Source organism: Ceratosolen solmsi, unplaced genomic scaffold (genome assembly GCF_000503995.2).
Source record: "Ceratosolen solmsi marchali unplaced genomic scaffold, CerSol_1.0 scaffold10, whole genome shotgun sequence".
Taxonomy (NCBI): domain Eukaryota; kingdom Metazoa; phylum Arthropoda; class Insecta; order Hymenoptera; family Agaonidae; genus Ceratosolen; species Ceratosolen solmsi.
The window spans coordinates 14,769,831-14,841,919 of record NW_011948412.1 but is presented as its reverse complement, the minus strand read 5'-3'; the positions used below and the strand labels follow the sequence as shown (position 1 = coordinate 14,841,919).

Sequence of the window (72,089 nt, the reverse complement as noted above, 5' to 3'; positions counted from 1 at the left end):
ATATAAAATTAATTTAAAAAATTTTTTAAATAAATTTTAAATTTTATTATTTGATCGTGCAATAGTTGTTTAAAATAATTTTAATCTCAAATTATTTTTATTTTCACTTTTCAATAACTCATTACGAATTATAATAATGTATATCAAACGGAGAAATTATATCACACTATTTACATTGTAAAAATTTAATTTGCTCGTAAATTCCAACGATATTTCTATTATCTGGTTTCATCTAAATTTATAATAAATAGTACATAAGTTTTATTTGTTTTACTCATAATTACTGAATTTTTAAACATTTTTAACATAAAGAACGCCATTAAAGGTTTCTTTTTCAATATAAAATACTAAAATTGCTTAAATTTCCTATTTTTTAGATCTTTCAACAGATGTAACGCTTTTATTTTGTTTAAAATTTGAATTCCAATAACATTTTTACATAATTAATTAACATTGAGAAAATGATGTTCATTTCAGTGAACCATTGATTAGTTTGTTTTTTATCGCGTTCATTTTTTCACATTTTACATATTACTTTTTATTCATCTGACACTCAGTTTGTGTACTTCAGATATTCTTTAAATGAATAATATTATTTTTTAAATTATCCAACTTTATTATAATAGTTTCTATAACTTATAATGATATATTAATATAAAATTAATGTTATTTACGTATTAGTATATCGCGATAGCAATTTCAATTAATGGTAATTTTTCCCATCAACGATAATTTTCAAATAATTTGATACATTGATTTTTTTCAACGAGTGTATTATGATTTCAATGCATTAATGATTTTTTTAATTATTTAAAAACATCACACAGTTATGTTTCCGCTTATATTAATTATTTAATTCGACATTGGAATATTTATTTATAATCTTTTTCTACAATTTTTATTTACGTTCTTTTAATTCAAAATATCAAATAAGCTATCGAAAATGAATAACTAAATGTAAACATCGCTAAAGTTATAAACCTCTCTCTCACTTTTGATTTTAATGTATTGCGCATATATCAATTTTATTATCTCATAAACTTTTATTATTAACTACAAATTGAGCTTTGAATAGACCATGTAGAATTTATTCTATTGATATATAGAATTCAATTATTAATTACATTTTTTAAATCAGTGATATTTAAGATAGTAAATTTATAAAGAATTTAATATTCTGTTTTTTTACTAATTCTATTAAAATATTGGACAAACCTCGTAAATAATCCAGCTATAAACCAAGATAACATACAAATTAGTACTGCTCTAGATCTTGTACAAATGTAACTGCAATAAAAATAATTTTTTAATTATTAATTTAACTTTTTGAAATAAATTACAAATACGTGTGCTTTTTAACATTTGAAAGCTTCGTTTTATGTGTGTACTTCCGCGTATTTGTGCATTATTTTGAATTTAAAAAAGTCTTTAATATTATTATTTTGCATTTCTTGGAATGATATTAGATTTTTATAGTATTCGGCAATATATAATCTTAGAATATTAGTTTCATTGTAAAAAATATTAAAAATGAAAGGCGAATATAACATTGTATTCATTTTTTAAAAATATTTTCAATTTCTAACAATTAATAAATGTTGTATGTAAACTTTTATAAATTGTAAATATAGCTATATGATGCAGTTATTATTGTTATTATGTTTTTATTAATTATATAATAAAATTTTATTAATAAAATAGTGATACAAATTGAATAAAGAGTCGATTTTAATAGAATGTAATACTTCAACGGAACTAATTGATTATTATCTTATTTATTCGTAATATACAAAAATGTAAATTGCTAAACTATTTCTTTATTTATTTTAATTAATGTCAGCTTCTGAAAACATTTTTACAAATAATTATTCCTTCAGCTTAATTGGTTACTTAGATAGAAATTAAATATTTATGAAAGATACCATGTCGGTAAATGATTTGACATGTCATGAATGCATATCCTTAATGAAATATATATTACACCTTTATACAACAAAAAAATCTTTAAAAAGATTAGTTATAATACAAGTTGTATTTTTTAAATTATTTATGGTAGAATTGTAATCTTTTCATATAGAATTAATAATATTCATGTAGGTGATATAATCATATCTAAGTCACAGCTTTGTACTTATTAATGATATTACTAATATGATATTAATCTTTTTAAATATATTGTAACTAATGTTTTTTTTCATATACTTGTGATGGTAAATCAAAAGTCAAGATCAGAGCATATTGATGTGGTATCATCGTGAGGACTTTTAATTACATAAGTTGTTATGTAATATGTTATTTACTAACATAAATATATTGTTAACATCATTTTGCTGTAATTAAATACATCAATAAGTTTAGACAATTCTTTTAATTCTTGCAATACTATGATTTCTCTATATAACAATTGATTACTTAGATAAATAAAAACCAATAAATATTTAGGCCAATAATTAATTTACCATAAATTTCTATAAATTTTTTCCCGATCACTCATGTGTACGACAATTTTTAATCTGTGTTTTATTATAAGCATTGAAAAGATAATTTCAACGGACGTATTTTATGACTTTATAAAGGGAAACTATATTATATTATAAATTTGTTATCAGCACAAACCTATAATTTTATTCAATTTTTTAATTTTAACTTTATTTTATTCATCTATTCTAAACATTTGAGCTGTACTTAAAGATTATAATTAATCGTAATTATCGGTAAAAGTATATAAAAATGTGATATATTTAACTTTTTAAATTTTGAACTATTTAATATTAATTTGAAAAATTCCTTGATAAACTATTATTCATACACGTGTACACAATATATAACGTATTTAGAAATTAAAAATTGGCTGTTCATGGATATATTCAATTATGAAATAATCATATATAATATATATAATATTTTATGTAATATATGTTAATGTAAATAACTAATTGAATAAAAAGTTTATGATTATTATAAATCTTACTTTGCTCGAAATGGTTGACATATTGCATAATATCGTTCAAAACTTATAGCTAAGATTGTTAATACCGATGTATTAGCAACTGTTGATTCAATAAATGGCACTACTTTACCTGAAAATTAAAAAAAAATTACCTTAGTTTATATACGTAAAATATAAGAATAAATATCAATATTATTTTTAGAAAATATTATAATTCATATAAACAAAATGAGTTTTTGCTAAATCTAAGTTTAAAAATTAGTTTACACAATGATTTGAAAAAAGCAAAAACTGACAATTAAAAATTATTTGAGTTAAACATGAACCTGATACATATTTTCACGCCCCTTATAAGTTCCAGTAACTTTTGTTCTAAAATCTAAAAAGGTACATAATTAACATAAAATATTAAATAAATCTTTCAAAAACATTATTTTCAACTAAAATAGTAAAGATTTATGCCGTATATATTTTGTATAGAAATATTTTTATACATTTTATTCCATCAATATTATTAATTAAAACAGTATTATAAGTTTATACAATTTTTTTTCCTATATTATTACTAAAAATTGATCGACTACAAATAAAATATGGTAACATATAAAATATGGTTTCAAGCAAACAATATAATAAAAATATCGTTTCCAATAAATATGATATTAAGAATAAATTTTTATGTGTTGAATTCTGAAAAGTGGTACTGTCTATATTTATGCACAAAAGTGCATTGATGTATAAATAGTTCCATATTTATCTTAGAAAAAATGGCTTCTGTAATAATAAAAGCGAAAATTTGGATATGATGCTACTTTTTCCTTTCAATTCATTACATAATTTGTTAGATTATCCAACACATTTCTTTGGTTCTGTTGATGCATTCAACGAAATTTGAGAATCATATATCAACATTACTCAAATTTCTATGTTTCATTGAGGATAATGGAATTTAAATATAGTATTGATATAATAAATTAGCATAATATAAGCACCTTTAGTGTATCTAGAAACCTACGTCGATGAGTTGCACCAGTGCATTGCTAGTGCTTTTCGTATTCAGAATAATTTTCATTTACCTCGAGAAAATATGAAGGTTACATATAGGACAATTGTATTTGTTAAATGGATTATAGGAATACATAGGAAATTAAGAAATTTGATGGTTATGGAAAATTTTTTACAAATAATTCAAACAAAAAATTTGATAATTTGTTTAAAGCATATATTTCAGGTACCTAAGTATTACAAGCTATCTACATCAGTCCTTAAAAATATTGCAAATCAAAAATAATATATAGATATTTTTATAAAAATTTAAATATTAATGTTTAAATTGATAGATTAATAGAATATAGAAAAAATAAAATAAAAGTATTTAATAAAACAACATAAAATTGTGTGAATTTTATAGATTAAATATAAGTATCTTATATTTGCTTAGTTACATTCATCATAGGCATTAACAAAATAATATAAAATTATATTTAATTTAATGAAAATGTTAATATGAATATTTGCAAAGTAATAAAATTAAAAATATATATTAATTACTATAATTTCAAACATACTTACAAATACTTTCACCCAAAATCCAAACTTGTGGTCCTGATATCACTTCTATTAATATAGTTGGAGTACATAATAATAAAACAGAGAGATCAGCAATACTTAAATTAAGAAGAAATATATTTGTACTGTTATTCATATCTTTTCCTCGCATAATGATTATAAGTACCTAATAAAAAAACATATAGTAAATGTGTAAAAAATATAATTTGTAATATATATTATAATTTATATATTATTTATAACTAGTATCCTCATTTTATTTTAGTTATTTAATGGCTTTGGAATGTTTATTTTTTATTTAGATATTATTAGTATTTAGTTTTATATGTCTATATTAAATATTTTTAAATTTCTTAACTTTAAAAATAATAGAATTTTGTATAATATAATAATATTATAATATATTATATACTTTTTATCAGTTAGATATATAGTGTTTTGGAATAAAAGAATAGATTTCGCATTTTTGATCGCAGTACACGATTTGTATAAAGTATAATATATGCTTGCATAACACTTGAGTTAAATTTTCAGGTACAATCAAAATAATTTAAAAGTATGAAAAACCAATGATGTGTACATTATTTTTGTCTTTTGGTTTGAAATACTAGTACTATCCGTACGTATCGGACGTTTTCTAACTTTACAACACTAATCCAGATCATGTGATTTCTTGTTTATTTTTTTCTTCATTCATAGTGAATACTTCAATCTACTGCTAATTTGTTTCATCAATTTTTTTTCATCTCAATTGAGATATAGATTTAAGGGAAGTTTGACGAAATCTAGAAACTTGTTATAAACTTATACAAACTTATTAATTTCTGAGATTAATGATATAAATTAAGATCTTTATCACCCTTCTCTTGTATTTTATCCATTATTATGATTGTTGCATGTAATCTTTGCATCTCATATGTCATGATGAAAATGAAATCGTATCCTCATTTATCGGTAACTTTAGAATACTTAACTATGGAATCGTGTACTAAACATAGGTTTGTTATTATTCCGTATTTACATCTATTCCTTTAAAATAGTTCATTTCATCACTTTTAATGTATTAAATGAATTACATATCTTCATTATGTTTTATTACATTTCAAAATTACTTTTATAAAGTAAGCTAGTTAAAAATTTAATTATATGTTATTTGATATGATCTATAAAGTTGATTTAAATTTTTAATCTTTGAACTGAAATAACTACAAAGGATTTATTTCATTTTTTTAAATTTATAGCTAATTTTATTATTCCAACCTACATAAACATTTAAACAGTGTTCCAAGTATGAGTTTAATTTATTAAGGTTATCCATTGTGTTTTAAATCATTTTAAAATAATTTTCTACCTATTCTTCATTATGATATAAAATAATATTTTATATATCACATTTTATAGTGATAAAATATATTATTCTATCTATGGAATAAATTATTATTAATATAATTTATTACTTTTTTTGTATGATACATAAAAATAAATATTGATAATATTTGAAATATAGTTTGTACATTATATGATTATTATGCATTATTATGCTTATAAACAATTAATTATTGACTAAAATTGAATATATTTTTCATTTTTTGCAATCTTCAGAAAAAAATGTATGCATTATATAGATTGATACTAAAAAAAGGCTATATTAACTCTATAATGTTTTAGCAAATATAAAATTAACTTGATTTTATGAAACTAAATCCTATTTATAATGCTAAGATAGTGATATAAATAAATTAGAATGAAAGCCAACATACCATAGTATTTCCAGTGATTCCAATTATTATTATAATTGCGCAAATACATATTGATGGTATTTGTATATAATTTGGTAACATGTATAAATTATCAATATCATTTTCCTTGGTTAACACATCTGAAACAAAAAACCAATAAACATTAACAAATTTCAAAATCTGCATAGAATTTAAACATGTCATACATTAAGTATATTTTTATTATAATTTAATTATAACTTTATCAAACTAGGATTAAATATAATAAACATGTAAATGTTGCTTTTTATGAAATTGGCCTATCATGGTCTGTTTCTAAAATCTTTTTTTAAACGATATCTGACTAATCACAGATTATGTAATACTACTTATTTTAAGACAGTTCATATATTCTCCTTTGTAAAAGTATTAAGTTGATACTAATAAATACAAAAACGTATTTACCTTCCAAGTAAAAGTTCAGATTACAGGAAAGCTCTAAAATCTGGCACATGATTTGATGACTCTATTATCACTTGTTCAATAACATGCTTGTACATTACTTTTTTTTACTATTATTTTGAAATAATTAAGTTAATTATTCTAAAGTGAGAACCACATTTAATTTCCAAGAATAATTAGCATGAGTACCTACAATTTTGGAAGCTACACAGTTACATAATTTATGAATATTATGGTTTACTAGAAATTAACGAAATAACGTCTTTTTTTGAAAAATAAAATATTTCACAGATACTTTTAGAGTTAGTCCAGAAATATGTTTGAGCAATACGTTGACAAAAGAATTTTCGTTTCGTACGAGTTCATACACTTCCAAAAAAGTTATATATGGGCGATCTTTGAAGTAATTAATACTTTGTTGATATATTCAACAAAGTAAAATTGCATAATTATAAGAAAATATAACATACAATATGGATATAAAGTATAATATTTTTTAAATTTGAAAGTATCATCGATTAAAATATAGGTAATAATTTATAATGAATAAATTACAATTAATAAGTAAGGATGTGTTGAAAGTATAACTTTTGAATCTACTGGAGCAGTATCTACAGTAAGTACATAGTTCAATTGCTAACTATTTTAAATTACGGATACTATCGAATACGATAATGACTACAAAGAAATACATTTCTGGAATGTAATTATTATAGGTTAGCATTACGGCAATATGAATCATGGGATAGACATCATCATTGATACTTTCAGTCGGAAAAAAACACCATCGTAAGAGTTGAATAATGTGCATAATGGAACAATAAGAACAATCAATAGGTATGGAGGAAAATATATCTGAATGGAATTTAAACACATTGTAATAATAACGATAAAATTACTTTCATGACTTTACTCAACTTACTAAGCTATAATTAATACAAAGTAATAATTTAATTCCTTTCTCATGTTCTCCTATATTACAGTACGTATTGCTAACTATATTATTGTCTCGGTATCCGTTTCTAGATATTTTCATGCGTACACTTATATAGCAAATATTAAGCAATGCATATAAAGAAAACATAAATAATTAAAAAATGTAAAGCTGTAATTCAACTTTTTATATGAAAAGTTTAATATATAGCTTATTCCAATTTTTTTCTATTAGTATTTGTTGTCCATTACTGCCTAATATTTCACATTAACATCATTAAATAATCTGTGTTACTATATAGAAAGAATAATTTTATGTGATATCACAAATTTAATTAAAAGCATAGTATCAATAAAAACAAACAATTAATTATTATTATAGTAAAATTGTCTTCTATATTTTTGAATATATTTTTAATTAGATATAGCTCTTTTTGTTTTAAATAATTAAATATTAATATTTATTTTATTTTTCAGGTACTTTAATAATTGTTTAATTATAAGGGTTTAAAATTAACCAAATTGAATTATAGATTAGTAATAGAATAGAATATTGGAATGTTTTGAACAAATAATTGTTTTTTAGTCTGTAATATGTTAGATAATTATAAAAATTATGAGTTATAATGTTCTTTACTACGTACCTTCATAACTATCAGTATAATTAAAAATTTGCATAATTAAACAGATTTTTAGTAAATTTAATAATGAAAATTTATTTATTTTTTATAGATGTACCGGTTAAAAATAAAGTAACTTTTATAATATTAGTTAAGCTAGATATTTAACCATATCTACTTAGCATTATAATTTAAAGTTTTTATACTTAATAAATATTTATTAAATTGTTTTATTAATACTTGACCGAATAGTATATGTATAGACGCGCGCTCGCGCGCACATATAAAATGCACATGCATTCATACAATGGCAGTGGTAATTTATACAATTACAACATATGTGTCCTGTTATACAAAATTAATATATCTATAACTTCTTAAGTTTCGATGGAGCATGCGCAAATTATATTTGATCTTTAACACATATACGTTTTAATTTTTTTATCACTATACTTGTTCTGTAAAAGCATAATCAACAGCTAGATAAGAAATTTTATTTAATAACCGAGTTACCTAATTTATAATTTTTATTTAATTACTTTTATAGAAATTTTACAGAAATACAGTATGTTATTTGAAAACAATATTCTCAAGTTATTTTATCAGTTCAATTAATCATATTTTTATTCTAATGTTTGTTTTTCTTATATTCATTATTTAATTAATAGGCTACGTATTACTAAAAATTTTATTTTATAACAGTTCTGTAGGATTAAATATAAATTTCTTTGAAAGTAATAGTTGCTGCTTAACATTTTCGGTTTAAGCATCATAATTAGTTAAGGTATAATTAAAGATGACCGAATGGAGTATAATATGGATTGAAAACAGTGTTATCCTCATTTTATATTGTGCAAATATTTATAAAATACAAGAAAAATTCAAATGAGCTTTTTTGCTACAAAAAATTAAATACAATGACATAATACTTCTTAATATGTATTCAAACTATAGGATTGAACATAACTAAGAAAATTACAAAAACATCGTTTTTGTACATGACATAAATTAAAATGTGCTGTTTTCATTCCATTATAGTTGATTATAAATTTACGGTTTAAATTAGTAATTATATCATTGATAAAGTGTACTGTTACATTTATACATTTAGAACTTCATTTATGAAGGAATTATAAATAACCTCCAAAGATTCAGATCATATCGGTGACTAACTATTGTAATAATTAAGTATACAATAAACATGTTACATTATAAGTGAATTCAATTATATAAATTAAAATTAAAACTACAAATGTATAATATTTATATTTACTTATTGCTTCATATGCAGACGTGATATTTCTAAGTTTTTTTTATATATTTAATGTAGTTTAAAAAATTTATATAATGCGAATTCCAAATAACAACTAATTGTATACACTAAATATATAAAGATTTTGAGTTTTTTATTTTACTTTAGTGTAAATATATTAAAGATATAAAAACAAGCCTAAAAATATATAATACATAGATCTATAACAAAGATTATAAATTATACAACTTATAAAAAAATGGTAAAAATAGAAATTAAATTTAAAATCAATTAATAAATTAGTTCAATTCCGATGGATTACTGAATAATGAAATAATATTAATGAATATCCAACTCATTTGTAAATTTCTTGTGACTAAACAAGTGTTGAGTAACTCATAAATTTATAAGTACATTTGCCATTAAAATTGGATTTCTTTCAAAACATTCAAGTTTCTTTATTCTAAAACAGTAACTGGTTTGTTAGACTTATTCCTTCCTTACAATTTTAAGAAATAAAGAAAAAAAATATCTTTACGATCTATAAGATCAATTCAGGATCCTTTTAATGTTTTGACTTCGTGATATAATGTTGACAAATAAAACATATTGTTATAATTTAACTCCTTAATCAATATAATAGAATTTTAATAATTCTTCGAAATATATAAATAATGTCATCAAATTTGATATAGCGTAAAAATAATGGAAAAATACAGTAACCTAATAAATGATTTTATATGATAATAATAACATTTTAATTTAGAAAGATATATGTTAGATTTTGAAATGTATCAATGCAACGAGGTTATTAATATAAAAACTACTATTATGTAAAAAAATATCGTTTTTTGAACATGTTAAATGGTGATTCAATTATTAAAAATTAGATGGCATATACAAAAGTGAGTAAAGACATTTTTCAAAGTATGCAATTCACTCTTCAGAAGTACCTTTGATCTTTTAAAATTCAAGAGTAATCTGATGATATTCTGGGATTGACAGTTTTAGCAAAAAAAGTCATTATATGTAATTCAATAAATAATGAGATATTTCAAACAAACAAAAATATTGAATATTTTTACTTTGTAGTATCTAATTAATATACATCGCAATATAACTTTTCACAGTAATAATGTGATGCAGTAAACATATTTATAATTATGTTCAAAGCAAATGGTAGTAGACAAATTGAAATCGATTGAATAGTAATTTGTAATAAAGAAAGAGAAAAAATTAAATTTATGTATTAGTATTGTTCGTAGGTTTGAATAATATAAAATTGTTAATAGAGAATAGATGAGAAAACTTTCAATAATATAAATAGAATAAATATGTTTAGAAATTAGTTGAATATATAAAAATTGTTGAATATAGTAATTCATAAAAATATTTCCTATCAATGTATGAATCTTAAACTCGTATTTAACACTTGGCACTATCTAAAATAATATAAAATTTTTTTATTAAAATCGAAAATTCAATCAGAATTTTATTTAAATATATTTTTATTATATTTTATATAAGTTAGTGTATAAACAATACAAATAAGCCATTGAAACTTGATAAAAGTTATTAATTCTATTGAATGAAATATTGCAAACATGTATTATTTGAAATTGTATTTACAGTTCTTATTTACATTTTTACTTTATTCGTTCCTATTCTCAGTCTGAAAAAGTATTTTTATTTGAATTTTACAATTCGAGTACATTATTGAAATTTTTTTGCATTGCTGTCAATTAAAATAACTATCATTTATGAAATTTTGATAATGTAAACTAAATGATTACATTAACTGCTTTAAATAATTTATTTTATAAAAGTAACATAAAATGTTATCTGTCATATTCGTTTAAAATAAAAAGAAGTTAAAAAAATATAATTTTACAGTGTTTAGAAACATATCAATCCTAGAAAATGAAAATTCATTATAATATGGAATGGCTGTTTCATAAATATAAGTTCGTGTGTTATATAAATATATATTTATATTAATTCATATGAATTATATTACAACAGAATTTTGTATTATAGAATTCTGAAAATAATGTATAAATAATAGAATTCTTAAAAATTCGTTTTATTACAACATATATTAATTATAAATGCTGAATTTATAATAACTAAATAATTAAATATTACTATAAATAACTAACTAAATAATATATATAAAACAATATTTATCTATATTTTCAGTTTTTATTTGCAATGTGATATTAAGATTCAGAAATTATATAATTACATTTATTTTAATTAACTAAAAATCACTATTAGATTTAAAAAAATTTAAATATTTTAATAATCATAATCATAACCATAATTTAATAATCATTTTTAATAACTGTAATTTCTATGTTCCAATAGAAAATTTCAAACCATTTGAAATTAGTATATAAAATACGTACTAATTTATACTTCTAGAATCCGACCACTAGGCGATAGTAATGATTAATTAAATGGTTCGTGGATATTCCGGCTACGTTCATCAACATCCTCCCATATAATCATTTGTGGTGGAAAAGTGACAAACAGGTTTGCATTCTTATTTTGTGATTAAATTAATTTTATTTCTTTTTAATGTCCAGTAAATATAAGACTATATGAATTTTAAATACCACTATCTTCTAAAGGTAAATTCAATATTTATTTAATGTGTATTCTAAAATATAGATTAATAAATAATTTTTAAATATCTTTTTAAATAATTTTAAAATTATTATTTAAAAACTGAGTATTATGTACTTATGCATGGGAAAAGTATTTAATTTTTATATGACAATATTCAAGTAAAGAAATTAATATTGTTATATAAATAACTATTAACTTATAAACTATTATGAAATTATACTTTGACAAAATATATTGTTATATTGAAACTGGATAAGTAGAAATTCACTTCATTATCTTTTATAAGATAATATATAATATTGTGATATTTATAAATATTTACAAATTAAAAATAAAAAGTTCGAAGATTTAACTTTGTAGTTTTAATTTCAATTAAAATTTTTTTATTAAACTTAATTTATGTAATAAAAACAAACCAATGTATATTTATTAATATAAATAATGGCTATTATTTTATGTAAGCTATGTACATACTATATCAATTATTTAAATAGGTATGAAAGTTATTAAATAAATCAATTTGTATCATTTGGTATTCTTTAATAATTTATAAATGAAAAATTTATGTATTATGAATTATATAATTTGTTTTATAAAAAAAAATTATGTAAAAATGTGTAAATTCATATTTATTATATAAATAATTAGAATATATTTTTGCTAACTATATAAATTTTTATAAAAATTGATAATCCAGTTATGTAAGTATAAATAAATAACTAGTATGTAATTATATTTATTCAATGTATTAAAAATTATATACATGAATAAATTTTTTTTATAATATATTGAAAATGTAATAATAATATAATAAAACATAATTGCTGTAATTATTTTTTATTTCCATGTAAATAAATAAAATAATTATAATATTACTATAATAAATATAATAGTATTTAATACATGTTTATAAAAATTCTACTTTCTATTAAAATCTCAAGAATCACTTACGATAAATTTAATATAAATACGATTTGTATTATAAAATATTATAAAATTAAAATTAAGTAGAAATTGTAAATTTAATAGTAATTAATACTTATTTGATTTTTCTGATTGTTCTGTCTGTTTAATAAGTATAGAAAAATAATCGAGGATTGTACCATATTTAGTTATTATAGATATGAAATACGACTATATTAAAAAAAAAAAACAAGCTTAATGTATTCATATTTATTCATATCACATAATAGTATAATTAAAAATTGTAAAATAAGTATAAATTTTTACTAATTAAATTTTTTTTAAATTAGTAGTTAACTTGTCACTAATTTAGTTCATTTAAAATTAAAATTTGTATGATGATAAAAATTAAAGCTTTAATCTATGGTTATGATATGATGATAATATTAATAAACTAAATTTCCAGTAATTCGTGAATATCGTTATGTATTTGGAATTTTTTTATTGTGTAGCAAACACGAATGCTGACGCAAAGCATTTAAAAACGCCTTCATTATTTGCATAATAGGTTATGAAAGGTTTGCGTATAATATAAATATTAATCTCAGATTGTGGTAATAAGTTGTGTATTTCCATTCAATTTACTGATAAAATGTGATATAAATAAGCCTATAGATTATGTATTACTGTATAAACCAACCTGCTAGAATGATCATTAATACAAAAATAATTATTCATACCGAATTTCTATGTATTGAAATATATTGTAATAATCATTTTAACAAATACTTTTAATAATATATAATTTTAAAAACATTAAAATTCCAACTAATCATTTCCATTTTTATAATTAAGTAATTGGGAATGGCGATTTGCTAAATTATATAAGTATTTGTTAATAAGTTTAGTTTAATAAGAATTTCCATTTATATTGAAATACATATTTTATAAATTTCATGTTTTTTATATTTCAATAATTTATGTAGATAATTATCAATTAATAACATTTACGATTTAAAGATGTCTAGGAAAATAATTATCTATTTGATTTAAAAAATTTTGCCGTAAAGTTAACTAATACTTTATCTTAATCTATGATACCAAAAATAACTGATAATGTTTTACATTATTTCTCTTATCTTAATGTTGTTTCATAAGTATTCTTCCATTTCAGCCTTAGCTAAACATTCAAGATTGTATATACTTATTCAATACATATTATGTGTTTAGTCTTGTCTTTTGCAAAAGTTTGGTGTAATTTCAACAAAAATTTTAAGTTTTCTATATACTTTACTCTATAAATATTATTAATAATTATCGTTTTGAAATGAATAGTAAACATGAAATAACGAAGATAAACCTTTCTACTTCGCAGAATATCGGTAATTATTAAAATTATAGAAAATTTTATTTCTTAATATTATTATGTAAGTAATACTTCCTAATATAAACGTAGTTTTCTTAAATAACCATTTATAAATGTTGCAAAATTATGCTAATGATTGTGTGAATTGAAAGCTTCGTACTGCTATATTGAAAAATAATAAAATTATTGATCGAATTCTATTAAGAAATAACGCTATTGAGAGCAAATAATTAAATTAAATGACAATTTAAAATAATTGATATTTCCCAAAGTTATAATTTACAAAAAATGTATAAAAAATAAATAAAATTAAATTAATTTTATACATTGTACAAAATGTGTACCGTAAATGTATATTTAAAAAGTTAAATGTATTTAAAATTCTACTAAAATTTTTGTATCTGTATTTCATAAATAGTAATATATCTATTTTTATCGATATTGATTAATAATTACCAATTATTTATAGCAATATTTTATTATCTTAATTTTATTGTCTAATAGAAAAAATTTAAACTATATATACTTGATTATTCGTTTTTATTATAGGCTTAACATCGTACGATTTGTACGAAATACATAATTTGTAATTAATTTTTATACGCCAAACTATACATAATATATTTCAAATATTGAATTTATTAACCTATATATCTATTCTATTACCTATTTATAAAACATTTATATAGATAAATTTTTTAATCACACTCGAGTAAGAAAAAAAGTTATTAATAATAGATTGGAAGATGATTAGAAGAGAACGGTGATCTATGCGTCTAACATCAAAATCGCATTACAATTATAAGTACAAATCATAAATTGTTTATTTCAACAAATCTAAATTAATTATAAAGAAACGAAGAAATATTCTGTAATATCTATTTTCTTCAGCAATCTCATTTGACTAGATTAGATAGTTATAAAAAGTCAAGAAAATTGTACTTAAAGTCTTTTGTGTACTTGATTGCATATTTCTTTTTACTTTTCTTGAGTAGTAGGTATTAATTATTCATATAGGTTATAAATTATTGATAGCAAAATAATATTCACATTCAATCACTCACTCATTTATATTTATCGTTTTCATAAATAATTCATGTACATAGATGTTCTTATATTTAATCTCAGGTAATTGATCTAACAAGCCAAAAACAGCATCCTTTATCACGATTCCAACGTTTTTTCGAATTTTATGTATGTCTATATCTTTGATCAACAAATGATTAACGTACTGATCCATCAGTATAAAATATTTTTCTAAATTCATTTATATATAGCACTTAATTTTTATTCATTTAAATTACTGAATTCATTAATTTCATTAAATTTTGTACTTTTTGTTTATATGTACAAGAGTCTCATATTTCCATATGCTTTATCAATAAGTTTGTATTCGTGCAACAGCAAGGAACAAATCGTTCTGAAATAATGTTTATAATTTTTTGTTTAAAAATGTCATGCTAATTAAGTATTTTTAGAAAATGACAGTCACAAAATATAAATATACAAACGTGTATTTTTATTTATTATTAAAAGTAAAATTCGATATTATATGTAACAAAAAATTGTGTTTAGAATGTAAATACACACTATTTTGTACAAACTAAAAAAAATTTTTAACTAATATCATCTAGTATATCATTATATTATAATATATTATTATAATATAATATATTCACACTCTTGCTTTTCATAAAATAAATTTTATAACATGTGCATTCAATTTTCTAAATGAGATCTGCCTGTTTTATTCGACGATTACTTTTTAATTGCGAATAATTAAATACTGAAATATAATAATATAGATCAAATATTCATAAAAATGATCGACTATTGTTAGTTCATCTTTTCAACGAATATTTAAAGATATTTATTTTAACATTGTGTATGCAAGTAAGTTATTTAATGTACATTTTCTTGTAAAAATAATACAAATTACTTATTTACAGTGAATACTCGTGTACATTTTCATGAAGAGGTGGAATCATTAAATAAAAAAATTATTAATAACATGTTAAATGAAAAGTATAGTGGTTTGAGAAGAAATGACCGCAGTGAACAAGATTTAGACAGCTTCAATGAAGGAAATCAAGGATTACGCTCTGATAAACGAGAACTTAGTCACAGGTATTATTCAATAAAAACATTAAAATGATAATTAGTTTCATAATTTATTATTCATATGAATTAATAATTTATGATTGCTTAAATAATTTGTTTGATAAATTATTAAATGCTGAGATTATATATTTCAAAAGAGAGGAAGAATCTATAAATTAATGAAAATAATTTAGAGAATTGTCCTTTTTAGTTATATGACCATATTTCCAATGTATTGTTTACAGGTTTAAAAAAATAATGTAATTTTTTATAAAAATATGTAATAGATTTTAAATGCAATTTGTTTAAATCGATTGATCATTTAAATATTTTATAACTAATATATAATAAAAAATTAGACTACAACTACACATAATTTATTATTTAAGAAACATGAAATACATACAGCAATAGTGTAGATTTCGGTAAACAAAATTAGTTCGTAATTGTAAACAGGATTTTTACTATGATAATATATATTCAAATTAATATTACACAATTATTTTGAAGTTATAATTGTTTCCCATTTCCGCTCAACGATTTTATTCCAAATGACTGTTACAACTAATTACTATTACATATAATAAAAAAATTAGAAATTTCGGCACTGACTGATAATCATTAATCAAACTGTAAAAGATTTTACATGTGAAATTTTTAAAACAATAGAATACTATTTACCATTAATATGTTATATAATGCATATTAATCTTTATTAGAAATATAAGTCTTTATCTTAGAAATAGTTCATTTTTAAAGTTTTATCTTTGAAAAATGTATACCTGATGTAATTTTTCTAGTTGGATTTATATTATGCAAATAATTACTACCCTTACAGATTTTTGGTTTATTAAGTAATTAAAATTTTTACCACTTTTTTAAATCTTTTTTGTAGAAAATCCTTACAATTTCATATATTCTTTTATACGATTTATTATTTTTCTGACGGATATATGAATTTAGAATATAGTTTCTATTATGAGTTAAAAATATTTACTTTTATTTGGTACTTTGTGATGCTCATAAGTACTACTTGGAAAATCACTATTTTCCTTCAATTTTGAAGTTATTTCAATAAAAAATAAAATTTTGACTTAATATGATTAAATATTCTTTATTTAATTTCTTATTTAAAAAAGTATGTTAATATAAATTACTTAACTATTAATATTTACTTATTTATATTATATTGATGATTAATTTTATCCTAATAATTAATATCATAATTATATATAAATACTTTTTACAGCCCTTTTTTAAAATTTCATACTTATTATACTATAATTTTACAGAATATTTGTTAATCGAAGTTTGCACCTTGAAAATATAAAATTTTATGGTTTTGACATGGATTATACTTTAGCTGAGTATAAATCTCCCGAATATGAACAACTTGGTTTTAATTTACTGAAAGATCGCTTAGTATCTCTTGGATATCCAAAAGAAATTAATGGTTTTGAATACGATCCCAGTTTTCCAGTCAGAGGATTGTGGTTTGATACTTTATATGGCAATCTGTTAAAAGTAGATGCCTATGGTAACATATTAGTATGTGTACATGGATTCGAATTTCTGAAACAGTGAGTAATTATCTTTATAATGCTATTGATATCTGAATAGATTCCTAAAAAGAAAATTAAAGACATAATAAAAAATATTATTAAATATAAATGATGTATTTTGAATAATGAAAAAGCGACAGAGCATATTTTTTATATTTCATTATTTTTCATTATGAAATGAAAAGTTCTAAAAATTTTGGTAGTAAAAAATTTCTAATAACAAATACTGCTATTTAATATTAATTTTATTTATCGAAAGGATCTATCTCTACTCCTTTTAATTTTTATGTATGAACCTTAATGTAATTAATTAGATGTATTAAAAAAGTAGTATTATGTAGTAATTTAAATAAAGTATTAGATAATTTTAGTATTATTCAAATATAAATAATTAAATACAATAGACGATTTATTAGCAAATAAAATACAAAGTTTTATATAATGATCTTTTGTTCATACTTATATAAATTAACTAGGATGTTCAAAACTATAAATATGTTTGGTCAATTGCAATTTATATCAATTTACAACTAATGTTAAATATTTTATTTCATTTATATTTGATTTTTCCTAAAAAGTTAAAAAATGCTTTTATTATATAAGAAAGTCTTACATTACTTATCCTATATTTCATTTATCATTATTTGTCGAAGTGAAACTAATTGTTGATCTGTGCTTCATCATTATCATTATGCCTATTTGTAATTATAAACAATTATAAATATTTTTGTAATTGTAATTTGTTATAAATCTTCATATTTTTTTATTTAAAATATATTTTTATTTAATATTAAATCAACAACAAATTGTCCATCTTTTTATAAATTCCATAGATAAGAAAACACTTTTAATCATTTCTTCATATCTACTTTTCCAAGTTGTGTCTAAAACTTCCTGATTCTACTTTATGGCTGACTATTGAAATTCAGTATTTATTAATAATAACTTTTTTTTTTTTTTTTGTATCTTATTGTAAATCTTTGTGTGATTTGCATATCTTATACAATTAAGTAGCTAATTTTTTAATTAGTGTAATAATTTGTATTAAATAAGTCATTTCTTTTTTCTGATACAATCTTTTGAAGATACAGTAAGTAGAGATTATAAGTTACTATTTTCTATGCTAACTTATTAATAATTTGACTGTTATAATGTATGCTTTATAATTGAAAAATTAATACATTTTGGGTTTGAAAATAATTTATTATTTATATTCTTCTAAGTTAATACTCACCTGACTTCGTGTACTTATTATACTTATTTGTATTTTACTTTTTTTCAAAGTTTTTCCACTTTTTATAACTTCTTACATTAAAAATATATTACTTTATCCGTGTATTTTCGTTCTCCCTTATTCTTTCTATCCTACTTTGTTTCTCTCTATTCATATAAATTTAGGTTTTAAAAAAACAGAGAAATAAAGTATATTTTATAAAAGTAGCATTTATTTTTAAATTGGAACAACAGAAGTAAAAGTTAAAAGAAAATATTGTGTATATTACATTAATGGATTTCAATTTAATCTAAAAATTTAAAATTGAAATGTGATATACAAATGCCTTTGGGATATTATATATTATATATAAGTATATATGTGCATATTTTTTCAGTTCTCAAGTGTACGAGTTATATCCAAATAAATTTTTGCAATTAGATGAGTCTCGAGTTTACGTTCTCAATACTTTATTTAATTTACCAGAAACTTATTTGTTAGCATGTTTAATAGACTTTTTTACCAACTCAAGACAATATACACGCGAAAAAAATGGCGTTAAAGAAGGCGAATTAACTATGAGCTTTAAAAGTATTTTTCAAGATGTAAGAAATGCAGTTGATTGGATTCATATGCATGGTGATTTAAAGACGAAAACAATAGAAAATCTTGATCATTTTATAAAAAGAGATGAGAGGCTACCAATGTTTTTGAGCAGGATACAAGCAAGTGGAGCAAAAGTATTTTTATTAACAAATAGTGACTATGTTTTCACAGACAAAATTATGACTTACCTTTTTGATTTTCCACAAACTTCTAAGGTAAATTTTTGACATTTTTATAATCTATACTATATTCCGCACTAAATTTATACATTATATTAGAAATTAACAATCTTTGTTTTTGACCTATTTGAATAAAAATTATATATTGATCTTACCTCTTTAGAAATCTTATTTTAATTAAAAGATTTTTATAGGTATAAAATACTTAAATTTATAAAATGAAAAGTTAAACAAAAGAAAATATATATTAACATTAATGTAAATAAATCCCAAGTAAACTGTTAAATTTTTTTCGTGGTTTATTTAATAAAAAATTATGAATATGGCAAATTTATCTCAGTATAATACATTTTTTAAAATAAAATATAATTCACAGAATTTATTAACAACTTGCATAAAAGAAATTGTATGTCAGTATATAGCATTTTTATATAACTATGCATATATATTATATATAAACTAAATATATTATGTTTAATTTATATAAACTAACTATATATAAAATGCATATTCTAATGATTAAATATTTTATTATAGAATACATAACTAATGCTTACAAAATAAACGGCAGACACTATCGTTAACAAAAAATTTATTTTAGTAAGATAATATAAATCTTTCTTTCCATACTATATTTAAATAATGTTAATCTTAAGCACAAGTAATAAAATAACGTCAACCAATATCGATAGAAAATTTTTAAATGTTTTCAACAAAAAATAATAACAATTTATTAAATATTAAAATCTGACTATAAATGAATACAAATATGTGGACTAAAAATAATATTTATTAAATAACTGTTAGTAATATAATATAAAATATAATATACAATTATAATGTAAAATAATAGTATAATATACTATAATAATAAAATAATAATTAATATTTCTTGTTAATTATTTAACGCAACAAATAATATATATTGCATAAACAGTATACAAAATAATTATTGTTGGTTTATTTTTGGTAATAATAATAATAATAATAAAGCAATAAAATATAACAATGTAAATTCATATCAAGAAAATCATATCAACTTGCATATAAACTCATATTAACAAAAAATATTGGTAACTGGTATTAGAAAGATTTATAAAAAAAAAATAGTTTTGATACTTTATGAATAAATTGAAAAATATATTACGAAGTAATATATTGAAGAAAATGTGAAAGAGTAAATTGGAAAAAATATAGACACTCAGAAATTATAGATTTTAAATTTGATAAATTCAAAATTTTAATCATACTAAACTAATAATGTCAATAATACTCACATTTTAAGGTACGATAAATTAAATTTAGAAATGTAACTGATGGATATAATTAAACATACATCTTCGTTGTTAAGAATACTACAATAATACTATAAAAATATATAACAAAAATAATAACAAAATTAAAACCTATCTTTGATAGTAACAATGAGTTTATTCTGAAATTCTACTTTAAAATAAAATAACCTCTACAAGGCGCCTCGCTGTCAGAGAAAGATCTAAAAATCTCAAATAATAAATTAAAAATTTAATAATGGAAAAATTCGTTTTTCTATAAAAAATAAAACATTAAACAATGAAAACAATAAAGAAAGCACAAAGTCTCAAGCATGTAGAAGATATAATTCATGAATTTACTGATGCCAAATCCAAGTAATATTTAGTCCATTAATTATATTTCAAACTATAATATAAAGAAAAGATTGTATAAAGCAAATACATAACTTTTTCCATGATGATAAATCAAAGATGAAATATATAAATTTGTAAATCATGATATGCATAACAAGTACAAGATTTTTTATGGTGAAACTGAATATAAAATTGTAATATTTGCATTACAAATAAAAGTAAAAAAGAGATTTAAGTATTCAAACTCTGAATAAATTGAAAACTAAATTGATTAATACACATTAATTCGTTATTTAGTAATAAATAATCAATAATTAATTGCAATGATTAATTGCAATGATTAGTTTTAATTAAGCTTTTGATTTATAAAAGATTACAAATGATGATTATTAAATTTTATAACAGATAACTCGTCAAATATAAACTCTAGATGATGTATATGTATTATAAACGTAAATTTACTACATAAGTATCGATGATTATAAGTACGACTGTTCGAAATTGTAAGAATACTCCCAAGTCATTAGATATTTGTAAAACTAGCATTAAGAGTTCCGAAAAATGCAAACCTTTGGCTATCTAAAGAAAACAACTCAAACACATCTGGCGAGAACATGCTATCCAGTGTCTAGCGAAAACACGTGATAAACTAATTCGACGAGAACACGCCATAAACCATCTGGCGTAAACAAGTCATAAAGATAGTCGGATGACACATGCCAGATGCCTCACTCAAAACCACGCTATACCTAACGCTCACAATACTGATCGAACACAAGGCACAACAACGACCGAACACAACGATTTACATGCGACGCTACTAGGATGCATAGGGAAGAGCGCACTTATGGACGGGATTCGAGCAAGACCCGCTCTCATTGGAGCCTCTCTGCAGAACTCAAAACACAAGCAATTCAAGCTAACACCATGTGCCATTATACAAGGAAGCGTGGGGGTTTACTGCCTTGTTCTTCTGCGTGCATTATTCCATCATCACGTGCATTACATATAGAGGACCAGAAAGACTATCAACTTCTTCCTGTACGTGCAACGCACGTTACCGTCCTGTGGCAATAGTAATACAAACTCAAGAATCGAAAGCATTCAAACATCAACTAAATATCATTATAATACAACTAATGATTATCGCAATTATCTACAACAAATAATGAAGCTATTTTTTATTGAATACATGCACTATCTTGTCCACTAGCCTGCAATCTTCATATCACTATCTGAGAGTTCACATCTAATTTTAGATATTTGGCCCTCCTCGCCCGGTATTCTATTTTTAGACGACTATATGAATTTAATCAGAACGTGTAATATTAACGTAAAGTGACTATTATTTTTCACATCAGGCATAATGTCCATAAGTTATGTACCGTATGCAAGTTTTCTTTTCAACATAAATGTCACGTAGTTTTTAGGGAAAAAAAATCAATATTAAGAATTATAAAATTCCTCTTTTTATTTTTTGAATGTCAAAATAATAAATTTTTAAAAATTTGTAAATATTACATTTTTCTAGATCTTATTTTGAGATACGGAAACTTATACTGTAAAATAAATGCAAGATATATCTAAAGATATAAAATTTATATATATATTTATAATACAATATATTAATGAAAACAGTTTCTGGAATGAAATACATACCATATTACGTTATTTCATAAAATCTTTTTTTCTTTCTAATTTAAATTACAGGATATTCAATGTATTATTTTCCATGTATCATTTAATATATAAAGAAACCATACTTATAATTACGTTTACATTTTCTTTGTGGAGTCATATAAAAATAGCTTATTTGATATAACATATATTATATTTAATTCAGTAAATCTAATTTTTATGCTATACAGGCAGGAAGTGATAAATTCATTTTAATATATCCAAAAAATATAATATTTTCTAAATAAATAGCATTTGATTTATATAATATAATTTCTAATTATATTCATTTTTTCAGGCTGAGAAACAACATCGAAATTGGAAAAGTTATTTTGATACTATTGTTGTAGATGCTAATAAACCGCTTTTTTTTGGAGAAGGTACTATTTTGAGACAAGTAGATACTAAAACTGGAGCTTTGAAATTAGGAACTCATAAAGGACCATTGCACACAGGTAAATTAACAATAAATGACTAAAATTGAAACGAATATTGTTATTGAAATAAGTAAAATTTGTTTTCTATAATGATAAATATTAAATCCATATTAATCATAATATATAAATAGAAATTGGTAAATGTATTTGATACGATACAATATTGAGATATTAATAAAATTTAGATTTTTTTCAATTGAAGGATTCTTTATACAAAATGAGTTCAAAATACTTTAAGGACATTATCAATTGGATTTAAATTATAATAAATATAGCTATTGAAACTTGGAAGACAGTTCTCAAAAATAATTTAAATTAGTGTATAAGTAAATTAAAATAAAAGCAAATACAAAAAGTTTAAACTTTAAAATATCTAATATTTTAGCATACATAGAAAATATAAACACAAATATTTTATATAGAAATAGAGGATAACGTCAAAAACGATATTAAGCTAAAAACTATCGATATATATATATATAATACATTAACTTAAATACATCTGAAATCGATAAGGGTCTGCAACAGAAATCTCCATTTTAACGTTATATTGTTTGCGTTAAAAATATCTGTCTACAATAGGTATTAACAAGAGGCTAATTAATCTCTACACAATGAAACGACTGAAAACTTAAATTTTAATGTTGCGGATGAAAAAAAAATTGTTTTTAATTTTGTATAGCTTAAAATCTTTAATATAATTGTATAATAAGAAATATATTTTTAAAGATAAAAATATAGTCTAAACTATAGTTTGAACCCGTATAATTGCATTCATTAAATGGAATGTGATAAAAAACTAATTAATCAAATTAAATCAGAATACTCAATAAATTTAACTTATTGAAATTATGCTATTCCCTTATTCTCTTTTTTCATAACGAATGAGGCATGTGGATCTTTAAATCAAATATATATCCCAATTTTCTAATAATGAGAAATATATTTATGTATATAAATTTTACATAAAGCAAATTAGTAAATATATTTTCGTCCGATTGATACAAATAAACATCGCAGAAGATAATTAGTTGCTATTTATTTATAACTTATATTTATCAATTAATAATTTAAATTAAATTTTATTGGTTATTTACTTATTGGTATTTATTATAATATATTGTAATACATATCTATGAATTTTTAATTTTTCATAATTGTCAAGGTTCTAATTATATCTGCAGATGAAGTCTATTCAGGAGGGTCTTGCGATGTGTTTACCGAAATGATAGGAGCCAAAGGTAAAGATGTTCTCTATATTGGAGATCATATTTTTGGAGATATATTAAAAAGTAAAAAAATTCGTGGTTGGAGGACTTTTTTGATTGTCCCTGAATTGGTGCAAGAATTACATGTCTGGACAGATAAATGTCAATTGTTTGCTGAACTTCAAAATTTAGATATTATGCTAGGGGCAATGTATAAGTAAGTCATTGATATGGTAAATTCTTACAAATTTTTATGATTTTAAATAATAAATTTTTAAATAAATTGATTTATTTAAAATTTTATTTTGGTAAATTATAGACGATGTTTTTAAATATAATTATATAAAAATTAATTACGTTTTTAATAATTTACCTAATAAGAAAAATATTCCAATTATTATTAAGATATATTTATCATATTAACATATTGGTTATCAGTATTATAAATGATTTATATTTTATAATTTTTATATTTTTATTAATATATTATAAAATTTTATAGAATTTTACAGATTGAATTACATAAAATAGATGTTTAAAAATGTTTAAATATTAATATTTTAAGTGAATAAACGACAGTAGATTTCACGTGCTTTGCATGATCAATCAGAAAATAAGTTTTAGACTAATGTTTAAAAATAATATATAGTCAAGAGTACTGCTGTTAATATGCATAGCTGTTATATTTCTTAGAATATATATATTTTTTTGAAAATAAGGATTTTGTTACTGTTTTTATATAATTTTGAATCTACCTGTATTTTATTATTTTATTTTATTTTTTAAATGCCTATAAGTAGCCCACGTATAAATTTACTAAACTCGGTATTATTTCAAGTTAATTTCTTATGGTACTATAATTTTTGTAAATTGTGATTTATTTATGGATAAATGTTTTAAGTACAACTTTTCCTCCTACCAACCTAACTGCAAATTTTTTTCATGTTGTGGAATTTTTAAACTCAATATGTTATATGTTAAGTGCCATTCATCCTTTCTTGATTAAGAATTATTACCTATCATATATTAATGTGATTAATAAGGAACTACACGCTCATTTTTTAGTAGTAACTGGATTTTTTGATGAATTATTTTAAAATATAAATATCACTTAATATATTTAATTTCAAACCTATCACTAAATATATGTGTTTACTTAGTAGATATTACTTAGTTTATTTACTAATCAACAGAAAAATGTTTAAATGAGTTCTATAGATTTTCGAGATATTTAAATTATTTTTGTCAATAATTTGGAGCAACATCGTTTTGCTTATGCGTGTTCATATAAAAAATTGATTTAATGAAATTTGATTATGTATTTCTAAAATTATGGAAATTTGTAGACCGACTGAAAATAAATGAATCATAAATCTCAGGAAGGATTCGAGAAATTTATTACAGTTTAAATAGAGTTATTTTCTTAAAGAACGTGTTTAGAAACTTACTTATTTGTTTTATAATATAAATAATAACGAAAATAACCCTTTCATCAGATTCTAATGGTAAAATAAAGTTGTACATATATATCCCTAAGTGCATCATTCAATGTGCAACGTGAATGCGTGCATTTGTACTTATGTATATACAAATACAAATTATAAATGTGTTTAGTATACATTTACTTATAAATATTTAGCATTATACATATATTTAAAAAAAAAAGAATGTTTAATGCTTAAATTTAATCTTAAGAACCTAATGCTTAATTGTAAATATAACTATTAAATTAAGTATATTAAATGATAACTAGATCATAGAAATTTATAAATGATAATATGAAAATACATAATCTAATAAATCACATATAAGTATAATTCGAAGAATGAGCACTTATTATGGAATTAACAACCAACACTAACGTTGTCTATTAGTGCAAATATCGTTCTACAATTATATCTAGATATTAAATAAGTAATTCATTTGATATATGTTCAGTTTATATTATTTCTTTTTTATATAAATTACTAAATGTTTTTTTGTTTCTAACCGTCTGTTTTTCATATTCTATATAATTCTTTCATCAATGTTAATTATTCATTGTGGCAATGCATAGAAAAATATATGAACATGATTACCAAAGCATCATGACAAACTGATTATGTAAAAAATGTCCCATATAACAATAAATCGATAGAAAATTTCATAAGATTATGTAATAAATGATAAAGTCAATACATACATTTACTGTAGTGTCAATATCAACACTCGCAAAATAAATTTTAAATTTTATAGTATTTTACATATTATTGATATCGGATGGTCATTATTATATAAAATATTAAATCGAAATAATTGAATAATATTTGTTGTTTAACTTTAATTAATTTATTAATGTCATAAAGAAGTAAATTTAGGAGGTAAATTTATTTATAATTGAAAGGCTAAATCTACAAATTAATTATATAACCAAATTTAAGAAACGTGACATTAGGTAAAAAGACTATTGATTATAATCTTCATATATATAAAGTAATATTATTTTCTATAAGTTATCGGTGATTAGTTTTAATCATATTATTTTTATAAGAATTTAAAATATATAACATTAATATAATTTTTTTATGTATATATTATAACAGTTAACAAATAATAATTAAATTATTTAAGGTATAATAAAATCAAATTGTTTATCTAAAATTGCAATAACTACTGTAGACTAGTTATACAAAATTATGTTAATTCTCTATATAATAAAAAAGATTCATTATACATACAATATACACATATTAAATTTGAAACATAGATATATAATATTTATTAAGTTAGCTAAATAACTATTGTATAATATTAAGAACATTAATTGTTTTAGTAACAAAAAATTGTGTATCCAATTATAAATCTTCTCAACGACAATAACTATCAATAAAAATTAAATAGAATTAAATTTTAATATTTTAAACTTCTAGTATAGAGTGCAATACAAATATAATATATATATATATATATATATATATATATATATATATATATATATATATTAAACATTACACAATATTTTTTAACACTATTATAATAATTATATTTAGATTAATATTCAATGAAATAACTGATTATTGCATTTGTATTATTATTAACAGAAGTATATTTTTTTAATAAAATAAATTTTCAACATTTAACATTAGAAGTTAAAACAAATTAAATTATTTTATATTTAATATTTTTTAAATATAATTAAGTATTATGTAAGAATCATAAATGATATAAGTTCTTATTGTAGAACTTGTATATTTGAATTTGAATTATAATTAATATTATGGTAGCCTATGTAAATAATTTCTTTATTAACAATGCAGAAAGTCTAAAGTGAAACTTCCCTCTCTCTCTCTCTCTCTCTCTGTCGGTATATATTATTAGTATTAATTTATTTTATTTTGAAATTGTACTTTTCTTACCATTATAATATATACAGCAATAACTTATTTAATATTATATATTAAAATTATGATTCTTTTTATTTTTTCTAAATATTATAGTAAAAAATATAAATGAATACAAATTTAGAAGTAACCTAATTAATATTTTATAAATATTTGTTTTCTATAGGAACTTAGATAGCAGCACAAAAGAAAAACCTGACATTTCCAAACTTCGAGCATCTATACGAGATGTAACGCATCGAATGGATTTAGCATATGGAATGATGGGTTCATTATTTCGCAGTGGCAGCAGACAAACATTTTTTAGTAGTCAAGTTGTGAGATATGCCGACTTATATGCAGCCACTTTTCTCAACTTAATGTATTATCCTTTCTCTTACATGTTTCGAGCACCTGCAATGCTAGTGAGTATTAAGGAATAATTTTGATTTTATAAAATGCGTTCTTTTATATTATTATTTTATTACTTTTAACTTTACATTATAATTATTTAATTTTTTTATTGTGGTTTCCGATACGTATCCTCCTGGCAGTAAAATAGGAAAACACTTATGTGACTAAATTGGTTGTGAATATGCACGAAGTACCGATATCTCTAACGACCGCGAAAACATTAACGTTTTCAATTAAATATTTGAAATCACCACTATTCAATATATAAAGAAGACTGAATGATAAAAGATGTCCAGAGTATTTGATAAAGGATGATCTAATTTTGCGTCAAGTAAGTTACGGGCATTTTAACAATAACTGAGTTCGATGATAAGCTTTTTTTGAATAAAAGTATTTCAATTTAATCTAAGGTCAGAATATAAATATAATATTGTGCATTTAGGTAGCCAAAAATACAAATAGAAATTCATAACCAGATAATTAATAATATTTTCACTTTTTATTTGAGTAGTAGAGATAAGTACTGTAAATTGAATGTATATATTCAGATGTAATATAATTCTACTAATATAAATATTATCGTTACTAAAAAAATTTATTAAATATATTATATCATCTGGTTCGTATTCGAAGTGATTAGAAGTATTGCATCGTTTATGTCTCCTGTAAAAATATAAAAATTTAATTTAATTATATTTCGAAATATTCGGTGAATTAGTCTTTTATCATATACATTAGATACAAATATTTGGTGAATATTAAAATAACTTAACATTTTTTAACATATTAAAAAAAATTGCCTAAACATATTTATTAAATCGAAAAATAGAACATCAAGATTAGTCAATTCGTGAATAAAATCGTTAATTATTTTATTTTTTAATTTTTAGTTTTTAACTATTTATACTTTATAATAATATATCCTTTTCTTTTATTTAGAATAATATTTAAAAAAACCACATATCCAGTGAATATTTGGTAAATGATTACCAGAGAATAAGTTAAAAAGCTATTGCTCTGCAATCCTAACTTTAAAATGGCAAATTTGATTAGTACTAGAAATATAGATTTTATTTAATCATCGTCAATATTTAAAATGTTAAATATTTAATACTTAAATAAAATCCTTCGTATTTAGTAGTTATTTAATTTCTGCTTATCTTATAAAGAAACATTCTCAATCCATTTTGGAATTTTAGAAATTATCTTTAATTTCTATAAAAGTAAGAGAGAGAGAGAGAAAAATCAATACAAAGTATTGTAAGTTTACAATACTTACAAAGATTTTGTAAAGAAAAACATATATTTTATGATAATTAACAATATCACTTAAGTTTAAATTAAAAATATTTTCATGTAGAATAAATTTGTATTTTTTCGAAATCCAAAAAATTGTATCAACTGTTGGTTTTATGTATAAAGTATCAATTAATTATATCTTATACATACTAAAATTTGCTTTTAAATATAGTTTACAATATATTTACACTCTTATAGTACTAAATAATAGTACTAGTAGTAACAAAATTGAAATATGTATGAGTAAAGAAGAATAAAGAATTGATAATTATCAATTATCGGATAAATAATGATATATATAATACCTTTTTAAAAAGAATCTGCGATTTCATTAATGGAAAACAACGCAACTCAATTATTACCATTAGAAATTTTTTATATAAATATGTACTTACTAAATCAATTGTAAAAATAAAACAGTAAAATTGATCTTGTTTTATTAAGATACGACACGGTTACTTTGAAAACATTTTGAAGTTTGGCTTCTTGTGCTTTTAGCGTACTGGTGTTTCACATCCTTATTTTTAAGAACTCTTCAATAATATATTAGAAATTATATTTACTTTAAATTAATAAAATAATTACAAAATATAAAACAAAATTTGAAAATATGGCGTTCTCATTATCACCATTGACTTTTTGTTTTAATTTCTGTTAGGCATAATTAAAAATGAATACATATAGTTGTAACACAAAGTAGGTATAGAGTTTTATTATTTACATATTTTATAAATTTATAAATATGGGTGAATACACTTTGAAAATTTGATAATAACCAAATTAAAATATACAAGATCTATATAACATTTAAAAATCTATACTTTTTATGATAATAATCATTTGATAATATATTTATTAAAAATAGATGCCTCATGAAAGCACTGTAGCCCATGAACAAAGATTCGTAATGGAAACTCCAGCAATTAGTCGGTCTAGAATGATGAAAATGACAAACATTCAAAAAAATATTGGTGTAAATGACAGTGATAACGATCTGGATTACAGTGACCACAAAAATATTAAAAACAAAAATGGAGAAAATAAAAAGGTTAGTTAGTTTTCTATAAAAATATTTCTAATATAGTGATTGATTGAACAGTATATTATAATAATAAGAATCAAGTTTTATATAAAAATAATTGTAACATAATTATTGTTTAGAATTTGATAATTTCTTTTAGCATTTTATTTATTTCATTGAATTTATACATTTAAATTTTCTAAAAATAAATAATTATATAAACTACAAATATAGTTAATATAGTTTCATATATCGAAAATAAATCATTAATATATTTAATACAAATATTTAATCGAAAACACATTACAGTAAATCATAGATTGTTACTATCTTTAAATTTGAAATCAATTCTCATATATGCATACATACAAGTACAGGTAAAAAAGGCAATATTTATTAGTTATAATATATTATATAATTCCTTTCATGAATTTTTGTTTGATAACTTCTTTATTATTAATATATTAATACTATATAAACATGGTTATCATTGCAATTATAAAGAATTCGATAACCAAAATTATTCTTGTAACAAATCTGTTCACAGTAGTATTCAGAACAAAGAATCAATAAAATATATAAAACTGTCGGCAATCAAATTTAGGAAATATACATTTTTCAAACAAATATATTATTTTATTTTATCAAGATTTTTTGTAAAAGTAATTAAAATAATACAAGACTTGAAAGATAAATTTAAATAAAATTATGTATGACATACTCAATAAAGATTTTATAAGTAAAAGACAATTTCATGTCTCTAAATATATAAAATAAAAGGAAAGTATAATTGAATTATTTATGTATAGAAGACTCTCTTATTCTTCACGAACTGAACTGTATAAGAAATCATAAAATAATATAAAATTTTATACTTTTCAAGCCTAAAGTATTAGAAACTTATTAAAATCTTTGCAGACTTTTATTTGCTTTTATATATTTTATAATTCGTAATTCATTTTATGAACGATGTTTTAAAATTCTTAATATCAACAGTGATTTATTGATTCAAGAAAAATATTTTCCGAAATCCAAGTATTCAATTACGAGTTAATAAAAACGCATTTGCGTTTGTAAAGGAATTTGTTCAGTGTATATTTTATTATGTTTGGTAGATCTACAAACGAAATAATCCTTTTTAATGATACGAAATGAAAAATAAAGATAGAATTAGGGATTAGCATTTCATCGTTTCTGTATAATGAATTTTAGAAGGAATTAATATTTTATATTATAATAAATAGACGTTTAATAAAAATATATTATTGACACGTTTCTTAAATATATATAAATTATTGACTTGTAATTTCATCTAGATGAGAATTAAACTTGTACGTTATATAATAAATTTTCGGTATAATTTCGTTTAAAGGTGGTAAGTGATTTGTTTATGATAATTAGTATATCATTTTTTATTGTCGTTTACTTTTTTAATTTAATTTTAATAATATATTCATACACTTGTAGATATTCTTCCTTTATAATAAATAATTTTAAGAATATTATCAATAGTAAGTATTCAATATTACTATTTTATTTAAAAATTAATAAATTATTCACTAAAATATTTGTGAAAGACAAATTACATTTTTTTATAATAATTATAATGGAATGAAACAATATTAACGGGGAATCCTATTTCATACAAATTATAGTCTTATAACCAATAAATTAATTAATGGAATTGGAATGAAAAAAATACAATAATTTAGAAATAGAATTGCTATTATTTTTATTTTTTATCGAAAGTTTTTATATAATTAGAGATTCATTATTAATGTTTGAAAAAACTAAAACTACAGAGTAATAAGTTATACTTTTAATAAACACTCCAACGATTGTGTATATGTTATTTTAAACTTAATGAAACAAAACTTTACCTTGTCAATATATAGTGGTAATTATACTATTAGAAATCCAATCTCAATTTTTCTAAATTATTCATATCGACTAATGTATATCGGTAATGATTATATTGATAAAATTTTTACACGAATAGACAAGAAATTTATATGAAAATAGGATATAATTTATTCGCAATTTATAATTCAAATTAGTTTGTTAATTTTACTTTTCTTCAAATATTTCATTCAAATATAAGTTTAGTATTTAAGAATCAATAACGTCACTTAAAATAATTAACAAAATGTAATATTTATAATAAGTCGCATTTTTTTCAGCAATTAACATTTGTAAAATCAGATTTTGAACAAATCCCACATGCTAGACCAGAAACTCCACGAAATGTGACACACACTCATGACGATGATTGCAGTGACGAAGATAGTGATTGTTTAAAAAATGCATAGTATTCAAACTACAGCAACGAAATCATGAAGATATATAGTTGGATATATAATCTAATATAATGAAATAATATTATGAGCAATTTATTTACACGGGAAATGTTTTGTATTATTTAATTATAATCGTTCAATTGTTTTATTTATTTTATCTTGTTTGAAACTGTGATTGATACCTTTCAATTTGGTATCTAAATATCTTATGTCTTTTATGTTTACAAATTTACAACTTATGAATATTGAATTATTTCATTTGACTCAATTTTTAATTAAAATTGTACATATTTTGATGTTTGATCAGTGTAATAAAAGGATGATTTTATGATATTTTTACAAGTTTTTATTTAATCATTTTAATTAATTATTGAATAGCTTATTTTTAAGCAGACAATTAAGATCTCTAAAGTAGATAATAATTTTAAACCAAAATATATATTATATATTTTATATATATACATATCTACAAAATTGTATAATGCATTACAAACATTATATTTGATACCATTATAGCATAATTTTATATATAATACGTGTTTTCATTCTGTTCGCATACTGTATTTATTCCATAGTTTGCGTTACTAATTTTATGAAGTGATTTAATTTATGGAGAATTCAATATTATTAATTAGAATGACATAATCTGTTTTAACTATGAATAAATTTATATTGATACATATTAATAAATTCACATGTTTTGAAAGATAAAAATTTTTATATTCGTACTTGCAAGATTAATTCTTTCCGACTTTGAATAGGCCGTAAGTTCTAATTTGAAAACCAATCATAATTATGTCGCATTATTAACATTTACCTTGGCTAACCCTATACATACTTCATTAGAACTTCAATAAAAAATTTACGTATTTATTACTTATTTAACATAAAAATGAACCATTTCATATTTGATATTATATTTACATTTGATTTTTGAGATCAACCACTTGTTTCAATTAAAAATGGATGAAAATTATATTACAATTATTTGATCAGTCATAAGTTATTATTTATAGAAACAAAAATTGTAAATATAATATTTTTAAAGTAAGTATATAAGATTGAAAAAATTGTTTTCGTTTGTGAAATTAATTTTTTGATATTTAGAAAAATTTCACATATTTTATATTTTTCTATTATATATTATTTTAGATTGTTTAAATTTTGTTTATTATTGTAAATGGTAAAAAATATGTTAGATAAAATATTCAAATACTAAGATAATACAAACTATTTCATTGTTTGACAGTAACTTAAAAATTATTTTTAATATATTTGAATGGTGTCATAAATATAAAATTATTGACATTCCAAAAGTATAAATTCTATAAATAAGATGATGAGTAAATATAAAAAATTTTTTATATTATATTATTAATCTAGATAAACAACACATATGCATTTGAAATAGAAAATAAATAGCTAATGAATATTAAAAATAGTACATTAAATTCAAAGATAGGATATTATTGATAATGAAATATATATTAATTACATTTAATTTAAATTAATTTTTCGGATTATATATTTTTTAAATATATAATTCTTAGAACCAAAATTTCATTCAAAACATAAAAACATGTGAATATATTTACGAAATGATAATTAGTATGTACTATGTATACAAAAATGTGGTTTAAGTAAATTTTCGAATTAAACATCCATTATTAAGATAACAAGTTTAATAATTAAACTTAAAAAAAACCTGTGCAATTATCAACTGTGGTCACTAAATTTTACCAAAAGCTATATTCTGAATATAAATAAAATCAGAATCTTTATTTTTCCTAAGTACCCTTCTTTTAAATGCGTATCTTATGATAATATATATTAAAAAGAATATTTTCACTATAATAGATTCAACAGTCACAAATAAAAAAAAATTAAATAGTTAAATAATACAATATATTAAATCTTTGCCAAGAAATATATTTTCTATAAATGAAACATAATATAGTTATATTATTTTTCAGTATTAAAATAACGTTACAAACATTAAGTATTGAATTATTTTAATTAGGATATAAAAAATATGTAAGCTATAGTACCTAAAATTATTAAAAATAATTAAAATTACTAAATTCATTTTATTTCAGAATTTTTTAAAATATAAATATAAACAAAATGGTATTATGATTACCTTCTTTGATATTTGATTTTCTTGATATCAAATTATTTTAAAATATGAACATATTTTAAAATAATATTTTAACTGTTAAATATCATGTTTCGTTTTTAAGTTAAATAGATTTTTCATTAATAAATTTTAAAATAGTTCTTAAAATACAATGAGCTAGATATGAGTATATAAAGTAATAATAAAAATTTTAAATTCCACAATTTAATTTCACCTATAAATAAAATATAACGTGTCGTTTATCAAATATATAACTTGTATAAAATCTATTAAAATCGAAATTTGTAATCGTCCATATGTAAAATCAAAAATTAATTTATAAGGTTTTGCGACTGCAAAAGTTGCGATACTGGAACATCATTTATCATTTAACTAATAGAATTAATTGAAAATAGAAGTATATAATTGTAATTCATTTAGTATAATAATGCGTCTTTTGAGAAAAGAATATATTAATATTACCATTTTAAGCAGGAAAAGTGAGAATTTTACTGCGACAAAGCGACTAAATATATTTATATTTTAATAAGAAATATCTTACAAATAATGTGAAAAATTTGTTATTATCGATAAGGAAAAAGTATTTTAATTATATGTATAATTGATTGAATATATTCAAAAATATTTATATTTATCTTTGAAAAAATATGAATCTGGTAAATATTTTGTTTAATTATTTACAGGGGATTGTTGTATTAATTTAGTATAGTCTTTTATAGAAATAAAAGTAGAAAAAACATTTTTAAAAAATAAGATAAAAAATTATATGATCTTTTTTTGTTTTACTTTTATATACTAATAATAAGATTTTAAAAATATTCTAATTGATAAATCTATTTTGCTTTTAGTTTTTAAAATAGTATTTCAAAATACTCGATATTGTTAATTATTATTTAATACGTTCATGTTTTGACGGATATCACTCTAATGAAATATTTCTTACGTTATAGTAGTGTTTAGATATTAAATAATAGTTTATATTTTATATAATTTTAATCTATAAAAAAATTAATAATTATCGAACTAATAAATAAATATTTGAAATTTTTATTATATTAGCAATAAAAAAATTTAACGCACGATTTTTAAAATGATTTCATTAAATCAAAGAATTAAATAATGTAATAAAATAAGTGAAATAATAATTCGTTAAAATATGAATATAAGTTAAAATTAATATTCTTTTTACAAAGATAAGTATTTCTATGTATTTTCATAAACAAAGGCTTAAATAAGCACACCTGTAGTAAGCATATGTGAGGCGGAAAAAGAATATCATTAATATTAAATTTCAAATTCATAAGTTAAAAATTTATGTTTTGTTTTAATTTTGCATGTAAAATAATTTGAACAAATATTTGATGGTATCAAGCTATATTGTTGCCACTTTTTGTTTTTATAAACTTTTTATCCACAGAGTGCTGGCCTTGAACAATAGCATTACTATCCGAAACATGATCGATGGCTGATGTTGAAGAAGTACTATTTGTCCCTTGAATTATCGATTGGATTTCCAATACGGAATGTGGTGGTTGAAGATCTGAGTTAATCTAAAATATATAATACAGTATATTCATATTGATATATATTAAATATACAAATATTTTTTAATTACCTAAGACTTTAAATGTTAATGGCTTAAATTAAATATAAATAAATTTAATTGAAAGTTAGTTTTAATTTTTTTTTAGTTTTCACAAATAAATAAAAAACTTTATATATAATTTGAAAAATAATTATTTTAATAATAAATAAGTGTTTATTTTAGTAATAATATTGTCATTAGAAAAACTTAGTTTCTACTATTTCAATTTTCTAGTCGAAAATAAAAAATTACTAGTGTATTTAGCATATCATCAAATATGCTTAAATTATTGAATAAAAGTAATTTATAATAATTCTATTAAATGTGGATACTTCTTGAAATTAACTTCTATATTATTGTTATATAAAAATAATTTTTTAATAACTACAACAAATCTAGACAATAATAAAAAAAACATTGTTCTAGTATTTTTTTAATGTTGGGAGTAATCCAAATGTATTATATGCTTATGCATTAGTGCATTCTTCAGATAATTTAGAATTATATTATACTAGAAGATATTGTTAAATATAATGAATAGACAACTTCGATATATAATTATACTGAATTAGTAAATTAATGTTAGTTATTAAAAGTATAGTGAATATAATAAGTAAATAAATATATTCAGCTCTAGTATAAATTTAGTATTTGATATATATACAATAAATTTATTATAAATATTATTGTCATTTATGCTTATTTATATTGTATTTTGGCATAGGCAAATTACAATAATTTGATAATGCTGTGATAAGGCTTAAGGTCAAAGAGGTTTTATAGCTAAATAAAAATATTTTTAATTTAATTATATTTAATTTATGTTCGTTATATTGATTTTAAATTTGTTTAACCTTCTTAGATTTGAATATTTATTATTAATAATAAATTTATTAAATATCAACTAACTATATTCTAGTTTAATATTAAAATATATTAAATATTCTATAAATAGTAATCACAACTAGTATTTTGTTTTATCAATTATTATCATTGAAATATTAATAAAATAATAAAAACTTAAACAATATTTTCAATTAAAAATTATGTTTATACTTACGTAAATAATAAATTATTAATTCAAATTTTTATCATATATTTTTAAACATCCTATAAACGATTTTGATTTTATAAAAAAAGACTCCTCGTTCTTTTTTATCGTTAATAATTAAAACGTGTATTTACACTCTTTTATTTTCAATTAAGAAAATAAGTTACGTAGGAAGCATATTTTTATCTACAATTGGTACTACCTACTTTTTATTGGAATTTATAATAACGTGTTTAAATACGAGTTTATTATTATGTCATGAAAAAATATTTTGGAATTAGAAACTCGATACATAAATTTTTCATCTGTCTTCTCTGTTTTTACTCTACCACATGGTTATAAAAATATCGTTTATTATATTTGCGTAATTAATTTTTGTTAAGCTATATACAAGGGCTTTTTGGATATTTCAGGCTGTTATAATTTTTATAATCTTACAGGAATCTTTAAAAATCGGTGTTTACTGTAATAAAATTATCCACATCTCAAGCTACATGTAGATTATTTGTATTTTGCTTAATTTTACTGATAGAAAAAAGTTATAACATAGCAGAGAATTATTATTAAAATAATATAGATATTTTAAAATGAAGAGATTGTGTGACTAATTGTGTAAAGCGAAATTATTACACATCAATATGCTAATTTCGTTAGTAAGTTAACTAATATATTCGGTACTATAAATCACTTTAGTATTTAATGGAATAATATATAAATACTAGTAATTCAGATTTATGATATTATCAACTGACAACTTTGTTAAGCATGTTTTGTTATTTAAAATTTGTCTTTTATATCAATAAAAATAGAAAAAAATCATATTTACTCAAATCTTTATTTAATAAATTCAAAAATTCTGCACAGTTGGTCCTCGCTCTTTATAATATATTATTTTAGTAATATTAGAAACAAATAAAATTTAATTTAGTGATATTTCACATGTATGTCCTCGCATATTCAATTACATCTATATATATACAATCGTACAAACAAATATAATATATACATAAATTTTTTTAGTTGATATATTTAAACTTTTCATATTAGACATTTCTACTGGATTATATTTTATGATGCTTTAATTTTATTGTTCGTTATCGATACCGAATTGAACATAGCCATATAAAATATTCAGATTGAATCTGTGCTTGCAAAGTTATACTAAAACAGTAACCCATCTATACATTTTTTTATTTAATTAATTATACCTATCTTGTCAAATGTACGTATTACTAAAAAAACAAGGGAATAAATTTTTATCAACATTTCTGGCAAACATGTAAAAATTATTTCTAAAAAATTTAGAACATTTTTTTAGCGAAAAAATTTAGTCTTAAGCTTTATCAATGTTTCATTTGTATTTATAAAAATAAAAATAAATTATGATTTAGGAGATATCTTATGAAAAGTCTAAAAATCATAACGTATGTATTAATCAAATAAATTCTTTTTAAAATTTTTATATTTTTATTTTTTGTAACTCTTAATAAATAAATTATTAAATACTTTTAAAATTGAAAATTTGTGAGTAGTAAAAATATACATTATTGATCTATTATGTAAATTTATTTTAAATAAATTTTCAGTAATTTTTATATTGAATGTATAAAATGTTTCGTTAAAAGTAATGTTAGTCTGAATATTTGAAATTTTTTAATAAATTGGATAATTGTAATATTATAAATATTAAATTATGTAATTAAATTATTAACTAATCTAAATAAAGAATTTCAAAAATACATAAAAAGAAACATAAGATTAAATTGTAATCCTTATTATTACATAATAATTATAAATTAATGTATATCACCTTCTTAAAATAATTAGGTAAACAAAATAATAATTAGTATTAATATTTAATACTTTTTTTTTTAATTTTGAATTATTATAATTTGAGTTATTAATATTCATTTTGATACACACGATTTTTTATTATAAATTAAAAACTATTTGCATCCAGTATAGTAATTCAGCAAATAAATACACAGTAAATTAAAAATATACATTTAAACATATATTATTGCAAAATATAGAAATAAGGTTAATATAAATATAGGAACTATATAAACTTTCTAATAGAATCAACGAATTATAATCAAATTAAATTTCATTTTATATAAATTCTGGATATTTATAACTTTTAAATTGCTATATCATTAATAGATTAAAAGGTCAATAATATTGTTATTATGAATGATAATTAATAATAGTTAAAAGAATATTTATTCTTTAAAGAGATCAATAACTTTTGTTTTAAATTTTCAAACAATATATGATATATGTGTGTATAAATATTTGTAATAAATATTAAATAAATACAAATTTATTTAAAAGTTATATTATTTATAAGATTATACTAATCAATTATAAATTGTATTATATCTTATTTTTAAAGTTTGATGAAGCTCTTTTTTTATTTATGTTTCATTAATGTTTTTCACAGTTTCAGTAATGATTTTCATAATATTTAAATCTTAAAATGTTACAAAAATTTATCTTTCATCTTTTTATAATTTTATAACATTAAAAAAAGTACTATTTGCAGTTAATAAAAATAAAGGATAACTTAAAACAGAAATTGTATTTTAAATCGGATCGTGAGAATGTATCTATCTAATGATGTTTATATATCAGCCAACTTAGTATATGATTGCTTGACGGAATCAAATGGATGATCGTTTTTGATTATTTTTTAAAAGTATTTTTTCATACTCTATTTCTCATTTGTGCGCGTGTAAATACTAAAATTCTTAATTTTTTAATTAAAATAAAATAAAACGGTTGATTTTCCAAAGTATATGCTTGCAAACTGTCCAAATATATATATATATATATATATATATATATATATAAATACTGTAATTTTGTATTTTATAAAATAAATCTTTTATCATGAATTTAAAACTCTACCATTGTCAAACTGCCGTTATTTTTATGTCATTTATATTGATTTCTTCTTATTCGTAAATATTATATATATATTATATTATATATATATAATTAGATTATATTAATATAAAATATAATAATAAAACTGTATGTGCAATATATAACAACATTAGTACAGAAATTCCGTTATTTAACATTTTCAAATAATTACCTCAATTTAAAAATAATTGTAAATATAAATAATTACCTGTCGTGTAATTGACTGAGAAGCAACAAAAAGCATATCACTAGTATCACTTCCACAGCTCGAACTTTCACTCATTTCTAATGAATGTTTTCTTGATGTACGTGGACTTGATAAGTTCCCCTTACCCGTGGTTCCTAAATGTACTATAGAACTTTTGCCGCATACTTGTGACTGGATATGCTCACAAATCCTTCTGAAACGTCGAATGTTTCCTGAACAATATAACAATATATTTTATGTTAAATTATTATAAAAATAACATTTGTGTATTTAACATAAATAGACAAATTTCAAAATGTAAAATAAGATACTTGCGGGACATAGTTCTCCGATTATAAAGATCTCCATTCATAATAACCTATTATTAATATTGTATTTGATATATGATGATTTGTATGATTATATGAAATTTTAATAATATATATTTTTTGATATACAAAAGATAAAAAATTAATTAGTACCTCAATCATTCACTAATTACATCTTTTTAAATATGTTTGAAAAATAATTGTAAAATTTTTCAATTTTGTTGCAATTACCTAATTCAAGTATGTTTAACTTACTTGAAATATCAAATTGACTACCTTAGAGAAACTTTGCTAAATCAATATATGTAAGAAGAAATGTTTTATCGAAACATAAAATACATGGACAACGTTGTAATAAGCAGAAAGAAGTGGAATATAAATTATTAAGAGCGCAGTTACTGTACCACAACTAAAATCAGGTTTCAAGTATCCTATCTATCTTTCACATATACCCGTATTCTAGATCCATTATTTATCTATTCATTGTGTATTTGCCATGAAATACAACATAATTGAGTAACCTAACGAAATAATTAAATACTGTTAATCTTATTGTTGCAAGGGAAAACATTTTTATAGAAATATCCAAAATGGACATATAAGAACGATAAACTTATGACAAGGTTTATCAAAAAAGAAAACTTTTTTGATAAATTTAAAACAAAATACAGCTGAAAATTTTAAATAGTTAATAGTACTTCCAAATAAAAATTTCTGAATTATATTCAATTATTTAAACAATAATAGTATATATTATAAAAAGTTTAAAAGCAGATTTGTCTATGAATTTCTTTGAACTAAAAGTTTGCATAGCTCTTTTACTTATAACTGATCGTATATTAAACAACACCTCTACCCACCAAAAGAAAATATTGAAAGAAGAAATATGAACATTATTGATTAAATTACGATTCTTAAAAATTTGGAATGGATATTCAAAAAATAATTGAAAATATTCAATATTAAAACCAGATTGCCTCGGAACAAAGTATTTTAATAATAAAATCAATTAGAATGCTTCTTCACGAGTAAAAACTGAAATTGAAAGATCGCGAAGATCAAGATTAAAAAAAATCAATACCTTCAAATATCATCATGATTCTCAGAGGTACATGGTGGGACTCAGACTTTGAAACACTAATAATAATTATAAAACGTTTCTTCGTGTGATTGTAGATTATGGCTGCTTTATTTACTTCCCAACACTATAACAAAAATAAAGTAAAAAACATTTAAAATATAGTATGCAAGGTTGTTTGGAACTATAGATCAGTTAAGTAACTATTTTTAGCAACAAAATTGAACTGAGCTCTTAATAAACCGTATATTTTATTGAAATGTATCCAATTCTTACTTATAGTCATTGCATTGATAAAAATTCTTTAAATAATTGATGAATAGCTTTTAAATTAAAATAAAATATTAATATTTGGAATACATATTATTAATAAAATTTTAATACCATAATTGTTCGAATTAAATATTATATCACAAATGATTAATGTAAATTTAGTTAAGTATCTTTCCTCCAAAACTTACGTTAATATATATTATGATGCGAAACATTAAATTCCATAAATATTTATGAATAATTGATAAACAAGTGAGAGATAATATCGAATGAAATAAACCTAAATTCTGTATAAATTAAACTATGTAGTACGATATTCTGAAGTAATTTTTTCTTTCTTAAAATTCACTAAAAAATATATACAGAGAATTTTTAAAATCAATAATAATTATTAAAATAAACTAATATCTATGAATATATCTGTCACTAAATATTATTTAAATTAGTCATACTTTTCTTTAATCTAATAAGATTAATGTAAAAGATAACTTCATTTTCGAAACATTAAAAGCTATTTTAAATCAAACTAAAACTGAGCTTAATAAAACTTAATAAATTTAATTAAACAAACAAACAAATAATTTAAATTATAGTTATAGTGTAGAACAAGTATATGGGTATACGCATGAGGATAACAAATTTATACCAAAATAAAAATAACAAACTTAAAATAGATTTAATTATAAAGACTGTACACTTGTACCTTTTTAAGATAACCAAAAACTATAAAAAGATAATCAAAATAATTAAATTTAGACAAATTAGATTATACAATTTAGACTTGTAATATATTATAAATTGTTAACTTTTTTAACATTTACGATTTCATGAGAATAAAAAATCATTTTCAAAGTGTAGAAGAGCTTAAAATTTGAAAGATAGTAAAATTTAATTAATCAAAACAATGAACTGAAATTAACATACTAAATCTTATTATTAAATCTTAGTAACAAAATTTTAATAATAAAAACCTATCAAAAGTTTATTTTATAGGAATGGTACATTATTTTATAATACCAAAATATTAATATTTTTATTCATGGTTCTGAAAATTCTAAAATTTAAGAAAAATAATTTTATTAATCTATATAATTTATTTAAATCTATAATCTATGTAAAGCAAAATTTATTTAAAATTAATTAACCACACAAAATAGTTAGTCATCTAATCTACGATTGTTTAGAATTAAATAAAGAAATTTTTAAAATATAATAGTTTTTTGTAAAATCTAATTGTAGAAATAATAATATGCAATTCCTTTGTTTATAATTTTTACTGAAGTTTATTTTTACAAAATAAATGAAGGTTAATTGGTAAGTTTTAAAGTTCTCTATTTAATATCATAAATAAAATAAAATTTGAATTTAAATATTCGCGAGACATAAATATTGAATAAATTAATGTAATTTTAACTTATTAAGTTGTATGGCATTATCTAATGCCAGAATGCTAGAAATATCTATTTCTACATGATATGATGATTCGTGACGATATTTATTTTCATCGATATACGTTAAATAAAAAATTTACTTAGACATAATAAATGAATATAATTCGCCTACTACGACATATTACGACAGGAAATTTGTTTTAAAAAAATTTTAATTTATAAGAACATATGTTCAATGATAAAGTATAAATAAGTAATAAATAATATTAAAGTGAATATTAGATATACATTATATTTAATTATTTTTCAAAATCTTTATGTTGGTTTTTTTATAGAATGTATCGATTAGTTAATATCAACGCAGTCAATTATTAATATCTATATGATTCTTTCCTTTAACCATAAGCATTAAAATAATTTGTTATTGAAATATTGAAACATCTTTAAATACATATATTTTCATAAATAAAAATGATGGGCATCGAATAAATAAAATATAAAAGATATTTTATTATGTATTTTTAATTATATCTAATTTTAAAAAAATTATAATAAAACAAATTATTTTTACAAATATAATAGGTATTTTTAGGATGTTCAAGAGACATATCGAGATATAATATTATTCCTTTTGAAATTTATATTTTTTAAAAATATTATATTTAAGTAAAATTATTATTCTAATTTTAAATTTTGCATATATGTGTTTTTCGTTTTTAATATAAAATAATATTGTAGTAACCGCGAAATTTTATAATTGTGTGGATATAAGTGTTTAAACTGAACATTACATGTAATTCCTAGCAATACATATTTCATGTATATTAAAATAGTTGTTAATTGTAATTTGATAATGTAATTATTTAATAAAAATTATTACGTTAATTAATTTAATGATATGATTAATACACCATTTTTATTTTCCTTGAAAAATCAAGATGAATATTTTTAATAAAGAAGATTCACAATACATAAATTCGGCATCTAACATCATTCATCTTATGGTACAAAATTTTTTTTAACTGTTACATGACTTACTTGGAGTTTCTAATCCCACTGTTTGTTAAGCTATATTTATTCCTTATATTACCTTAAATATAACGAATACTCATCAAATCAATAAGTCTGAATATATATTTTATTATAATTTGTTTTATAAATATTATACAAACATCATGATTTCCTAACAGTTTGAATACTTACTTTAGGTGTCAATGCTAGAGTAGAGTAAAAAATCGTTAAAAATTTGAGGAAATTAAAAAATATATAATATAAGTAATTGGAAAATTACAATTGAAAATATAAAATTACACTATAAAAATATTATAATTTAGTAAAAATTAATTGGAAAAATTTAGTAAAAAAAATAGCACCTATATAAAGTAGAACGAAATAACAATATTAACATTTGTGTAATTAATTTATAATAAATAGAATCAGAAATTGTTGTATTTCATTTTTTTCAAGTTAACAATTATTAGTTTAATAATTTCTTTTTTTTAACTAAAATGAAAATTGGTTATAATCGTTAGTAAAATAGATTTTATTTTTATTTTCTTTATGCAAAGTTTCGATTGAAAAATGGATGAATCTATTGTTATTGTATTAATAGTATATAATAAATTTATATAGTAGAAATATTATTAATATACATATAATTTAAATTATTAAAAAAGTTTCTTACCGTTTAGTAGAGTAAAAGTTATTGCGAATAGGGATTCCGATGATTGTTTTGATATTTCACTCAAATCAACTTGAAATCGAACCTGTCTTTGAAACATTACGGATCCAGCATTATTTCTTTTATATTCTACTCTAAATGACATAGGAGAACTGACATTGTGAGATAATTCAGCTATCTAAAACAGGATTAAGTTAATACTTTAATATATTTATGAATTTAAATTGTATTTAAATAATTGTTTTAAAAATATATAAAACAACAGTAATGCATTATTACATAATAGTACTAGCAAATAATATATTTGTTAATACTAATTATCCTTTATATTCTATGATACAAAAATTCATTATTTTGATTCTAAAAGGAAAATGATAACGAAAGTAAAGAAGCTAGAAAAAATAAAGAAAGTAAACATTTTTATTCTTTATTTACAGAATATAAAAAATATTTCAATACTACTTAGTTACTCGTAATAAAAAAAATATAAATTTTTAAACAAGTTTTAAATATTTTAATAAATTATATCGTAAATAGGATATTAACTTTAATAATTATAATTAAAGTGTATAATAACTAGAAAATAAAATAAAAAATATTATCAACAATTCAGAATAAAATGCTAAAATAGGTGAAAGTAATCATAAAACATGATATATTCAAGAAAACGACCCTTTATTGTATGTTCAATTTTGTCTGTAAATAAGCAAAGCATAATATATTCACATATTGGAATTATATATATCATTATCATTTTTAATATATCAAAATCTTCAAAAAATTTTATACAAATATAGTTATCTTATAGCATTGAGATTGAACACTCATTTTTCAGTTATATCGGGACAAAGTAGTAAGTCATAAAATTGAAATTGACAATACTAATAATTGGAGAACCAAAATTTTTGTTATCCGCATTATCGTAAAATTGGAAGATGTACAATTATGTAAAAAATTTATGGATGCAACTCACTATCGATTGTATGATTAAATATTAACGTACGTTCAAAATAAAAGGAAACTTTATCATTAATGATAAAAGACATCAAATGGTAAGGTTTTTGAATGAGACTGAGTATTTTTACACTAAATTCTAACTCTTTAAATGATATTTCTGCGCATTCAAATACAAAAAAAGAAAGAATATGTAAAAGTGAAAGAGTATATTAATTTTTTTTTTATCAAAGATTTTATAGAATTGTATATTAGTAGCATTATCAATAGTACAATCAATCTAGATGAATCAGAGAAGTATGGAGTGAGAAAAAAGAAATTTTACAATGCGATTTGCAAAAATGTAAAGAAGATAATATATAGATCATTATATTGGGTTATCTAATAAAGTACTTAATACAAAGAAAATCTGTATATGGAAGTAAATTACGAGTATTCAGTTAGTCTTGTGCTATTTATTATACAAATCCTCATTCCTTTTAAACTGTTATAGAAAATTATTTATAGTAATTATAGGAAGCTTATATTATAATCTTATATTTTCCATTCTGAAACTACTTTTTGTTATATATATATATGGTTTTTCGCAAAAAAAAAAAATATATATATATATATATATATATATTCAAAATTATTAATATATATTACAAGAATAATCATTTTTAAATTACTTGAAATATAACGTAATCTAATAATCCCAATGAAATATAAAATATAAATCGTTAATATTATTTAATAATTTTTAACATTATTAATTACAACTAATAATTTATAAATTTCGATATTAATAAATCATTTTATTAGTTTATGAAAGGTAACGTAATAATACAATGCATTGTTTTAACAGCTAAAATTATATTTAAAAAATGAGTTATAATTATTATTAGCATTTTCTAACATCATACTCTTTGTCACTTTTATAAATATAAAATTGTGTTGATCAAAAGAAAAAACATTATATACTACTATCATTTTGGAAACATTTTTCTATTTTAGTATAGTGATGCGTAGTTGAAATGCTCATTTAATTTGTTCATAATATGAATTTATTTATGATCAGTTCAAGAAATTGTATTTTCTTGAGTAACAATATATATACAGCTATAGTATACGGTGTGGAACGTTTTTAATCCTGTAAGTAATAATAGATGAAACAAATTAATCTATTACTACTGAATCATATCAAATAGATAGTTTGAAGACTGGCTGAAACGAAACGTATTCAAGTGCAGTTTTTAAATAAGACTATAATAAAAATAAAATAAATTTATTATACAAAAATATATTAACTTGTATTGCCAATTTAATTCGATGTTTTATATTCAACACAACTGTTTCTTCTAAATTTTAAATATTTGAACTAAATATTCAATAATATTATAAAGTTTCAATATGATTAATAAAACTTGTTTTTTACCTAACTTAAATACATATTATGAAACATATTAAAAAAATATTCAAATCAATCCTTTAATAAAATTAATTTTATAAATATATTCTACTGCATTTGTGTGAGAAGTAGTATTCTACTTATTAAATCTAAATAGAAATGATCAAATAGTACATTTAATATAAATATTAAGAAATAGAACTTTTTTATTGTTAAAGAAATGTATACCGATAAAAATGCATGAATTAAGTCAGCTTTGAGTGTAGCTAGAGGTTTTCCTTTTACTAATATCGTAAAGGTTTCATCTTTTTCTGTTGTCATTAAATTTCCAAACCATGATTTCTTAGTCAGTTCTGGAGATGATTCTGGAGTAAGTTGAGCCTATAAATAATTATAAATATTTTAAATTTTTAAATAAAGCAAAGAATAAATTAAATATATAAATTCTTACAATAGATATTTTTTTACTTAATTTATGTAATTTAGGGCTACATGATTATTTGAAGTATAGCTGTTAAAAAAATTTAACGGTGGAAAAAAAATAGAGTATTTTAATTCATAGATAATTATTAAAGATTATAAACATAAAAATGTTTTAATAAAGTAAAATTTCATATGAACAATAGAATGTATAACAATTACAATATTTTACAGGAACACTATCTTTTTACCGATTAGTAGCCAGTAAATGAACAATCTATATGCATATTTAATTTATAAGCGTAAGCGCTTATAAACTTTATGATTGCTGCGTATTTGTACAGTTGTAATTATAATTAGCATGAAGCATGTATGACACTGACATACCATACTCATATACCATATACAATATATATCGCTAATCTGCTCTCTATTCTCAATAGCTTTTAATAAATTTAATTCTTGATACGGGTATTTAAAATACTAATCAGTGAAAAAAAATTAAATGTAAATTACTACAGAACTTGTTACAGAATTATATTTTAAAAGTTTAAATTTAAATAATTTTATTTTTAATAAAATGAAAGGAAAATAAAAGCCAAGACACAAGGATACTAAGAGTGCTTAGATAGTAATTTCGCACATAATTATAGATTTGTTTTAATTACATTGTCTTTTCGTTAAATAGCCTAATCCTAGTTGCTCTTATAATTATAACATATTAATTTATATTATTATATATTATTACCATTCATTTCATAGTTGTCAGAGATTGAAGCCAGTTTCAAGATCGCCGATTGTCGGCATCGCCGGCCCTTTCAGATCTCAGATTTCTGTAAACACTTGGACGAGAATTTTTCGTCTACTCGTTATGTTTTGGTTTCAAGTGGTCCGTACTGTTTATATGGTCTTCGGGTAATAACATCGCCCGAAAGTTTTCTATGGGTATTACGCCCTACTTTTTCTTTCGTCGAATTCTCGAAAATTCTAGATTTTTCTTTCTACGCTTCATGTAAGATTCCAGTACAACGACGATGCTTTGTTGCCAGCTAAGTGAGCCGTCGCGTGGAAATATAAGTCAAGCACACGGCGCGCTTCCCTCTCTCACTGACCGGCCCTCTTGCTAACCACCCTCGTTCAACTGCGCTTGCGGCTAACATCTTGCTGTGACACGACCGCAGTGATCGACGATAGTGAACCGATCTAACCATCTACCAGTAGAAGCCATGGCACACGGGTCTCGATCTGCCCTCAGCAGGACAGCCATGGAACGGTCGGTATTTTCAGCAGAGCCGCCACGGAACGATTCAGCCTTCGATTCGTGTGCGTATTCAAAAGGCTCATACGCTCATTGTAATTCTACCTCGCGCCCACTTAACTTTAAGTAAGTAGTCAGTGTTTAGTATATACTGTGACAACGACACGTGGCCATATATTCGGCAGCCTAGTTAAAAATACACGTGTGCATAAGTAAAAAGAAATCAGCAGATTAGGTAGTGATTACAGTGAAGCCAATTGGAATAGTAATCAAAACGGGCACATCAGCTACGCAGTAAATCAACACACCTTGTCAGCAGTTTACAAGGTACAACTTTTTATATTAATAAATAAGCTAGTCACAACTTGCACAAGAACTATTCGGGCAATTTACATTCTCTCGGTCGAGCCAAAGCTTCGACCCCGTACAGGCCCACTATAGATCGGGCAAATTTCCGCTCTCTTGAATTAACCATTCGTCATCGTGCGTTCCCTGAAACAGTCGACAGATGATAGAGCACGCTCTCTCGAATTAACACTTCGTCATCGTGCATTCCCTCAAACAGTCGACACAATTGACTCAACACGTCAAATTCATTGTTAAAGGCCAGGCAACAGAATAACGAATAATCGACTGTAAATATATTTCATTAAGTCCTTCAAGAGCACAAAGGCTTATCATTAATTACTCTTGTGTGTGACTAGCCCTTCTACTGCCCCCATAAATAATTAAAGACATAATTGATTACTCACTAAGTTCCATTAAACACCTTACACCATATCAAGTACAGTTATTCCATACATCAAGCATACTCGATACAAACACCATCTTCTCATGCTACCTCATAAGCATGAGTGACTACACCGGCTGATATTTACAAGATCAGCATAACCTCAATTACAAGATACACAGTAATATCCATAGAATCTACGATAATCAAGAACGCAAGGAAACACCCTCATTACTACAATAGAATGATCATCTCTCTCCACAACAATGCAATATTATTATAATTTACCGAATAATAAACATTGATCTGACTAAAATTACATTATATAAAATATTTTTCAGCCCTTACACTTATTATTTCCTTTAAAGTTATCCTGACGAGAGACGAATCCACTGAACTATTGAATTGGCAGTTCGAGCCATAAACTAAATCCTTAAAATTAAACAACAGTAGTACAATAAATAGTAGACTAAATCCATACAATTACATAGAGCACATCTATTGATAAAAATAACCAAAATTATAGGGGTTATTTATTTTTTTGAAACCTTAATTTATTGATTGTCGAATATATAGAACTTTCCATAATCATTAATTACGTTCTATGCATGATTAATTCTTTTCAAGAAAAGAATAAAAATGCAAATCCAACTGCCAAGCTTTTAAAATTTTAATAATTACTTTCAACTAAGGTTAAATAAAATTTGGAATATTCATCTATCTAAATTATTTGTAATAATTTATGTAGCTGCTTGTTGAAACTAATTGAATAGACAACTAGTATACTTTACCTATTAGTGTACATAATTCTTTGCATAGGTATATCAACTGTCATGAATGTAAATATTGTAAATGTAAATATGTAAATTCAAGGAATGTTCCTGTATAATCCCTAAAATTACCTCAAGGTCAACAGCTTTGGTACTAATATGCAATAGTTATAAATTCATTTTTTCTAATTATAAACATGTAATATACTATGTAAATTATATCAATTATTGACAATAGCAAATAATAAGTACAATCTCTGCATTCATTTCTAAATGATGAATAATATATCACGAATAATTATTTATTTTTTGCTTCACAAACTGATAAAAACTTAGTGCATGCTAATCTCTAGCATATTAAATACTATTGCAGTTACAATATAATTATCATTATAAAATCATCGAAAAATCCTACGAAGGAATATAAAGCATTCATTGTACCAGTCTTGTAACACCTATTTATGGAGTCACTTTCATTTCAAATGCACGCACTGAATATTCAAATTATATTAAGTTATTAGTAACAAATATTCGAGATATTTTATATCAATCAATTATTAAAAAACTGTATTTATAATTATAGAATTGCTGTTTATTGATTGTCGATAGTAAAATTACAAGGTGTATTTTATTTATTATGTTAACAAACTCTGTAAGTACATAAAAAATATACAAGTGTAAATTTAATCGTACATAGAATTAGGTATGCTTAAAATATTTATAACATAAAACACGTAAAATGATAATCAACTGAAATGTGTCCGAATTAGGAAATGACGGAAAATTTAAATAGTATTTTATATAATTATAATAAAAATAATTTTTCAAAAATTTAAGAATTTGAAATTTTCAAAAACATTTAGGATTTATTTGGAAATATCAGTTAATGAACAAATTGTTATATATACGTAACAATGTCTTTTTTTTTAAACGGATTCTTTTAAAAAGCTAGTTCTATTCTAAATAAAAAATAATATTCAATCACTAGGTGAAAATAATTTTAAATAGACGAATAATTTGGAATTCATGCATGCTTATTTTATAAAAACATTTTCTTTGCAAAAGATCACTACTATTTGAGAATATTATATTAATTGATTAAGAGATAGAGACTGTTAGTAAATATGAATCCACAATATTAATTTCACATGCAATATTAGAATATACAAACCGTAGTCTAATATCCTGGTTACACAAAAAATTATAAATCTAATAGTGAATAGGGTATATACATGAATCTTCATCTCTTCTACGCGCTCAAAAAATTCTATAAAAATAAAAACTAGGCTTTTCAATATAATACAGAAAATCAATTTTAATTTAAATAAAAAATAAATTTATTATTTATATATAAAATTATTAAAATACAAAATATTCTTTCTAAAAGTGTAGCAAATACATTATCTACATGGGAAATCTTTTTTCTAAAAATATAATTGACTTAAACTTTTCTGTTTACTAAAGTTTTTAAATATAACATTAATAATTTTTTTATATAAATAATGAGATTTTTTAAGGACTCTGCCTAATTTGTGATAGCCCGGTTTATTAAGGTCAGCTTAAAATATTCTTAGATAAATACATGTCTTAATGATAATGACTATTCAGCAGTAGTACCAGTAGCACGTGCATGTAATGTTAGTCTTATATTTGAAATTGAATATTTTTACAAAATAAGTTACTTATTGATTTTTAATCAATCTGTTGTGAATGATTTAATTCAAGAGTATCTTATTAAATTAAAGATTCTAAAATTGAATGCATATTCTGAACTTATAATTTTTAAAAGAGAATTTCCACTGATACAGAAATATCGAATAATCTAAAATTACTATCTATCTTAATCAACAACGTTGCAATATAATTATAACATTCAATTAATAAGATTAAATGAATACTAACCATGTACATGATTTTATTTTTTATTTGTTTAATATCATTAAAGATTCCGTTTAATGCACGAGATATTTGTTAAGAAAAATAAACTATTATACACAGTTAAAGGTCAGAATTCCAGAAAGAGTATGAAGATATAAGGATAATTATAAATTTAATATTGCAGGAAATATTGGAATGTATGAATTAGATAGGGGAGTAATTCAACAATGAATGATATCAGTTATGAATTTCTAATTTTTTAAATTCTGCATTCATTTTCCGATAATCCCTTATAATCTATCATCGATGAATGTATCACATAAAATATAGATTAACAATTAAAAAGAAAAATTCATATAACAGATTTTTGTAAATTAAAGTTTAGTCACATTAATATGCGTCTTGTAAAAAAAAATTTAAAAGTTATGTTCTTACTATTGCGATTTATATTGGTAATAATGTTACAAATAGATTATGATGCATCCGCTAATATATATATATATATGTGTGTGTGTGTATGTATTTTGGAAGTCTATTAAACGTAATATACTTTGTTAAAATAACATATATAGAAAATAGATAAATCATGCATTTTTACTATAATTATTTTTCTTACGTCATCTACACTTGTTAATAATTTACGTCGATGAAAACGTGGACTTCCTAGAAATGAATTTTTTATAGTATTTAATCTAGATCTCCAATGATGTACTCCTGAACTTGCAGATGTATGTGGTGAACCAGGAGTTCCCTCAATATTTCCAGTTGAAACTAAAAATGATAAGAAACTGTAACTAATATATATATATATTAAATTTATAAGGAAACATATCAAATTAATTTCAAATTATAATTTTAATTATAATATTTAAGAAATAATGACTTATAATATGAATATAATATTCAGAATTTATTCGTAACCAATTGTATTCATTATTTAAATTATTAGATGAGAATGATTATTATATTTTATTAATAATATGTTATATTTTATTATTTATTTTACACGAAGTAAATTTCAAATAATCCAAATGACATATCAAGTTGAACTTCTATTTTAAAATACTCTTTGAGAAAAGCAAGTGTAATATTACAATTCTCTTTTGAAAAAAAAACATGTTTAGAGATTTTTTCAAACTAACATGTAGAATATACAAGGTATCAGTATACATGATTGAATTTTACATTAATTTTATAAGTATTTCTAAATATTGAAGTGTAATTGTACCCATTTTTACATAGCTTACAACCATAATGAGAGTTGCAAATTTTTAAAATTTTAATACAATCTCATTAAAAGGTGCAATAGACAAAAAATTTACTATAAAACTATTTTTATTTTATCAATCAAATAAATATATAACTGCATCAATGATAAAATAGTGGCTAATGTTTAAAAATCACCAATGAGAAAATGTATAACCAAAATTACAGTAGATGAAATAAATTCTATCATATTTATTACATCGTGTATTTTCTTCTTTCGATTGTATGCATCGACATACTAAGTTTACAGACAATATATTTCGATCAGATGATAAACAATTGATTTGTGATTTTTTATAAGAAAAAAGAACAATATACATAAATTTGTTTAAATATTTGAAGAAAAATATAAAAAAGTAAATTTGATTCTTATTACTAAATTAGAAATTATATGATATTTCGGTAATACGAAAGAATGACAATTTTTCTAATTATTTCCGTTCTATAAAAATTACCGCAAAATAATGAACTATTTAAGAAATAAAGGGGATAAATTGTAAAAAGAGAATAAACAATAAATTATACATATATCTAGTAACACGTAGTAAATATAATTGCAACAATTAAAAACCAAATATCTATTATTCAATTAAAATAACTATCTTTACTATAAATTATGAAATACTCATGTTTGTATAATAAAATATAGTATTAATTTGAATTATTATCCCTGATACAATATACAATTTATTTAGTACGTAATGTGAAATGTATCAAATTTCATACAACAATTATTTTGTAAAAATTAATGATTACTTATGTTTTTTTTTATATAATTTTTATATAATTTTTAATGTATTCTAAATACTATATGTAAAATTACATTCATGTAAATGAATCTCTATTTAATATAAAAATATAAAGAATACATTTTTAATAGTTTTCCATTTTCTTTTAGTTTTTTAAAAAACAAATATGTTAATTTTTTTAAAGGTTTGTACAAATAGTCGTGTTTTAAAACATTATGTTACCTTGTTGCAAATCAGATATTTCAATCCCAATATTCGTTACAGCAGGAGTTGGTAAACTGTTTTGATCTGAACAATCATTTCCAGTAGGCGTAATAGATGATAAACGCCTAGAATTAGTCCCTGGAGCGGTTTGTAAGCAAGATATAACTTTATGTGAACTGCTCATATTCGAAGCATATACTGGTGATGTATTAGGCATGCAAGTCACTGAATGTGTTACAGGCATATAAGTATTACTTGATACTCGTTTAGAATGTTGCCTTATACTAAAAATAAAATAAGTACATTTAACAAAATTTTTTTTATTTTTTATAACAACGGTTAATTAAATTAATATTAATAAAATATTAAAATTATTTTGTATTAATTTAATTTATTTGTATATTATTCTAATAAATAAATTATATTGGTAAAAATTAGTATTAAATAAAAATATTATTAAAAATTAATCAATGATATATGTTGATATTGATAAATAATATTGCCTATCTATCGTTACCTTCTTTACTCCAAGCTAACGTATATTTCATATATCCACTATAAATCAATCAACACGATAAATTGATTTTTATTTGAAGTGTAACTTACGAAGGAAACATTTAATGGTTTTATTTGGTTTTTGCAATGGAAACATAATTAGATTTTTTGTCTTATTTTTCCCTCATTTTTTATGATATTTTCTATCGATTATATTAACATTTATTATCTAAATAATATGCCCTACGAAATGCATTTTATTTCACTACTTTATTTACGATCTTTTATGTATATATATATTGATCTGAATACTCTAGGTAATAATGTTTTTAAATACTATTGAAATGAAATATGAAGAAATGGATACTTTATTTGAAAAGTTACGTCACACATATTCAAAATATATAAATATATGTCATTGATAACTACTATTAATCTTATTATATTACATAACAAATAAATGTTTATCCTCATATTAGTATGTGTTTCAATACCTAATTCTAGAATTTTTCTATTAAATTACGAATGTACAATCCATTTACATTTATGAATAAATATATAAAAATCTTTCAAATCAAGCCAAGATAATTGAAAATTAATTAATTGTCCTATATTCATTAATTTGTAAAATCAGTGAAAACATGAAGTTAGAATTTGCTTCTAAAAATTAGCATTCTTATTACATTAAAAAAGCAGTATTACAGAAGATATATATATTGTAATGTATATACGATATTCTCAATAATTTCCAAACGACTGAATAAATTTGTATTTTTAGTTTTTATCATTATATAATATCAGACTTCTTGAAAAATAATTCATTAAATTGCACTCTAGACAGCGTAAGCTTACTTTTTTTAACAATAATTTATTAAATTAACACTTTGGACAACATAAGAAGAAGATGAAGATGAAATTATTTCTAGGGTATTTTAACAAAGAATTAAATTTAATTTAAATTAAAATGTTAATGAAATTATTTTATAAGCCGAATTAAAAATTTTTTTTTAATTATTCTGGGATTAGGAAGCAAATAATAATTAAAGAATTAGAATCTTTCCATTAAAAAATAAGCCGCAAAATAATATGAAAGATAATTATATAATATGACATTGACGTTCTGTACTATATTCAAAGATCAATAAATTGGTCTAGTAAATTCAAAATTTGTTTATAATACATTATAAATTAAAATAAATGGAAATAAATATATTGATTTGAAAATTAAGGTGATTATATTTTTTGTCCAATCCGAAATAAACGTAAAATAAATTATATCAATTAAATATATTTAGTGTTAATATAAGATATTTAAGTACTTATTAATTAAATAAAATTATATAATTGTAACAATAATATTTAAAATAAAATATCTACCTTGATTGTCTCCTTGGTGTTACTGGAGAGCCTTGACTTATTTGGCCTAAATTTAAATTTCTATTTCCATTAATTCTACAGGTATCGATGCGTTTCTTCGGTGGATCATCTTGCTGATTAATTATTCCGCGTGTATTATTCCGTACCATTTCTAATTCATCTTCACAAGCTGGCCTTTTCCGTTTTCTTTCAAGTAACAAAAAGTATATAACTTTTTCGGTATTGTGGCTGAAAAAAAACTGTGAATCAAATATTTTTCTAATGATCATGAATTGAAAATTTAAACATATTTGAATACAAATATTGTACTCAAGTATCAAATTTTTATAATTATAGTTGTAAAAAGTTTACAAAATATTGAAGGTTCCATTATTAGTAAATTATATACATTTTTTACTACATAATGATATATTAAAAAATGGTATTGGATTTTAATCTTATATATTACTATCTCATTATTATAACTCTTTATTAATTTTTGTAACATTTCATTGCTGTGTCTATGTATCAGCAAGCAATTGAGAGGAACGGCGGAAAGGGAAGAGAGAGAACCAGTTGTAAATAACATTTATCCTTAAGAACCAATGGAAATCAAATTTGTATCATACTTTAATTAAAATATTCATCATAAATAATTTAAATTTACTTTTAATTTAAAGTTATTGAGTATTTTATTAAATTCTATATTCAATTATAAACTATCGTTTAATATATTTTTACCATTTATATTCGATTTATATAAATATGTAAATTATAGATACAAATTAGAATTAACATTCATTTAAACGATAAAACTAACATTTACACAATTATAAGTATACTTTATATGATTTTACAAAGCAAGAGAATAATCATCTAATAATTGTTAAAACATTACAATACATAACACTTCAATTAAAATATTATTTTATTTTTAAATTAACCAATTCAGTGTTTACAAGATTATATTCAATACAAACAGGAATCTAATCAATCATGTCTCATCTTATTTAGAGAAAGTAACCTTCGATCAAACTTTTTCTTAGAAAAGTATTTTCTACTAATCTAATATACAAGATCTAATATACATCTAATATACAAGAATGATGTTTATAACTTATATACAAAAATTATTGTTAATGTGCTTGTTATAAATCTTCAAGACTTTGTTAAAAAAACTATAATATATCCATTTTAGTTGATTTTATTTAATGACTATATAAAGCTACTAAAGTATTGAAATATTTATCAATTTTAAGCATTAATAATTTATAAATTCACTGTCGATACCTCTATAATATATAAATTAGAAGGAAATAATTTCAAATTATCTAAAAATGCAAATTACCTAATCAATTTTTCTTTATATAAAATTATCTTATTTAAAATTAAAGACAGACTAAAGAATAAATAAATAACAAAGTGTTTTATTTCATTAAATAATAGAAAATTACTTTCTCTTGATATTATTAATTAAAATAAATTTAATAAGACAAAGTTAAGACATGCGCTTACTATGGTACAAAATTACCAGACTCAATTTTATATAATGTAAAACATTGTACATTACAACGACAAAAGATGTTTTTGTATATTTGTCTACAAAGCTTAATTACTAATATATTACTATTACAAAGATCAAGTATTATAATATAGTCATATTATATTGCATTAATTTAAATTAATTATATTTATTCTACATATGTTACTTGAAAGAATAAATTTGTCATGTATGAAAGATAAAGGTTTCAGAAGGAAAAATGATGTGAAAACGTTTATTCAACATGGCGTTTAACTAGATACTTTTTTCAAATTACAGATTTTACGCTTGAAAAAATATTTTTAGATTAAATTAAAGTGTATACAAAATTTTTTTTATTTTTAAATGCAAAAATTGTAATTAACATATATATTTACAAATTATATAAACTAAATAATATTTTCTCACTATCTGTCTATCTCAGACTAGTTTCGGTAGATTTTTTTTAGGCGTATTAATTAATTATTTTTTCCGACTTTTTTTTAGTTATTTAACGAGTTAACATTTTTACTGGGTATGTTAATCAATAAAACTTTATTTCCATAGCTATAAAAATAAATGATATCTCATTTGAAATATTTTTCAATATTATTAGAAAATAATTTTTTTTAATATATATTTTCTGTAATGTTATATATTATTATTACTATATTATCATTACAAATATTTTGTTAAAAATTCTGAAATATTGTTCGTTCTAAAACCATATTATTTTTATTTCATTAAAATTGGTCTTTATTATAATTTAGAAACGAATAAATTAAGAAACTTTTAATGTTGTAAAAAATGTTGTAATTATATTATTTATACTAACAATATGAACGGCATAATATGAATTTCAATATATTACAATAAATGTAGATAAAAATATAATTTCATACATCACATAAAATTGTACAAACTAACTTACTTTGGACTGAGTAATTCCTTAATAAGTTTGTCTTGCTCTTTGAAACAACCTAAACTTGCTATTGCTTGTAAGACATCAGGATCAATAGCATCTTCGGACGGAATTACATGAGTTTGTACTACATCCATCATAGATAATTCCAACTCTAACTCCCCTTTTCCTGCTGCTGTTACCCAGACATGTCGATTTATTTCAGCTAACTAAAAATTAAAGATATTTAAAATAAATTTTTCTAAAATAATGATTAAAGTTAATTAAATTACAACTGCTAAATATTTATGTCCGCTTCATTATACAGAAGTATACAATTAATGAAAAGTGTGCTTTCGCTATATTGTAAGTACACAAGGACAGAGAATATACAATTTCTAAATTATAAAAGCAGTATAAAATATTACTATTAACAGAGTGTCAAATGGATAATATAGTATAATTATTACATTGAACTGCTCAAACTCAGATATAAATGACATGAATACCTATTATCATTATTGCTATCTTATTCCATTTTTTCCATCTTAATCTTCTTTTATCTAAACTATTGCTTAAAATTATATTTTTATTCGTGATATTAATTTTTTGTATATAATGAACAAACTTATAATATCATAGATATGTTTAAAAATTAACATAATACGTGTTATTATAAGCAATCGAGATTATGATTCTAGTTATAATTTTGCTAAATAGATCTTAAATTGATGTATAACAAATAAGATTTGATTTATACTTGTATCTAATTTGAACAATTAATTCTACTAGATAATAGCTTCTTAACTGAAATAAAAACTCAGTGAATAAATGAAAATCTATCATCCAGAAGAAGTGAGCACATGCTAATTGGCTTAGTTTAAATATAATAAATAATAAAATGAAGAACAACGTTTAAAATAAAAACACACGATAAAATACAAATAAAAACGATATCTAGGGCTTTTTAAAGAAAAATGTGCAATTTTTTTCTTTTTTGGGATTGCAGTGATGCTGCAATTTCAATTGACTTGTATCCATTAAAAATTCAATCTACTGTAGAAGCTGCATAGGCAAACAATATTAAGCTATATATTAACGTTATTAAATTTTGAGTTCAGTGACCTCTTTTTGGTCATTTTTATAATAAGAATCAATCTATATCATTTCACCATTTTAGCACAGAGCCTTCTAGGCATTATTAAATATTATGCACAGATTTTCACAGAATTTCATGTATTTCTTTGCTTTAGTGGCCATGAAACGAAAATTTTATATAAAGGTAATATTTATTTATAGTTGCACAAATATTTAATTCGACAACTTAATTACAACTTAACTTAAATAAAAAATTAACTTAAATAACTTAATTCTAAATAACTCCGAAATTTTTACTAATTTCGGATATTGAAATAGCCCATAAAAAATGTTTTAATACCACACTACTGTTTTAGTATTTAAATGCAGATAACATACCGTTAGTCTTTTATCTGGATTTACTTCGATCATACCTCGCAATAAATTTTGACAATCGGGAGGAACAAAATGTGGTATATGGAATACCCCCCGTTTTACTTTTTCAAGTAGTTGCCTTAAATTATCATCATCAAATGGTAAAGCTCCAACAAGAAGTGCGTATAAAATCACTCCACATGACCAAACATCTGCTCTTCGACCATCATATTTCTGCCCCTAAGAACAATAAATTTTTAAATATAATAATATTTTACTAAATAATTATTCAAAATAAAAAAATATTTATTTGATTACATATAATATATTTCAATTGTTTATGAATATACAATTTACAGTCAAAATTCAATATTCAACTCTTATTTAATTTTAGTGCTATAGTTATAAAAGTAAAATTATACACTAATGATCAAATTGCATATATTGCGTGTCTAATGAAGATATATTATTTGCAAATTCATTATTAAATAATCTATCTGTAATTAATAGTGGATATATTTACGTTCAACAAAAAGTAAAAGTATTGGATCTCTAATGATTAGCAAAACCTTAAAATAAAACTGTACTCTCTTCAAATATAATACATATATGTATATATCTAATATTATTATCAGTATATTTTAACGAGTTAAAAATGTTTTATTGTTTTATTGATAAAAATAATCCAATTAATTTAAATAAAATACATCAGGATTTTATAAAACTGTTATAAAAGTGATAAATTACATAATAAATATTAAATAAACGATTTTAATATTTCTATCATCAATCCTTATTTATCAGTAATCCATATCTCCTGTTCGTCTCAAAGAAAAACATTTAAAAAAATATTTATATTTTGATTTAACAAAGTTTTTTTTAACAAAATTTTTATCTTTAACAAATTCGGAATTAGGTTACTCAAGCTATTTGAAAAAATAAATTGTTTTATGATAGCATATTTTAAATATTAATTAATAAATATCATATATAAATGTTTAAATTACGTACTCTTATTACTTCAGGACAGGCATAATGTGGGGAACCACAACTTGTTTCTAACATAGAGCCAGCAGGTTGTAACGAAGCCATTCCAAAATCAGCAATTTTAATATTATTTTTTTCATCGAGTAATAGATTTTCAGGTTTCAAATCACGATGACTGAAATAAGCAATGGAATTCGTAAAATGTATATTTATAACAATAAAATTTGTTAAAGTATTTATAATGTATATTGAATAACATAGGTTTCATTTTTAATTTTACAAAGTAGTTGTTATAAAATGATTAGTTAATTATGTAATAATTATATTCCAAAATCACGAAAAATTTTATTTGCATTCTAAATATGTCTGTGTTTGAGATTGCGAGAACCCTTCGCGAGTATAAAACATCTGGAAAGACTCAAGTCATTAAACATATGCGAAAAAACCGTTGTACCTAATCATCTGGGAACACGCAGGTCATTGGACATCTGGAAATAGTCGTTACACGCAAACTTCCGATCTAACGGTACACAACGGATTCACTATTGTCAAGCCTACCCATGCTGCCGCTTAGAGAAGATAAGCGAGGGCCCTTCAGTCAGGAGCACCTCTTGGTGGGAAAGCCACGAGAAGACTACTTTTTCTAAATGAAGCCGCTAGAGGCGCTCTTACCGATATGGCCACTGTCGAAGTCAAACTCATTCTAAAGACGGAAGACACAAGCACGCTCGCGCGGTCTGATTGGAGAAACCTAAGGCAGAGACATTCCCTAAGCGGAGTCGTTTTGGTCAGAGGTCTTACAAGTGGGGACGACACAGACACAAGCGCTATATAAGTGGAGAAGCCAAGGAAGAAGGACGGCTTCTACTCTTGATACTATAATGATCACGCTGTAAGTACGGCCTCGATGGAAAGAAGATGCATTGATCCTCCTGTGCTGCAATTAAAAGACATTTGACACTATCTCCCTCACATCAAGAAGATGCCAGACTACACAAAACACATTCCCTAATAAGGAACGTAGTTAAGCATTGCTGATCCTTGCAAAATCAGCAAGAATAATTCATCGCCATCAACAAGAAGCAAACCGGATGGTGAATTACTCATCTCAGGATCGAATCAAGGCTACTGTATCGCTGTGAGTAAAGAAAGTCTGTGCAAATTAAATTGCTAATCCTTACAAAATTAGCAGACTATTAATTATTGCCAGTCCTTACAAGAGTAGCATGACGCTATTATTAATATCACAAATCACACTCACTAATGAGTGTGCATAATCAATTGCTGGTCCTTACAAGATTAACAACATCATCATCTCAAAGAGCATCTCGAGTAGACAACTTGTTTAATACAAGATCAGTTTGAAGCTACTGAAACGATGTGACTGAAAATAATGTATACCCTTCCATAACATATAAATCAAATAAAACAAGAGTGTAACTGTAAATAAAACATATTTTCGAAGAAGCGCATACTGTATTTCTACATCCCTTCCACTTAACTCCTTATCAAGCACCCGCTAGGGCGGGCGATAAATTAAAGCTATCAAAACATTGGCATTTCGAGCTAAGAAAATAGTTGCGAACAGTATGGAATGGAAATTTGACTACTTCAATAATATCTAATCTGTCATTAAACTTTCGATAAAAACGATAATGCTATATATTAATTATATTTTCTATTGTAATTTAGCATAACTGCATCAATGGTTGTTTAGAATTCCACTCATCCGGCTCGAAGGACCAAAATGTGTAGAATTAGACTATAGCCACCAGTTACTTGGTGGGAGAAAAGTGTGGGCAAGTGGAAGGAGTAGCACTTCAATTCAGTACTTAACACGCTTCCTTTATCTTGAATGGTATTTCCTTTTTTTTTAACTACAATGAAATAATTCTACATTAACGATAAGAATCGGTGAGATTTTGCCGTTTCTTGGTTATTGCCACGTGGTATCAGCATGCACTACACGTAAACGTAGGAGGCCGTAAATCTCCGGATCCTCTTGTTGCAGTACGCTTGGTGGTGAAGTATTACACTGAAAGTGAGAGGTCGTAAGTCTCTTAACACTTCTTCGTGTAGTGCCACGTGGTGATAACTAGGTTGTTGGTCTTCTCCAAGCTGTCTTGTAGTGTGGAATGATGAGAAGGGCCTTCCGTAGCGGCTCTGCTGAGAGTCTGTGCAATGGCTGTACTAGTATTTGAAAGGCTTACGACTGCTTCTTTGACTCGGTTTGGCTGAATGATTCTTGGCTGACTGACTTCTTAGTCGACTAGCTCATTACTAAGTCGTGCTTACCTCAGGGTGCGCTTGCCATAAATATCTACGCGGCAGCTTGAACTATTGAATTATTGTTTGAATTGATAAATTATTTCCTCGAAACGATAACCGTTGTTAAAAATTAACAATGTTTGATTCGATATTAATAGTCACCGATTCCTTCTGGATATGTTTTTTATATTTATTAAATAATGCTTTCACTGAAGATTAATTTTATAATTATTTAGCTCTTCATTAAATTCTCATTCTCCAATTCATTAAATTTCTGATATTTATTCGAACATGATACCTCATGGAATGCTAAAAATGTATATTCTATTATCAATTTTTCTACCTTTAATTTGATATTAAACACGAAAGGATTCAACTCGATTTACATGAAAACCAATTTCATTGCAATATAATTCATTTCTCGTAATCTGGAAATTTATTTTAACATATTTTAATATATAATTAATAAATTCTACAATTAAAAATTCGAAATTAATAATTCTCTATTGTCATAAGCTTAAAATTATTTTCTTTTTATATACTATAAATAAATTTTTTAATAAAGGTTCATAATTGTGTAATAGTATAATGTGGAAATATTTATCATAGTTATCAATTAATAACTTAGATACGATATAAATCAAATTAGCTAAACAATGTATATAATAAAATAATTCTAACCAAAAATCATATTTTTCATATTAATATCAGCTTTTAGTATATTACACACAATCTACATGTGACATACAATTGTAATAATTTATGCATAACTTTTATATGTAGTCAACCATTCTGATCTTCCAAGTAAAAATCTTTCTCTTTGAGGCTGAAATTCCATCATATTTAACATATTTAAGCTATGATCATCATTAAATTCATTAAACAGTATAATCAAACTAGAAAACTATTAAACTATTTAGATTTCAATGTTTTCATATTATATAAGATACTGTTACCGTCTTTTACGTAGTAAGTACATAATTCAGTAAAAAAGTAAATAAGTATTCACAATGACAAAAATATTCACAAGTATAGAGGTAATAAAAGAATTGTTAGACTTCGAAGGTGATAAACAATAATCGTTATTAATTTATATTATAAATTTAACAATATTTTTAATGAAATTCAGTAATTCGAAATAATGATTTAGAATTAAAATATAATAATAAGCTGTAATAGTTAAGTTTAATAGGTACTTGCTATAAATTTTATTTGAAAATTTATAAATAATATAAAATTTAATTAAAAATTGACTTACCATATACTATGGCTGTGACAAAAATCAAGTGCTGAAATAATTTGGCGAAAAAATCGTCTTGCTTCTTTAGGTGTTAATCTACCTTTTTTCACTAAGTAATCAAATAATTCTCCACCAGAAACATGTTCCAAAACTAAATATCTGAAAAGGATATAATTCAGAAATCAAATTATAAAGTACATTATTTGTAAATAACAACAAAATTAATTATAAAAAAAATTATATTTATATATAAAATATTTTAAAATAAAAAATCTGCATTCCCTAACAAATGAAAAATCTACTCAATCACTAAGGATTTAAAGAATACATTATTTTACTTATTATATGATTTAATAGATACATGGTTTAATATATACAGTTTTACATAGCAATATGCAATTTTATTACTTATGTTTGGAATACATATTTTTATGATTGAATACCCTAAAATTAGCATTTAAATTATCATAATTACTTATGTACGAAAATTAAATAATATTATAAATCAATTAAACCATAAGAGCAATGCTCTCTTACGTAGTTTAGGTCTTAATATAGTAAATAAATTGCCTTTATATGCAGGTTGTTTTCTACATACAAGTAATTATGACATTGTATTTTAATCTTTTAACCTGACAAATGAATTTAAATTAACAACTTTGAATGTTATATTTTTACGATATTTTTATTTATTCATTATTTTAAAGAAATATTTCTTCAGTTTCTTATATAATGGCTACGGCACATTGAATAATTAATAAATTATATTTAAAAAGTATACAATCGATCTAATAAATATTTACAATTATAAATTTATAATTGAATAATTGTGTAACTAATACTTACAAATATTTCTTATTTTCATATACGTCTGATAGGCCGAGAACATGAGGATGATCTATAAGCTTCATAATAGCTATTTCTCTTTCTACTTTAATTAAAACTGGTTCAGATAACTTTTCTCTATTGATAATTTTAATGGCAACCTTTTTTCCTGACACACAATGAACACCTAGTTTTACTAAACCTGAAAATTTTTATATTTGTTTATCATGTAGAATATTTCTTGTCTATAAATTTTTTACAATTATTATTTTCTATTTTAAACGAGAATATATTATTTACTTTCTTTACCACATAATAATATTTAATTAAAGAGTAAAAACTTGGTCTCGTTTCTGTTTATCGTTACTGTTTCTTTTATCTATAGCTATCTTATTTATTAATAATGATAAGTCTTGACTTGTATATATATTTATTTAAAACATAATATTAATAATTAAATTATTCGAGCACGTGAATTAATTTCTATTTTAAATATTGCGTTAGTCAAGAAGCATTTGCGTAATTTGTGTAAATTCTGTACTATCGACAAATTAATCTACTAACTTCAATTCTTATAAATTATTCGAAGTGTAACGTAAACTGCATGACAACATTTAAAATATTATATAACCATCAATAAACCAAAATTAAATAACTAATATTACCTAAATATTTCACTTAAATGCTTAAAATACTCCTATGAAAATATTTTAATATATATATCAAATAAGGATTTTATAATTTAAATAAAATTTGCACTTTATTTATATAACAAATTTTATTTTATGTCTATTTTATATAAATGATTGAACACTTGCCTCAATACAAATAAAAATTATAAAATTAATTAAAAATATTGCTTTATTACTGTGATACGTGACAACGAAATTTTCAGATTGAGATATCTCCAAATATTATAATAATAAATATTTGATAACATTATGTATAAATAACAATATAAATAAGTTTATACCTGATTTAAATATTAAAGAAATACACTCCCAAATTTAAAGAGTTCAGTTCACCTACATAAATAAATGTAGCATAAGAATCAATAACATAAATAAGAAGATTTATCATTGTGTACAATTCATTGTCAATCATGAAAATAGTTATATTCTCAATTAAACATCATAATTTTAATTTCAGAATTTTTCACTAATATTTTAATATTGTACGTAAAACATTCTTTTGTGTCCTTTATGTCCTAAATATTAGTAAAAAAGTAATTTGGTAGAATATTTTAACAACTATTTAAAAAAAATAAAGAGAATAACCGAATTGCAATTTGAAATATGCGACATATTAACTGCAATCGGATATTTACTGTATAGTAAATATCAAATTTATAATCTGAATAATATAAAAATAAAAGTATTAAAAAATATAAATGAATAATATAAAACTTAGATTATGGATACATCATACATACTGATTTTACGAAATTCCTTCATTTTTAAATTTTATAATAAAATTTGTAATCATAAAATCCTCATCTAATAAATTAAATAAAAAAATTATATTTGATAAGGCCCTTTTTATATACATAAAGTAAACGTTTATTGCTATAATAAAAATATGGTATAAAATACATCTGTATTAAATATATTTATTATTAACATTTTATATTAATCAATAACTTAAAAATACTTAAATATCACATACAATTGATATGGAAAACTTTTGTAAAACGTACCAGTTTGTCCTTTGCCTAATGTCTTCTCTAGCCTATACGGTCCAACATACTGATAACTATCTTGGTTAGTGGATCCAATCGGGTTTGGTTTATTTTGCTGCATTGTTATTTTTTGAATAATGTAATTACAATAGTTTACGGATAATGAAAACTCGGAACGCATCTACCAATTTGTGATAGTATCAATAACTCACTACTTCACTCTTGCTCTTGCCTTGGGTAAACATATGGATTTGACAGCTACTGGATAGTCAACAACATTTATTGATTCAGAATTTGCATTTAACATGTTAACTATTGACAACATTTTCAATAGTTGAATAATACTTATTCGTAGTAATACACTTTTCAATTATACATCTAATTAAGCATCCTGAAATCAGTAAATAAATAATGTTTTAAACAATGTTAGATAATTCACAAGTATTTTAATAAAAGTTATTAGATTATTTAGTTAAATTAAACATATAATATTTATTTAATTAATTTTAGTTGTACATTTTTAAAATGCACTTAATCTAATTGTTCATACCTTAAAAATATAATATTTAACCTACTACTTATATATTCATAAATAAAACAGTCAATTTATAAATTTGTATTATTTATAAGTTATATAATAAACTTATTTGTAAAATAATAGAAATATTTTGTTATTAAATATATATTATAGAAGAATTTCTTAATTTAAATATTTTAAAATATTGTAATCAATACATAAACCATCATCGCGAAAAAGTTATGCTGTATGTTTAAAGAAAAAATTGATATTTTGTCCATAAAAAGATTCATTTTTTTAGTTATAAAAAATCAGTTAGATTATTAGAAGCATAATATTTATACTTATAATAAAATTCGATTCCAATTAAAAACCAAAAAAGAGAAGTATAAAAAGCAAAATAGATAGAGATAACGAATTTTGTGTATAAAATTTACGAAAATAAAAAACATTAATTTTAATAGCAAGTGTATAATTTTTCAGAGTTCATTTTGATTTTTAAGATTTACTCTTTAGAAAACATTATATTCTTCACATACTATTTGTTTTTATAACCATTTTAAATATTTCTGAAGCGTGGTCTATAGTTTTGTACATGATGAAGTAATCCAAATTCTGTACGATTTTAAAGTATCGTCTACACTTAAGAATAGTATCATTATACTCAAATTATTTCATAATTTTTAATTTTATAATCAATATAAAATCATACAACTTTTAATACCTATTTAATACAGAATTATGGTATTTATTATACTTTAAATTATATAATATAAATTATACAATAAATATTCTTAATTATTATTAGCATTTTATAGAAGTGCATTTATAGGATTGTGATACAAGCCACAAATCAATTTTTACATTAAACAAAATAGAACGATTTTCCTAATGATAAATAACTTATTAAATAATAAATAACTTATTTTCGATTATACTTCTATTTATTTATTGATAGGATAGAATACTATCTTGTAGCTATTTTATATTGTTCGTATTATTTATATTATTATCTAAAATATAATTTTAAATACGATAGATATTTCAAATTATGTACTGAATCATTACTACACAACTTGAACTATTTAAAAATATACAACTTTTTCATAAATATATTATTGCATTATATAATAGTATTTATTATAAATATGGTATTACATATTATAAAAACAATAAATTTATTGTTATTATATAACAATTGGATAATCTGATTGGCGTTACAAAATCATTAGATATGCCCTAGATTTGAGGTCACCTAGATAGAGTAAAATGTTGAGCATGTTGATTTTTTTCTTATGTAGTTATGTAACATACAAATTTTGCATTGTTACGTATGATGCACATGCACTGTACTTTTACAATGAATATTCTTTTCGGATAATCTGGATCAACTAAATAAAATTAATAAAAATTAAATTGGATTTAACGAAATAAACCCTTCAATAAATTAAATTTAAATGTGTTAAAATCGGTATTGGATATTCTATTACTCAAGAGCGCTGACGATAAGTTGAAAGAAAAATTCTAGACATCATTTATTTTCTCAATTTTATTGTTAATTTCTTTAATATAAATGGCAATATGAATTTATCTATCTTCTTTTACGAATAAATAAAATGCAAAATACAAAAATAAATAACAATGCTGTCTTAATATTCGTAAAATACTATTGTATATTATAAGTTTTAATTTTAAATTTGACTCACTTTTTTATATATTATGATTTATTAAGCAATTGTACTTTTTGATATTGTCCATTAATAAATTAATAAAATTTTATTTTCCTATATTTATATGTATTTTATTATTAAACTATACATTTTTACATTTATTACTTGTATTTGCGTAACCATATCTATAGTAGATTAATAGAATTATATAAAATCTATGAAAATATTTTAGTAAATTTTATTACTATTATTATGTACTAAAAATATTAACAAAAATAAGTTTAGTAATAAATTATTATTAATAAATTGAAATAATACATTATTTAAACTTCTACAAATTTAATTTTTCATAAAATTAAATTAGTTTAAAAAAGGTTATATAATTGCAAACATATAATTTTTGGTTAAACAATTGAACTTCTAGATTCATTCGATAATTTATAACCTCAAATTATATCAGTGTTCCATCTGTGTGTACGCGAATGCGCGCGCATATCAATATATGTAGCTTAGATTTAAAGTATACTATTTCTGAAATATCAAAAAAATATTTATCAACTTTTTATGGTATTTTTATTGTTTGTATTTATTGTATACTGTAAGCCAGCCGCTATATATAAAAATATTTTTTTTTATCATATTCAACATTATTATCATTTTTACAAATTGCAGTACATAAAAAATTATTTAAATTTGCATTAATTACAAAATTTAAGAGTTAATAAACGAAACAGAATGTTATACCTTCAAGCCTTCTAAATTTTGTTTCTGATACTAGAATATGTTGTAAATTAAAAAAATTTATACATTTTTTTTACGCTTTATAAACAATTCATTGATTTCTAAATTATTAATTAATATTTATTCTGTAATATACATTCAACACTATGTTATTACACATTATGATTAAAAATAAATGTTTATTATAAATAAATCCAAAATTTTTTAAGTAACTACTTAATACTTACACAGATGATATAAAATTAATCATATACTTAGAATATCCTAAAAATTCTCAAGTTTTTATATTGTGATATATAATAACCTTATCGAAATATGAGACGATACACACAAACCTCTATTTATGGCTTACGCCAAATGAATATTTTCATTTTGGTCACTCGTTTACAACCAAAATACAAATATTTTTTTCTGTGACATGCTATAAAATAAATGTTAAAAATTTTGTCTCTTACTTAGATGACTACGAAACAGAATACTCCCCGTTCGATTATAAGCAAGTGAAGGACAGGGATGCGCGCGCATACGGCCCTGGCATCACAACCCCTATATTCGGAAAATTTACTATACTAAAACACAATTAGATAGAAAAAAATATATTCATCAATAGAAATTTTAAAGATAATTACATGGTCAAATTATTTAACATTTTCGTTTAAACATATTGACGATAAGAATTTAACGATGAATAAACGCATTTAGATATAATTAAATAATCTAGTAATACAATTGTACTATTATATATTTCGTGATTCTAAAATAATGATATTAAAATCT

The 72,089-nt window shown here is 21.9% G+C and overlaps 3 protein-coding genes across 3 annotated transcripts in view; 1 reads left to right on the top strand and 2 right to left on the bottom strand.

Moving 5' to 3' along the window:
- The window catches only part of ETHR (ecdysis triggering hormone receptor), a 12,626-nt gene extending 589 nt beyond the window's left edge, over positions 1-12,037 (bottom strand). Inside the window, exons 1-5 of the mRNA XM_011497364.1 lie at positions 11,913-12,037; positions 6,280-6,398; positions 4,523-4,685; positions 2,972-3,080; positions 1,216-1,287 (exon numbers count right to left, since the gene is read on the bottom strand). Of these exons, the coding sequence (XP_011495666.1) occupies positions 1,216-1,287; positions 2,972-3,080; positions 4,523-4,685; positions 6,280-6,360 (425 nt within the window). The 5' untranslated portion in view covers positions 6,361-6,398; positions 11,913-12,037. The remainder of the gene's footprint in view (positions 1-1,215; positions 1,288-2,971; positions 3,081-4,522; positions 4,686-6,279; positions 6,399-11,912) is intronic.
- A 2,212-nt stretch (positions 12,038-14,249) lies between these two features.
- Positions 14,250-33,645, top strand: Nt5b (5' nucleotidase B). Its single transcript, XM_011497376.1, has 9 exons — positions 14,250-14,420; positions 16,354-16,531; positions 17,797-18,084; positions 19,677-20,100; positions 23,668-23,824; positions 24,991-25,231; positions 28,561-28,798; positions 30,952-31,134; positions 33,288-33,645. Exons 1-9 carry the CDS (start codon positions 14,366-14,368, stop codon positions 33,414-33,416), a joined length of 1,893 nt encoding a protein of 630 aa, XP_011495678.1. The 5' UTR covers positions 14,250-14,365; the 3' UTR covers positions 33,417-33,645.
- Positions 33,646-36,858: 3,213 nt separating this feature from the next.
- On the bottom strand, positions 36,859-68,775 carry sff (BRSK family serine/threonine-protein kinase sugar-free frosting). The gene is made up of 13 exons (XM_011497330.1): positions 68,403-68,775; positions 66,728-66,908; positions 65,900-66,040; positions 62,398-62,548; positions 61,411-61,626; positions 59,965-60,164; positions 57,536-57,763; positions 55,682-55,947; positions 54,061-54,215; positions 48,617-48,769; positions 46,048-46,222; positions 41,314-41,525; positions 36,859-37,091 (listed from the first exon to the last, which is right to left on the bottom strand). The coding sequence occupies exons 1-13, from the start codon at positions 68,563-68,565 to the stop codon at positions 36,909-36,911; spliced, it is 2,424 nt and encodes an 807-aa protein (XP_011495632.1). The 5' UTR covers positions 68,566-68,775; the 3' UTR covers positions 36,859-36,908.
- Between the last annotated feature and the right edge of the window lie 3,314 nt (positions 68,776-72,089).

Excerpts from the sequence above, each read along its gene's own strand:
- sff (XM_011497330.1), bottom strand. The coding sequence starts at position 68,565 with ATGCGTTCCGAGTTTTCATTATCCGTAAACTATTGTAATTACATTATT. Across the intron at positions 60,165-61,410 it reads ATCCAGATAAAAGACTAACG|TTAGCTGAAATAAATCGACA; the intron begins GTATGTTATCTG and ends TTTAATTTTTAG. Across the intron at positions 37,092-41,313 it reads CTCAGTCAATTACACGACAG|ATTAACTCAGATCTTCAACC; the intron begins GTAATTATTTAT and ends TATATATTTTAG.
- Nt5b (XM_011497376.1), top strand. The coding sequence starts at position 14,366 with ATGAATAGTAAACATGAAATAACGAAGATAAACCTTTCTACTTCGCAG. Across the intron at positions 23,825-24,990 it reads TAAAGGACCATTGCACACAG|ATGAAGTCTATTCAGGAGGG; the intron begins GTAAATTAACAA and ends TTATATCTGCAG. Across the intron at positions 25,232-28,560 it reads ATGCTAGGGGCAATGTATAA|GAACTTAGATAGCAGCACAA; the intron begins GTAAGTCATTGA and ends TGTTTTCTATAG.